The sequence below is a fragment of the Schistocerca nitens genome, chromosome 1 (assembly GCF_023898315.1).
Source record: "Schistocerca nitens isolate TAMUIC-IGC-003100 chromosome 1, iqSchNite1.1, whole genome shotgun sequence".
Lineage (NCBI taxonomy): Eukaryota > Metazoa > Arthropoda > Insecta > Orthoptera > Acrididae > Schistocerca > Schistocerca nitens.
Window position 1 is genome coordinate 1,268,831,268 of NC_064614.1, and position 60,948 is coordinate 1,268,892,215.

The 60,948-nt window shown below is 39.8% G+C and overlaps 1 protein-coding gene across 1 annotated transcript; it reads right to left on the reverse strand.

Moving 5' to 3' along the window:
• Nucleotides 1-20,688: 20,688 nt before the first annotated feature.
• Nucleotides 20,689-60,297, reverse strand: LOC126201997 (MORN repeat-containing protein 4 homolog). Its single transcript, XM_049936828.1, has 4 exons — nt 60,191-60,297; nt 49,161-49,353; nt 21,140-21,249; nt 20,689-21,060 (listed from the first exon to the last, which is right to left on the reverse strand). Exons 1-4 carry the CDS (start codon nt 60,198-60,200, stop codon nt 20,906-20,908), a joined length of 468 nt encoding a protein of 155 aa, XP_049792785.1. The 5' UTR covers nt 60,201-60,297; the 3' UTR covers nt 20,689-20,905.
• Between the last annotated feature and the right edge of the window lie 651 nt (nt 60,298-60,948).

Here is a 60,948-nt window from a genome sequence, read left to right on the forward strand (position 1 = left end):
GAACCGTCGTCCTCCCGAATGCGAGTCCAGTGTGCTAACCACTGTGCCACCTCGCTCGGTTTCGATATTTTCTTTCCATCCAACCTGGCATAGATCCCAAACACTCGAGTACTCAAGAATAGGTCGTACCAGCGTCCTATATGTGGTCTACTTTACAGGTGAACCACTCTTCCCTACAATGCTGCCAGTAAGCCGAAGTTGACCATTTTCCTTCTCTACCACAGTTTTTTCTTTTTGTATTAAATATACTCTTCTGGCATTCAGCCCTGTTATTGGGAAAGACTAGTGGAAAAGGCTGAAACATAGTGCAAGTACAAGTTTTCATAATTTCCAATGGGAGATATATGCAACACTCCTCTTCTTCTCTCTAGGCTGAACATTCTCTGTATTCTGACACCAGGTGGATCAGGCTACACTGTTTTCAGGCTCAACAGATAAAATATTCATCTAACTATCTAACTGAGCCCATGCAATTACAGGAAAACTTCTGCCATGGCATGCGATCATGGACAACTTCCACTTGGTACTATGCAGTAGTGGATTGACCTTCTGTCTTAGCATTCAGCCAAGCAGAGAGTTATGTTAAACCTTCTGCACTGTCAGATTAAAAATTGTCATTAGATATGAAATTTGACAGATGACTGACTCAGATTTATGTTATAAAACAAGACTAGTTCAAAAATGGCTCTGAGCACTAGGGGACTTAACATCTGAGGTCATCAGTCCCCTACACTTAGAACTACTTAAACCTAACTAAACTAAGGACAGCACACACATCCATGCCCGAGGCAGGATTCAAACCTTCGACTGTAGAAGCAGCGTGGTTCTGGACTGAAGCGCCTAGAACCGTTCGGCCACAGCGGCTGGCTAAACAAGATTAGTCTTCCACTCTATCAGTTTCAATGTCAAGTACATCATCAAAAGAAGAATACATAACAAATAATTAATGGCTTTTATTGCTAATAATAAAAATCAGAAATCTAAGACCTTTAAAATAAATAGAGATGTAATAAAAAATTGAAGAACTATGGAGTAATATGCTTGTTACAACTGAGTGAAATTTTAAAGTCTTCCCCTGGTAGCCCAAGATGTGAGTGAAGCACTTTATATTGCAAAAGCCAGGCAGAATGCCAACAAGGAAGGACAGTTGCTGTTGCTTGTGATACAGCTGCAAGATAGATTTAATTGCTAGACACTGTAAGACGTGATTGTCCAAGGTATCACACAGCAGAATGACATCACGGGAAGAGAGGGATGCTATTTTCATGATTACTATGCAGAGTGGAGTACGTAATTTGTAGTGATCCACAGTATTCAGTAGCATCATTAAGGATATTTCTAGCAACGACGTATGATAACTCAAATTTATATTTTTGTGATAGTAAGTCTTATAATTTTTATTTTATTTATTTTAGATTATTCACATGTAACCACAAGAGATGTTATTTTATTTTGTTTCATGGGTGGCGGAGGGAGAAGTTGGTAGCAATGGTATCATATCCCAAAAAGCATTAATGTCACCGTATATTTTTCACCATCAAGTCAGTGGCTGTAGGGATGGAGAAGATACTAGAATTCAAGTTCTTGCTGCACTGATTTGTTGTAACAATATAAAAGAATGAAAGACATAGTTTGTATTGAACAAATTGACAGGTGTCCTTGTGATATTGAAAGATCACGACTTGTATTCTGACCTTGTCATTCCATTAGACAACTCTGTACATACTATGCAAAAATAATATTTGTATGAAGTTGTTGTAATTAACTGTAAGTTTTGTGAAAAATCTGGTGAATATAATTTTGTGAAGAATTGGTACTGGAAAAAAAGTGTCTCCCCTTTTATAAAAGTCGTAATTAAGTTCGAATTCACATTGACACTAACAAAGAGATAAAAGAATAACTGGATTCTAAAAGTTAGTAGAGTTTAGCAAATGGACTTTGTTAACCTGTTGGGTGATAGTAAAAAAATCTAAACTTATCATTAATATTGAAAGACTCAATAATTAGAATGAATTTAACTGTTCAGTAAAGTGATTATTGGAATTTAATTACAATTTGCACTTCATTTGAAAAACGGTTCTTCGTACCAGACCTTCATGGAAGTAAGTATGACCTCTGGTGAAAACTAATTATACCAATTATAACTAAAAAGTGCAAACACATGAGACTGCATGATGTTACATTGCCCTTTTGTTAGTGGTTGGCGTGACAAGACATCCTGTGAAACTTTACTAAATGCCTCCTCAGAAATATACATAGAACAGATAGTTAGGAACCCATGGAAATATATTGGGTCAAATGACAACAAATAGACCTAACCTCTTTGGGGATGTCAACATCGAAACTAACATGAGTGACCATGACGTGCTTGTGGCAACAATGATTACCAATGTACAAAGGACAACTAAACCGAGCATGAATGTATATACATATATTCAACAAACTAGATGAAAAAATCAGTAGTGTCATATCTCAATGAGAAATTTGAAACTTTCAGCACAGGGCAGGAGCGTGTAGAGGAACTATGGCTCAAGTTTAAAAGAATAGTTGACCACACACTAGATAGATATGTACCCAGCAGAAAAGTTCACAGCGGGAGGTAATCTCCATGGCATACAGTCAATATAAAGAAACTTCTAAAGAAACAGAGATTACAGCATAATATGTGTAAAAAAAGTGTAGGGCTATAGACAGAGAGATGCTGAATGAAACGCCTTTGACTGTTATGTGAGCAATGCATGATACCTTCAATGACTACCTTAGCAGAACCCAAAAAAATTCTGGTCATATGTAAAACTTGTTAGTGGCACCAGAACTAGTGAATGAAACAGGAAGTGAAATTGAGTGTAGCAAAGCAAAAGCTGAAGGCTTAACTCCGCTTTCAAATGTTCCTTTACAAAAACAAAAACCCAGAAGTATAGCTGCAGTTTGATCCTCGTACCACTGAAAAGAGGAATGAAGTAAATATTAGTGTCTGTGGTATTGAGAATCGGCTGAAATCGTTAAAATTGAACAAAACTCCAGACATTGATGGAATCCCCGTCAGATTCTATACTGCATTTGCGGCTTAATTGGCCCCTCTTATAACTATAATCTATCATAGATCCCTCAAACAAAAAACCATGCCCAGTTCCTGGAAAAAGCCACAGGTCACACCCATCTACAAGAAGGGTAGGAAAAGTGATCCACAAAACCACCGTCCAATATCCTTGACATCGATTTGTTGTAGAATCTTAGAATCTGAGTTCAAACATAATGAGGTATTTTGGACAGAACGACCTCCTCAATGCCAACCAGCATGATTTTGAAAACGTCGATCATGTGAAACCCAACTTTTCTCACATGACATACTGAAAGTGTTGGATCAAGGCAAGCAGGTGGCTACAGTATTTGACTCAGTACCGCACCTACGCTTATTGTAAAAAGTATGATCATATAGAGTATTGTGAAATTTGTGACTGGATTGAGGACATTTTGGTAGGGAGGACACAGCATGTTATCATGGATGTAGGGTCATCATCAGATGTAGAGATAACTTCAGGTGTGACTCAGGAAAGTGTGCTGGGACCCTTGCTGTTCATGTTGTATATTAATGACCTTGCAGATGGTATTAGTAGTAAAATCAGGCTTTTTGCAAATGATGCAGTTATCTACAATGAATTACTATCTGAAAGAAGTTGCATAAATATTCAGTCAGATCTTGATAAGATTTCTACATGGTGCAGAGATTGGCAACTTGCTCTAGACGTTCAGAAATGTAAGACTGTGCATTTCATAAAACGGAAAAATATAGTATCCTATGACTATAATATCAATGTCACTGTTGAATCAACCAACTCATACAAATACCTGGGTGTAACACATTGCAGGGATATGAAATGGAATGATCAAGTCGTGGGTAAAACCAGTTGTAGGCCTCCATTTATTGGTAAAATACTTGGGAAGTGCGATGAGTCTACAAAGGAGATTGCTTACAAATCACTTGTGTGACTGGTTCTAGAACGTTGCTCAAGTGTGTGTAACTGTACCAGATAGGACTGACATTGGATACTGAATGTGTAGAAAAGGACAGCACAAATGGATTTGTTTAATCCTTGGGAGAGTGTCAGAGAGATACTGAAGGAACTGAACTAGAAGTCTCTTTATGACAGACAAATACTGTTCTGAGTAAATCTGTTAACAAAGTTTCAAGAACTGGCTTTAAATGATTGCTCAAGGAATATACAACAACACTCTACATATCACTCACATAGGGATCGTAGGGATATGATCAGAATAATTACTGCATGTGCAGGGCATTGAAACCATCACTCTTCCTGCACTCCATATGTGAACAGAACAGTAACAAACCCTAATAACTAGTACAATGGGACGTCCCACTGCAATTCACATCACGGTGGTTTGCAGAGTGTAGATGTAGATGTTATAGGCCCATTATCTCTCATATCTCTGAAGAATAGTTAACTTTGAAGAGACAATGTCCAATAAGAATTAATTGATACACTAATTTGGTGTCAGCAGAAAACACAGGTATTGTGATCATCGGAACTGACGAATAATACAGAACACTGCTGTAAAATGATGTGACTGGGTCAGTATACCAATGTGAGAAATCAACAACTGATTTCTGTATTAGTTTGGAGGAAGAACCAAATTTAACTGGTACATTACAGATTTATACCCACATTAAGTACGCTAAAGCATACAAGAGCCTAACAAAAGTAAATAATCTTTGTACATAGGTGAACTTCGGGGGTATAAATTTAAGCTGATGAAAAGTTGATACGTCACTTGAGATGTGTATTACTGGCTGGCTTGCATGGTTCTTGCACATTGAGATAGTCATACCACTGCAAAGCTTAAGTCGGATGCAACAATAACTATTCAGTATCCTGACTCTGCAAAATAAGCCCATGACTATTCCTGAAAGGGGGATTTGAGAGACCTTTCAGTTGCAACCAGGATGACCAGCGACACTGACTGGACAAGAAAAGCAGGCCACGTCACGTCCTTCCCATCCCTCAGTAGCACAGCACATGGGCCAGTCTTGTGTAATACTACTACTGTTCCAGTGTTGGTCACTACTCAGTTTTCAGCCATCCACTCTGGAGCTTGGACCTATGCTAGTATATTCCCTGTTTGTCTGGCGATCTACAGTCTTTGATGAAACAGCAGCTACCATCTGGGGAGACATAGACACTGTGAGTCACAGCACCTGCGTTAATGAGGAGCCATGGATGCCATGATCCAGTAGGTTTTTGGTGGCTTGACCATTCGGTCCAGAGAGCAGACCATCATCCATCATTGTGGGGGCATGCAGCCGCCACTGCTGGCCTTCTGTTTCTGTGGGCAGACTTTAATACTAACAACCATTCTTCAGTTGGTTTGTCACAGTGTTATTCGCATAACTTTGTGTGCCTTATTCAGAGGCAATGGTGCCTCTTCTGTATACATTGTATGGTATAATCAGGCATGCCTTGGTCAACAACTTTCCAGAGTTGCTAGCAGCTATGGCTGAAGCAGATCTCTGCACAGTGCGGCCAACGTCCCCTTGATGTCACTGGACATTGACACAGCTGCTTTGCCACAACAATGGGTCAAGGTTGCATACCGTGCACTAGAGTTGTCGCATTCCTGGCATGGTACATGCCACTTCTGTCCCACCACCACAGGTTGCCTCAGATTCAAGGCAACTGTGAATCTGTCAGCAGTTAAGGTTTGCTTTGTTAATCTGATTCAGTGCTACCCCACACCCAGGGGTGGTGATCCAGATCTAAATGACTTGCCGCCACCACCACCCAGTATAGGGTTCACCACCAGGCATTACATCTGTGATTGTTGTGTACAGATGTGAGCTGAGATTGCGACTCTTAGGTCACAGCTCCAGGCTGCTTTGGCTTCCATCACACAGCTTGAGGCTGCTGCCAAGGGGTGTCACTGTGTTGGATCGGACGCGGGGGATGCGAAGGACGTTGAGCACGTCCCACGTGTCCTCTGATCGGTCCACTGCTGTGATCACCCCGGGTACTGCCTGCACTGTTAACCCATCACCCATGGTCGAGTGGGAGATCATTCCAAAGTCTGGCAGGCAGCAAAAAACTTTCAGAGTGGCCGATCATAGGGCCTCCCCAGTTAATTTGACAAACGGGTTTTGGGTGTTATCTGTGGCTGACGATGTCCCTGAGCTGGATGCAGTCGCCCACCCTGTTCCAGCTTCTCGGCCCACAGGGTCTGGGCATTCACAAAAGGTGGGTTTGCTGGTAGTTGGGAGCTCCAACATTAGGCTCATAATGGGGTCCCTTAGTAACATGGCTGCCACCAAGGAGGGGAAGCCAGTGTGCACTCCGTGTGCATTCTGGGAGGAGTCATTCGGATATAGAAAGAGTGCTTCCGGATGCCATGAAGAGTACAGGGTGCAGCCAACTGCAAGTGGTGGCTCATGTCGGTACCAATGATGTGTGTTGCTTTTGATTAGAGCAGATTCTGTCTGGTTCCGAGCAGCTAGTAGAAATGGTAAAGACTGCCAGTCTTGCTTCTGAGATTAAGGCGGAGCTCACCATCTGCAGCTTCGTCGATAGAACCGATTGTGGTCCTTTGGTGCAGAGCCGAGTAGAGGGTCTGAATCAGAGGCTCAGGCAGTTCTGTGACCATGTAGGCTGCAGATTCCTTGACTTGCGCCATCGGGTGGTAGGTTTCCGGGTTCTGCTTAATAGGTCAGGAGTCCACTACACACAGGAGGCGGCTACGTGGGTAGCGAGGGCTGTGTGGAAGGGGCTGGGCGGTTTTTTACGTTAGAGGATCTCAGGGAACCACAGAAGTGACGTCCGTCTAAAAGTGGGAATGTAAAACACAGTAAGGTAGTTGCAGAAACGATTGGTATTGTAGTTGTAAATTGTCGTAGTTGTGTTGGGAAAGAACCAGAGCTCCAAGCCCTAATAGAAAGCACTGAAGCTCAAATAGTTGTAGGTACAGAGAGCTGGCTAAAGCCAGAAATAAGTTCAGCCGAAATTTTTTCAAATCATCTAACAGTGTTCAGAAAGGATAGGATAAATACAGTTGGTGGTGGAGTATTTATTGCTGTCAGAAGTAGTTTGCCTTGTAGCAAAATTGAAATAGATAGTTTGCGTGAAATAGTATGGGTAGAGGTTATACCTGACAATCGGACTAAACTATGAATTGGATCATTTTACCAACCCCCCGACTCAGAAGATGTAGTTGCTGAACAGTTCAAATAAGTACCCCACTCATACAACTATAGTCGGTGGAGACCTTATACTACCCTCGATATGTTGGAAAAATTATACGTTTAAAGCCGGCGGCAGGCATAAAACGTCATCGGAAATTGTACTGAATGCTTTCTCATAAAATTATTTTTAAAATTAGTTCATGAGCCCATTCAAAGCGTAAATGGTTGCAAAAGCATACTTGACCTATTAGCAACAAATAATCCTGGACAATTAGTGAGTATCGTGATGAATACAGGGATTAGTGACCACAAGGCAGTTGCTGCTAGGCTGAACACCGTAACAGCTACAACCATCAAAAAGAAACGCAAAATATATCTATTTAAAAAAGCTGATAAAAATGCTCTTAACGCCTTTTCAAGATACGCTCTTCACTCCTTCTGATCTGATCATGTAAGTGTAGAGAAGTTGTGGAATGTTTTCAAAGAGACAGTATCGACTGCAATTGAGAGATATATATACCACATAAATTAAGAAGTGATGGTACTGATCCACCATAGTACACAAAACAGGTCAGATCGCTGTTGCAGAAGCAGCAAAAAAAGCACGCCAAATTTAAAAGAACACAAAATCCCCAAGATTAGCAAAGTTTTACAGAAGTCCGAAATATGGCGCGTAGTTCAATGCGAGATGCTTTTAATAATTTCCACAATGAAATTCTGTCTGGAAATCTGGCAGAAAACCCAAAGAGATTCTGGTCATACATAAAGCACACCAGTGGCAAGACGCAATCAATACCTTCACTGTGCGATAACAATGGTGAAGTCACTGATGACGGTGCCACTCAAGCAGAGTTATTAAACACGGTTTTCCGAAACTCCTTCACCAAAGAAGACGAAGTAAATATTCCTGAATTCCAATCAAGAACTACTGCCAAGGTGAGAAACGTAGAAGTAGATATCCTTGGAGTGACGAAGCAGCTTAAATCACTTAATATTTAGCAATTATATACAACCACGCGCTCACAGAAAGATCCGTATCTAAAGACTGGAAAATTGCTCAAGTCACACCAATACCCAAAAAGGGAAGTACGATTAATCCACTGAATTACAGGCCTATATCACTAACGTCAATTTGCAGTAGGGTTTTGGAACATATACTGTATTCGAACATTATGAAGTACCTTGAAGAAAACAATTTATTGACACATAGCACGGTTTCAGAAAATATCGTTCTTGTGAAACACAACCAGCTCTTTATACTCATGAAGTAATATGTGCTATCGACAGGGGATGTCAAATTGATTCCATATTTTTAGATTTCCAGAAGGCTTTCGACAGCATGCCTCACAAGCGTCTTCTCACCAAACAGCGTGCCTATGGAGTATTGCCTCAGTTGTGCGACTGGATTCGTGATTTCCTGTCAGAAAGGTCACAGTTCATAGTAACAGATGGAAAGTCATCGAGTAAAACAGAAGTAATATCCGGCGTTCCCCAAGGAAGTGTTACAGGCCCTCTATTGTTCCTAGTCTATATTAACGACATAGGAGACAATCTGAGTAGCCATCTTAGATTATTTGCAGATGATGCTGTCATTTACCATCTTGTAAAGTCATCTGATGATCAAAACGACTTGCAAAATGATTTAGATAAGATATCTGTATGGCACAAAAAGTGGCAATTGACCCTGAATAAGGAAGAGTGTAAGTTATTCATATGAGTACTAAAAGAAATCAACTAAATTTCGATTATGCGATGTCACACAAATTTTAAGGCTGTAAATTCGACTAAATACTTAGGGATTACAAATACAATTAACCTAAATTGGAACAATCACATAGATAATATTGTGGGTAGAGCAAACCAAAGACTGTGATTCATTGGCAGAACACTTAGAAGGTGCAACAGGTCTACTAAAGAGACTGTTACACCTCGCTTGTCCGCCCTATTCTGGAGTAATGCTGTGCGGTGTGGGATCCGCATCAGGTGGGACTGACAGATGACATCGATAAAGTACAAAGAAGGGCAGCTTGTTTTGTATTATCATGAAATAGGGGAGATAGTGTCACAGACATGATACGTGAATTGGAGTGGCAATCATTAAAACAAAGGCGTTTTTCGTTGCGACGGGATCTTCTCATGAAATTTCTATCATCAGTTTTCTCCTCCGATTGCGAAGACATTCTGTTGGCACTCACCTACATAGGGAGAAATGATTATCACGATAAAATAAGAGAAATCAGGGCTCACACAGAAAAATTTAAGTGCTCGTTTTTCCTGCATGCCGTTCGAGAGTGGAACGGTAGAGAGACAGCTTGAAGGTGGTTCACTGAACCCTCTGCCAGGCACTTTATTGTGAATAGCAGAGTAATCACATTGATGTAGATGTGGTGTCAGAAGTCATCTGGCATTCGAAGTGATCCAGTACCTAGGGTTTGGCCTGCCTCAGTGGCATTACTTCAGTAATAGTTTGCAGGTCAGTAATATGATGTGGTAAGTGGCTCTCTTTTTGTTTTGACCTTTTTCATTTCTTCTGTTTATGGTTATGGTAGGGCATTGGTATGTCACAGGAACTATCATTTATTATGCTGAAGGAGCCTGAGGATCTTTCTCAGTTTACAGGTAACAGTAAAGAGTTTTACTTGTGACCAGTGAGATGCCTGTAAAGTAACTTTGCTGGAAATGAGTTGCCATGTATGCAGGCAGTGTTATTTATATGTTGCCTGTGCAGAAGGGTGGGTCCTGAAGTACATCAGTGCTTTGAATCTGACTAAGCCACATTTTGGCACAAGGATTAGTGTACTTTGTACCATAGTTAGGTGTCATCAGTGTGTAATTTTTGATATTATCTTCTTGGATGAATGTTACACAAATTTTGGAAACATGAGCTGTGACTGTGCAGGAGGTACCTGATGCCCTGCAGAACAGAGTAACTGAATTACAGAAATGTAACGATGCACTGTGGAAGCAACTAGGCAATCAGCAAACTGTGGATGGGCACAGGTAAGCTGAGAAAGTAGTCGATAAAATTTTATTTCCTGTACCCATTCCTTAGATAGATTCTGTTATGGCTAACCTGGTGACTTCCTATTGTTGGTAATTCAACGTAAAATGTGGCAGTAGTTGGTAGTGATTTAAAGGCTGCAGCAAAATTAGGGAATTGGTCAAATGAAATACGTTTAAATATGGTCAAGATACTGATGATGGTCGAAGTAGAGAGGATATAAAATGTAGACTGGCAATGGCAAGGAAATCGTTTCTGAAGAAGAGAAATTTGTTAACATCGAGTATAGATTTAAGTGTCAGGAAGTCGTTTCTGAAAGTATTTGTATGGAGTGTAGCCATGTATGGAAGTGAAACATGGATGATAACCAGTTTGGACAAGAAGAGAATAGAAGCTTTTGAAATGTGGTGCTACAGAAGAATGCTGAAGATAAGGTGGGTAGATCACGTAACTAATGAGGAGGTATTGAATAGGATTGGGGAGAAGAGAAGTTTGTGGCACAACTTGACTAGAAGAAGGGATCGGTTGGTAGGACATGTTTTGAGGCATCAAGGGATCACAAATTTAGCATTGGAGGGCAGCGTGGAGGGTAAAAATCGTAGAGGGAGACCAAGAGATCAATACACTAAGCAGATTCAGAAGGATGTAGGTTGCAGTAGGTACTGGGAGATGAAGAAGCTTGCACAGGATAGAGTAGCATGGAGAGCTGCATCTAACCAGTCTCAGGACTGAAGACAACAACAACAACATATTTGGCTCGTGAGGCCAAATCGTATGTTATGTAGGATTAAGTAAGGCACAGACATTTCAGCAGTCTGAGAAGAGACTTTATCAGCAAATACTGGAAACAAAACACTGTGACGGTCTTTAGGGAGCAACCTAATAGTCTGTCACAAAAATGTAACAAATCAGTGGAAGCATTTTTAGATAAAATTTGGAAAGTCAATCAGGGCTGGCTCCAGAGATTTTGCCACACCATGGAAAATTTCAAGTGCTTCCCCCTTTTCATTTCCAGACATATTCAAAATTTTTCATTTGTGACGTCTTGTTTGCACATTTCACTCTGACTCATACACCTTTTTATGTGAATGTCTTTAAGGCAAGAGGCCGGTATGGGGCATCAGTAAGTGAAACAGAAATGAAACATTTTCAGTGCAATGCTTTTTTAGTGTTAACTCCAAAATTATGAGGTACATTCAAATTATGACCATCTTAAATTTTATTTGTCACTACTGGAAACAAAGAAAAAATGCAGTTTGTTTTAGAATACATCTGCAGACATTATGAATGTGTGAAAGATGTGGCACTGTATGGCACACAGAACTCTAGCAGCAGTGGCGAAGCAAGGACTGTTTGTTATACTTAAAAAATTGTGAAAAATGTAGTCCAGATGGGTGCCAAGAATGCTGCACACACGGCACATTACCAGGAAATGCTGACACATAACAGCATGAATGGGACTTTTTTTTCATTGACTGTAATAACAATGGATGAGATGTGGATGCAATTTTCCAGTTATCAAGCCAGACTCCTAAAGCAGCATTCTCAGTGGCCGTGGGATCATGACATCGACATTGTGAAAAATGTATAGAGCTGCAGGGAGGTTACATCAAGAAGTGATGAAAGTTTCACAGTTTTCACGTGATTAGTTAGTGAGGAAAATAGTTACAGGTGTTATAACTTGAATGTACCTCATAATTATGTCAACCAAAATGGCATCATGGCATCGACATTGTGAAAAACGTATAGAGCTGCAGGGAGGTTACATCAAGAAGTGACGAAAGTTTTCATGTGATTAGTTTGTGAGGAAAATAGTTAGAGGTGTTATAACTTGAATGTACCTCATAATTATGTCAACCAAAATTAAGCTATGTCACTTGCAAGAACTAAAATCTGTTCACTTTTATCATTGCCTGAGCAGAGGGGAACATGTGGTGTGAGACCTGTAGTAACCAGTGCAGTTGTGCAATGCATTGGTGGTGGTACCATCAGCACTTCTGCTGTACTAAGTGGGAGGTCTTAAAACAGCGAGTGATTTGCCTATAAATGCTTAATTTGTTGAAAGGAAGTCTATAAATTGCCAGTGGCTATTTGATGTATCTGTAGTACATAAAGGAAAAATGGCTGTGGTCGGATATTTAGAATGTGTGCTTTCTGACATGCCACACCTTTATTTATGGCTCGAAACAAGTAGTTTTGAAAGCACTTTCATTTATTGTAGTGAGATGTAACTGTTAACTCTTGATAAAATTGTTGGAATGCAAATAGTGTCAAATACAATGAAACTGGATAAAAAGTTCATGCAGTGCAGTTTAGATGCTTCAGTTACGAATGAACGTCTGATAGTTCTTTTCCATATGATCTTAATATTATTAAAAGGGAATGAAACAAGAGGGAATTGAGTGCTTTTAATATTTTGGAAGATGAATGGTGACTTGTAAGTAGCCATAAAACAGTTCCAGTTCCAACCCTGTTACAAACCTGGGTAATACCAAGTTTTAAATTGTTTTCGTGAAAGAAAAACATGTAACAACACTGTATTCTTTCCTTTTCCTGAGCACCCTTTTGCCTCTGTGTGTTAGCACCCTTGGAATGAGACATAACTTAAAAGAAGAGCAATGTAAATGATATTAATAACAGAGCCAAAGAAGAGCGAATGGTGGGAGAAGGATGCCATGCATCTTTTCACCTGTAAATGCTGCTTTATCACGTGTCTCAATTCAAAAGACTATGACATGTGATGGACAGAACATATATTACTTATTCTTCATTTATTTATGTATTACAAAGTGTTTTTTTTTATGATAATGATACAGGTGTTTAAGCTGGCTGTGTAAGAGCCGTTGAGCCATTCCATGTGATGTTTATCTTTATTCCTTATTCAAGCTGATGTAGGTACATTTCAAGTGTTGTGTAGGCACTAACGGAGTTGACAATGCTGCTACTAGCAAACTTTGCTGTTTTGAAAGACACACCCAAGATGACAAGCTCCAGCACTTGTACACACACACACACACACACACACACACACACACACCCCTAGAGCCATCTTCAAAGTCAATGAAAATACCTATGAAATAATGCAAAATATGGATGCATACAAAATTGTTTTGCAGGATGCTGAGAACAGGGCATGTTTTTAAGAGGATTGCCAGTGGATATACAAAGGAGGGTGAAGATAGAAAACCCACAATTGCAACCACCAACAAAAACTTCTATTGTTCATGTGGAACAAGTTAAGACATTTAGAAGAGCCATAGATGCTTTGCTGCAAGTACGAGTACCATCACCAGTGCTGGGTACTGATTCTAAAAAATGGAGGAATAAAAAGGGAATGAATGAGACACAAGATGCCTTATCCACTTGGGCCACGGCAGTGAGTGGCATGGTAACCTGCTTTATTAATTCTTTTTGAAGGGAATGTGTGCAATAGGGCTGTTAAAGTTGTTTAGGGATATTACAGGTTTATTTTTGTTACTGGGCATTGATTATTTTTGAGGGTTTTTGATGCTGTGAATTGTGAGTAGATAAAACAGGGGGAATTGTGGTGAATCGTGTACATGCACTTTTTGAAAGGGGGAGGGAAAATGATGTGAATTCCTTTCTCCAAGGGGTTCAAATGGCTCTGAGCACTATGGGACTCAACTGCTGAGGTCATTAGTCCCCTAGAACTTAGAACTAGTTAAACCTACCTAACCTAAGGACATCACAAACATCCATGCCCGAGGCAGGATTCGAACCTGCGACCGTAGCGGTCTTGCGGTTCCAGACTGCAGTGCCTTTAACCGCACGGCCACTTCGGCCGGCTTTCTCCAAGGGGCATACCAGCAAGAATGTCCAGGATGTGTGTGACACTGCTGGTGATCCCACACCTCTTTGGGGGGAAAAGTAGCAGATGCACTGATGAACCAACCACTTATTTTTCAAGCAATCAGATGTCATAATGACTAGTCATTAGTGGATGCTACAATTGAAGTACATTGCATGGGAGGTGCAAAATGAGATATAGAAGTTACAAGAAGCATTTACAGGATTGCAAAGAGAGTACTAGAGAGACAGTTGACCAGAATCAGTTCAGATTGGGAAATAGGTATGTGACGCAAAACTGTTCTTGGGAAAAACAGTTTCAGCCAGATGTCAGAGGGAAATTCTGTCACCATGCTCTTATTTTCAGGGTTTACTCTTTTTTTTTCTGGACGTGATGATAGTAAACTGTTATGAACATGGAAAGCTGAAGAGTATGACAAAGCATGGAGTTGCAGGGCACTGGGATGCTAATTAATGGTACGACCTGTGACATAATGGGGACAACATTCTGTCTCCCAGATACTGCTACTGGTACAACTTTCATTACATCAATCATCTAATGTATTGGTCAGAGAAGCAATTGGATGTACTGCCTACCTAGAATTAAGCTTTCTGAATGATACCCTGAACTTGTATCTCCTAAATTCATTAGACTAATTTGTAGCGTAGCAGAACAGATGAATCTCAGTGAAGCAGATGCTTCAGCATGTACAACATAATGCAATAAGCAATGTCACAGTGTTATGACTATAAGAGTCACAGTTTCTGGTGCTTTAGTGGTTCCAATAGCAATTTGTGTAATCTGCTGTTACAGTAGTCGAAGACCTGTACATCACCCTGAATTACCAGTATATCAGATACAAGTTAGTTGGATTACTAGTAAAGGATGAGCAGTCATTGCGTGAGAATGAGAATAATGGACTACAAATAGAGTGAGAAGAGAGTGAGATCATAAACTAAACTGACTTGATTGTGTGTGCACTATGTTATAGGAAAAGGATCATGCTAGTTTGTGAGTAATAAATAGTTATTAAGATATGTTGCTCAGAAAACTAAAACCCGAGGAATGATGTTGTGAAATAGGGAATGAGCCAAGGAGCTTCAAGGTTTGAGCTTGATTCAAAAAAAATTAACATCAGTGTAAAATTTTGATTTGTAAGTGTTTGTCAAGACTTTTTCCAAGGAGACCTTGCATCAAATCGGAGGCAGATTTGTTAAAGGATGGGAAAATGAAGTGCCATGGAGTAATATGCTTGGCACAACTGAGTAAAACTTTGAGGCTTCCCTTGTTAGTGCAAGAGACGAGCAGAGCAGATGAGGATACAACAGCAGGGCAGAATGCAAAGGAAGGACCACTGACGTTGCATGTACAAGGGAAATCCGCAAAAATAACGATTTTCTATTTCATGAGGATGTAGAGAAACTATTAATATGGTCATTGGCCACACTGTTGGACACTGCCTTTGCTCCCAAATAAACAAATGCATACTTTTTGCTCATATGCTCAGTCTTGGCTTGGCAGTCATTGAGAATGGAGCTCCTGTTGTATGCTGCCACTGTGTGTGTTCATGCAGTTATCTGATTTCTGAACATAAAAGTGTTAAACTGGTTGAAACTTGTCACCAATTGACAGAAATGTGTGGGCAGTCATGCATTGACGTCAGAAACATACCCAAGTGAGGTATAGAGTTTATAGTACGTCATTCTGAAATTCATGATTCAGAAAGGAGTGGCAGGCCATCAATTTCTGATGAGACAGTTGGATGAAAATCAGAGGATAGCTATGGATGCTCTCTGCACAATGATTCTTGAGGTTTCCCAAAGCACCACCCACAGGAAAGTTGCAACATCAAAAGATGTTAGCAGGATGCGTACCACATATGCTGACAGAAGACCACAAACAGCAATGAGTTGATTCTTCCCACGACTTTCTGCATTACTATGCAGATGAAAAGGATGTCCTCTTGGACCCTATTGTCATGGGTGATGAAACCTGGGCATTCCACTTTACACTTGAGACAAAATGACAGTCATATAAGAGTGGCATCCCTCTTCACCCAAGCCACAATAATTCAAACATACACAGCGTGCAGATAAACTTTTGGCAATTGTTTTTTGGGACCAGAAGGGGTACAGTTGGTCAACTTTCTGCCAGCTGGAAGAATGATAAGTGTTGACAGATGCTGTGAAACACTGTAACAACTCAGAAAGGCAATTCAGAACTAGGGAAGAGGAATGATAAGCAAGGAGGTAAACGTTCTCTATGATAATGCCTGCCAACACATCACCTGCCAGCCTCCCCACATGTCAACCGTCAAACCACTGAACTCCAGCAAACCTTTGGTTGGAACATCATCACCCATCCACCATGCAGTTCAGATCTAGCACTGAAACCACAACTTGTTCCCTAATTTGAAGGAAGATTTGTCTGGCCAAATGTTCTGCTCCAATATAGAGGTGAATGATGAGGTTCAACACTTCCTGCGGGACATGGCAGTGAGCATCTACAAAAAAACATCAACCAAAATGGCAATTAAATAGAAAAATAAAGTATTATTCAAACTTTAAAATGATGTAACTATAATAAAAATAAATAATAGTTTGTATATCTAAAAATTTAGGAGATCTTACTCTTGGGATTGCCCTAGTAGTATGGATGCAAAACCCGCAGCCCCTCCATGGATTGAGACTGTGTGCCATGTACTTACATGTGTTGGTACATTCCTGGAGCAGTGTGCACCACTCCTGCCCCACCAAAGAAACAAGACAACTGTATATCTTGCAGAAGTAAAGGTTTACTTTGTTGATAGTGTTTCACAAGCACCTCCAGGCATCTGGCTGGCCATCACATACTTTGTCCCTGTCACTCACATCCTGACCTTGAGAACCTACTGCCACAGCCAAATGTCCTGTCTGCCCCCCCCCCCTCCCCCTATTAACATTAAAAAGTTATGACTTATATTCAGTTCTCTTCAATTGTTTGTTAGAAACACATTAATATGTTGGAATGAAACATTAAAATAGTATCAAGTATCACCAATCAAACTGGGAAGAAAGAAGCAGTGGATTGAAGTAAACTGCAAGACAGTTGCAGATGATGTTGCTGCACTGCCAGAAAAACTGGTAGAAGTAGAAATACAAATCAGTGGCATGGAATGGGTCTATACTGAGGAAACCAGATTCACCACTAATATAAAGAATGCATCAAATTTTTTACAGGCAGACATTGCTCAAATAGTTAGGGTCAAGAAAGATCAAGTGTCTTGGCGAGTGAACTCAAGCAATGGGTTAGGAAAATCTGTTATAAATGAAAGGATTCAGAAAATAGGAAGATAATATAGAATATATCAAGAAATGCAAAAATAATGCATTAACATTAAAAAGTTATGACTTATATTCAGTCCTCTTCAATTGTTTGTTAGAAACACATTAATATGTTGGAATGATATATTAAAATAGTATCAAGTATCACCAATCAAACTGGGAAGAAAGAAGCAGTGGATTGAAGTAAACTGCAAGACAGTTGCAGATGATGTTGCTGCACTGCCAGAAAAACTGGTAGAAGTAGAAATACAAATCAGTGGCATGGAATGGGTCTATACTGAGGAAACCAGATTCACCACTATTCAATGGCAAAATTCATGGGACAGGGATTTGCAAATATACAGATGGCAGTAGTACCACAGACATAAGATATAAAAGAGCAATGCATTGTTGGGGCTGTCATTTATATCATTTATACTGTGGTGTTCAACTGAAAACGTTTCTCACTTGGTTATAGCCACACTACTGGAGGTAACAGGCCTTGAATGCAGAATGGTAATTGGAGATGGACGCATGGGACATTCTACTTTGAAAATCACTAGGGAATTCAATATTCTGAAATCCACAGCGTAAAAAGTGTGCCAAGAATATCAATTGTCAGGCATTACCTCTCACCAGGGCAATGCAGTGGCTGATGGTCTTCACTTAATGACCAAGATAAGCACTGTTTCTGTTTGTGTAGAGTTGTCAATGCTAACAGACTAGCAACACCGAGTGAAACACCCACAGAAATCAATCTGGGACATACAATGAAGGTATTCATTAGGGCAGTTTGAGGAAACCTGTCATTAATAAGCTTTGGCAGCAGACAACCAATGTGAGTTCCTCTGCTAACAGCACATCACCTGCAGCGACTCTCCTCGGTTCGTGACCATATCGTTTGGACCCTAGATGAATGGAAAACCATGTCCTGGTCACATAAGTCCAAATTTCAGTTGATAAGAGGGTTGAAGTATGGCACAGACTCCAAGAAGCTGTGGATCCACATTGTTAACAAGGAACTTTGCAAGCTGCTGGTGGCTCCATAATGGCGCGGGCTTTGTTTACATGGAAAGGGCTGGGACTTCGGGTCACAATTGAACTGATCATTGACCAGCAATAGTTATTTTCAGCTACTCGGAGACCATTTGCAGCCACTCATGGATTTCATGTTTCCAAACAATGATGAAATTTTTTATGGATGACAGTGCGCTATGTCACTGGGCCACAATCAGTTTGAAGAACATTGTGAACAATTCAAATGAAAGATTTCATCACCCAGATCGCCCGACCTGAATCCCATCAAACATTTATGGGATGTAATTGAGAGGTCAGTTCGTGCACAAAATCCTTCACTGGCAACACTTTCACAAATATATATAGAGGCAGCACGGCTCAATATTTCTGCAGGGGACTTCCAGAACTTGAGTCCATGCTGGGCAAAAGGAGTTCTGGCATGATATAAGGAGGTATCCATGACTTTTGTCACCTCTGTGTACAATGTTGTAGTGAAACCATAATACCTCTACACAACTGAATGCTTAGCACTGAATTATAAATTAGACAAACTAAAAATATTAGAATACAGAACAACATAAAAGCAGAAGAAGCCACAAAAAGATAGACTTTCAGAAGGGAAGTTCCCAGTTTAAAAAGATTCCCAGGTAGAAGCAATAAGACAAGGTGCAAGATTTGGTCTGAAGAAAGAAAAAAACAGTCATGGTGAAAAGATCAAAGAGTTTTGGAGGAAAAGGAACAAGTGAGAAGGAACTTAAATAGTCAAATGGCCCCTGGCTGGCCAATTGGAAAAAAAGGTCAGTTTCAGCTGAATTGTGATCTATACAGTCGGAATATGAGACAGATAAATAATTTGACTTTGCTTCTTTGTCTAGGGTTCAAAGGGCAGCTACGTACTCCTGGGCAAAGGTATTCGAAAAGCTACCATCTAACATAAAGCAATAAATTGGGAATGTCAACCAGTTTGCAAGAAAATTAAGACCATACTTTATTAACCGCTCTTTCAATAAATTAATAGAAACAAGAAGCAGTGTTTGCTGTAAAGCTGCAATGGATTGAAAACAGAACTCCATATTTACAGATGTAGATTACTAATTCTTTGAAAAATACCAAATTAATCAAGTAAACAGTAACCTACCAACAGGAAATAAGCAGCAGCTACTTAACATAACTGAGGAAGTAGCAACTTTTTCGGAGTACTAGCTTTCTTTCTAATTTAGTTGATTAAATTCAGCTGGTGTGAATAAGTCTAGCACAGTGATGAGTTAATTGTTAATACAGGGTACAGATTAAGTTTTAAGAATCTGTTTGTCATTTGTTAATGAATATCTTGATTCAGTCCATAATGCTGAAGGTTCTCCTTCTTGGTACAACCTATGGAACACAATGATCAAATTAAATAATTAATGAACTTAAAGTCAGGTGTGTGATATGCAATGTAGCAATCATCCTCAGAACCATCTTTATTAATAGCATGGGATTAAAAAATGCAAAAGCTGACCTAAGACTGAGAGTCTCCACAGACATACAAATTCTGCAACTTCAAGGATCTTTATCTCTGTACCTGATGTCATGAATCATAAAACATGGAGTCTGTCCAAAATTTTACACAGGGGAAATTAGCAGCTCTTTTGATATCCTCTTAAGAGAAAATTGTAACATATGATTTCTGTGACAAAGTCTTTTTTGAAATATTTTCTGATTAGCTCTGCTGTCTCCTCTCTTTCACTTCTGTCTTTTTCTTTCATGGGGTTCCTTTTTCTGCTTTTTTGCCCTTGTTTAGTAGAAGCTTCACTTAACAGATTTTTTATATTGAATTTCTGGTACACATCTGTGACTGCTGGCTCATGAATCACATCTGTAGGTGACACCTCTTAATCCACTTTCAATGAACTTCTAGGTTCCCTAGACAAGTAGTTATGCAAGTTTTATTAGTTTATACTTTGAGAAGCCATTTTATGTTGTGAATATTTTCAGTCTTATATTTATGATTTAAGAATTATAATCTTTAAACTATATTGGTGTTAAATGTTGTCCTCAGTTCCACTTATCAGAATGTATGTATGTTTACACAGAGACAGTCTCTCCTACCCATTCAATTGACAAGGCACTGAATAATATATTGAAGTGTGTGTGTGTAGCAGTACATAGCAGTTTTAGTTTGCAATGAGTATGTTGTAATTAGTCTAGTCATCTTTTTGATTCCTATAGAATATTTTAATACTACTGTGCATTATTTAGTTTATGTAGCCTATAACAACAATAACAATATGTACAGCATTTGGATATGGATTATAAAGTTTAAATTGTCTTTTGTTAAGGGAAGGCAAATAGTATAGCATTTTACACTCAGAATGTTCTTATACATCTACAATAACTTTTCATTGACTTTATTATTACACTGTCAAGTAATACTACATTATGCAATGCATATTTATGTTTATCTTTTAGAGTTCATACTTATTTATCAATACACTTCTAATAGAAACATAATCTGTTGCACCAGTATTTCCATTTTAAAAATATGTAGCTCTTCATTTTGTAGATGGATACACAAGACAGGTGGTTTCCAGCTGTAGCCTTATGCAGCACTAGTGTTTGTCTATCTGTGCACGCGCCATTAGCGCAACCCTCTGGGCCCTCTGTACAACTTCTGGACAACGCTTCTTGCGAACGAGGCGGCAGTCTTGGAAGAAGCCTTCATTTCTGGGGAATCCATGGCTTTCATCACTATAGGTGACCAGTCCTGGAAATGAATGCAAGACACAGTAATTTAAATGTTAGCTCAGAACAAAACATACTAACACTAACACTTTTGGGCTTACCGAGGCCCCAGATGCGTCCTCCTCGGAACTCCCCTTCGTATCTCATGCCATCAGCACGCCAAAATACCCCGTGTCCATGAAACCAACCTTGCATGAATTCTCCTTCATACCTGAATTTCAGAAAGATATATTTAATAAATAATTAATAATAAACATTAATTAAAACACTACCTCCACAAATTTATGCTTTTGTTGATATTTAACAGTGAAAACGTTTGTTTTACAAATCTACATGAGTTAGTTGGAGGATCTGGCAGACAATTTTGCTGCAGTATTTTGCTTCTGCTGCTATGGAAGCAAAATAGCACATGACAAATGAAGAAAGGATGATATAAGAAGCATACTAACATGAGCAAAGAGAGCATGTCTTGAAAAACAAACATAAGGCAGGAATTTCTGAAAATGTATGTCTGGAACATGGCATTGTATGGAAATGAATCATGGACTGCAAGAAAAATCAGGAAAGAAGAGAATCAAAATATTTGATGTATGGTGTTAGAGGAGGATGTTGAAAACTGAGTGGACTGATAAGACTGGAACTGGGAGATTGTCTGTAGAATTGTTCTGGAAAAGTATAAGTGAGAAATACTGACAGTGAGTGGATGAAAGGACAGGATCATAGGATGTGTGTTGAGATATTGTGAAATCCTGGCAGACCACAAAATACGCCATAAGACTACTGATGCAAAAAAAGGTGCTGCATCACAGCAAGATTGGGCTACCCAGTGATCACGTTGAAACCACACATGGTCTCAGTTACCCTGCGGTATCTTTTCTAGAGCAAAGGTTAAAATGTTTGTATGAAATTGTGGACACATATTTCTATTTAACATGCCAGAGGTAAGATTCCTCTGTGAAAGTTCCTATGATTCTGCATCAAACATTTACAATACATTGCCACTGCTGCTGTACCTGACAAAGACAGTTTTGATTATCTACTGTGTAGTACTATTCAACTGTTGCTAAGTGGACAAACAAGTTAAAGTTCAATCAGAGCAGCTTCGATAATTACTGTAGTGGTTGGCTACCCAAAAATTATTGTGAAAGTGCATAAAATGGTCAAAGATCACCAACTAAAAGCATGGGAAACTGCTGAAGTTGTCGGGAGGTCATCCAGATGGGCATATAACATTTTAACAGTGGAATTGGATATGAGAAAATTATTTGCTAAATGGATGCGGTGAGGATCAGAAATGCAAGACAATGCATGCCCACTCACAAAGTGGCAATGCCATGCCGAAATACATGAGTTAAGCTACAAATTGTTGACCCCCCCCCCCTCCCCCCTCTTATTCACCTAAGTTGGGTCCATAGACTTCCATCTCTTCCCGATGTTCAGAAGCTTCCTCAGTGAATGGAGAGTCTCTTCAAATGAAGAACTGACAGCTGAAGTTGACAGGTATTTTGGAGACCAGGAAGGTATCTAATTTTCAAGATTGGATCAAGGCACTGGCATGCTGGTGGACTAAGTGAATTAGTGATCAGGTGGTATAAAAAAGTTTCACTAAGGCAAGTCAATTATTTCTATTCCATTCCAAGAAATTTTCAAACTACTCTTGCAGATTACATCCGCATTTGACGACATCACTAATTTATACACTCATTTAGGATGGTCATAACCAGACAAGTTATATGAGAAGTGTAGGCTACATTTACTTAATTGAATCCTCAGTGTGTATGCACCATTGTACCTCAAATCAGACACCAGGTATTTTCTATAATCATCACAATTGCAGCAAAAGGTCTCCTGAGTGTCCACACGTGTCATTTTTGTGGTATTCAGTCCAGAGACTGGTTTGATGCAGCTCTCCATGCTACTATATCATGTGCAAGCTTCTTCATCTTCAAGTAACTATTGCAACCTACATCCTACTGAATCTGCTTGGTGTATTCATCTCTTCGTCTCCCTCTATGATTTTTAACCCCAATGCTCCCCTCCAATACTAAATTGGTGATCCCTAGATGCCTCAAAACATGTCCTACCAACCCATCCCTTCTTCTCGTCAAATTGTACCCCAAATTCATCTGCTCCCCAATTCTATTCAGTACCTCCTTAATAGGTACTGAATCTGATCTTCAGCGTTCTTCTGTAGCACGACATTTTGAGAGGTTCCTTTTTCTTCTTGTCTAAACTATTTATCCTCCATGTTTCACTTCCATACATGGCTACACTCCATACAAAAACTTTCAGAAAAGACTTCCTGACACTTAAATCAATACTCGATGTTTAAAAATATCTCTTCTTCAGAAATGTTTTCCTTGCCATTGCCAGTCTACATTTTATATCATTCTTCGAGCATCATCAGTTATTTTACTCCCCAAATAGAAAAACTCAACTACTACTTTAAGTGTCTCATTCCCTAATCTAATTTTCTGAGCATCACGGGATTTCATTCGACTACATTCCATTATCCTTGTTTTGCTTTTGTTGATGTTCATCTTATATCCTCCTTTCAAGACACTGTTCATCCCATTCAACTGCTCTTCCAGGCCTTTTGCTGTCTCTGGGAGAATTACAATGTCATCAGCAAACCTCAAAGTTTTTATTTCTTCTCCATGGATTTTAATTCCTACTCCGAATTTTTCTTTTGTTTCCTGTATTGCTTGTTCAGTATACAGATTGAATAACATTGGGATTAGGCTACAATCCTGTCTCACTCCCTTTCCAACCACTGCTTCCCTTTCATGCCCCCCAACTCTTATAAATGCCACCTGGTTTCTGTACAAGTTGTAAAAAGTCTTAGCTTCCTGTATTTCACCCCTGCCACCAACATAATTTGAAAGAGACTACTCAAGTCAACATTGTCAAAAGCTTTGTCTAAGTCTACAAATGCTATAAACATTGGTGTGCCTTTCCTTAATCTATTTTTAAGATAAGTCGTAGGGTCAGTATTGCCTCACATGTTCCAACATTTACACAGAATCCAAACTGATCTTCCCCAAGGTCAGCTTCTACCAGGTTTTCAATTTATCTGTAAAGAATTTGTGTAAGTATTTTGCAGCTGTGACTTATTAAACTGATAGTTCGGTAATTTTCACACATGTCAACACTTCTTTTCTTTGGGTTTGGAATTAATAAATTCTTCTTGAAGTATGAGGGTATATTGCCTGTCTCATACATCTTGCTCACCAGGTGGTAGAGTTTTGTCAGGGCTGGCTCTCCCAAGGCTATCAGTAGTTCTAATGGAATGTTGTCTACTCCTGGGGCCTTGTTTCAACTTTGGTCTTTCAGTGCTCTGTCAAATTTTTCATGCAGTATCAGATCTCCCATATCATTTTCATTTATGTCCTCTTCCATTTACATAATATTGTCCTCAAGTACATCGCCCTTGTATAGCTTTCCCTTCTTTGCTTAGAACTGGGTTTCCACTTGAGCTCTTGATATTCATACAAGTAGTTCTCTTTTCTCCAAAAGTCTCTTTAATTTTCCTGTAGGCAGTATCTATCTTACCCCTAGTGATATATGCCTCTACATCCTTACATTTGTCCTCTAGCCTTCCCTGCTTAGCCATTTTGCACTTCCTGTTGATCTCAGTTTTGAGACATTTGTATTCCTTTTTGCCTACTTTATTTACGTTTATATTTTCTCCTTTCATCAATTAAATTCAATATCTCTTTTGTTACCCAAGGATTTCTACTAGCCCTCATCTTTTGACCTGCTTGACCCTCTGCTGTCTTCACTATTTCATCTCTCAAAGCTACCCATTCTACTTCTATTGTATTTCTTTCCCCATTCTTGTCAATCATTCCTAATGCTCCCTCTGAAACTTTCTACAACCTCTAGTTATTTCAATTTATCCAGGTCCCATCTCCTTAAATTCCCACTGTTTTGCAGTTTCTTCAGTTTTAATCTGCAGTTCATAACCAATAGATTGTGGTCAGAGTCTACATCTGCCCCTGGAAATGTCTTACAATTTAAAACTTGGCTCCTAAGTCTCTGTCTTACCATTATAAAATCCATCTGAAATCTTCCAGTGTCTCTAGGCCTCTTCCATGTATACAACATTCTTTCATGATTCTTGAACCAAGTGTTAGCTATGATTAAGTTATGCTCATGCAAAATTCTACCAGGTGGCTTCCTCTTTCACACTTACACCCATTCCATATTCACCTACTACTTTCCCTTCTCTTCCTTTTCTTTCTATCAAATTCCAGTCCCCCACAACTATTGAATTTTCATCTCCATTCACTATCTGAATAATTTCTTTTATCTCATCATACATTTCTTCAATCTGTCCACACATAAAACAAAAATATTTGTAAATGCCTTCTCTATTAATGTTGTCCACCACTCGAACAAGCTCCACTGAATAGGTCAGGAGTTCACTACACTCAGGTGGCGGCTACACGGGTAGCGGAGGCTGTGTGGCGTGGACTGGGAGGTTTTTTAGGTTAGAAGGCCTCGGGAAAGTACGGGGTGGGCTGCAATCTCAAAGGGTGCATGGCAAATAAAGGATGTGCTTGGATCAAGGAACAGTCGGAATTGTAGTTGTAAATTGTTGTAGTTGTGCTGGGAAAGTCCCTGAGCTTCAAGCGCTAATAGAAAACTCAGAAGCTGAAATCGTAATCTGGCTAAAGCCTGAAATAAGTTCTGCAGAAATTTTTACGAAGTCTCAAACGGTGTTCAGGAAAGGTAGATTAGGCAGAATTGTTGGTGGAGTGTATGTGTCTGTCAGTAGTGGTTTATGTTGTAGTGAAGTCGAAGTAGATACTCCGTGCGAATTGGTATGGGTGGAGGTTATACTTAACAGCCGGACGAAGTTAATAATTGGCTCCTTCTACTGAACCGCAGACTCCGATGATATAGTTGCTGAACAGTTCAGAGAAAATTTGAGTCTCGTAACAAATAAATACCCCACTCATACGGTTATAGTTGGTGGGGACTTCAACCTTCCCTCGATATGTTGGCAAAAATACTTGTTCAAAACTGGTGGTAGGCAGAAAACATATACAGAGATTGTCCTAAATGCTTTCTCCGAAAATTATTTCGAGCAGTTAGTCCACGAACCAAAGCGAATTGTAAATGGTTGCGAAAACACACTTGACGTCTTAGCCACAAACAATCCAGAGCTAATAGAGAGCATCATGACTGATACAGGGATTAGTGATCACAAGGTCGTTGTAGCTAGGCTCAATACCATTTCTTCCAAATCCACCAGAAACAAACGCAAAATAATTTTATAAGTGGATAAAGTGCCACTAGAAGCCTTCCTAAGAGACAATCTCCATTCCTTCCGAACTGACTATGCAAATGTAGACGAGATGTGGCTCAAATTCAAAGATATAGCAGCAACAGCAATTGAGAGATTCATACCTCATAAATTGGTAAGAGATGGAACTGATCCCCCATGGTACACAAAACAGGTCCGAACGCTGTTGCAGAGGCAACGGAAAAAGCATCTGAAGTTCAGAAGAATGCGAAATCCCGAAGATTGGCTAAAATTTACAGATGCGCGAAATTTGGCACGGACTTCAATGCGAGATGCCTTTAACAGGTCCCACAACGAAACATTGTCTCGAAATTTGGTAGAAAATCCGAAGAAATTCTGGTCGTATGTAAAGTACACAAGCGGCAAGACGCAGTCAATACCTTCGCCACGCAGTGCCGATGGTACTGTTACCGACGACTGTGCCGCTAAAGCGGAGTTATTGAATGCAGTTTTCCGAAATTCCTTCACCAGGGAAGACGAATGGAATATTCCAGAATTTGAAACACGAACAGCTGCTAACATGAGTTTCTTACAAGTAGATACCTTAGGGGTTGCGAAGCAACTCAAATCGCTTGATACGGGCAAGTCTTCAGGTCCAGATTGTATACCAATTAGGTTCCTTTCAGATTACGCTGATACAATAGCTCCCTACTTAGCAATCATATACAACCGTTCGCTCACCGATAGATCTGTACCTACAGATTGCGCAGGTCGCACCAGTGTTCAAGAAGGGTAGTAGGAGTAATCCATCGAACTACAGGCCTATATCATTGACTTCAGTTTGCAGTAGGGTTTTGGAGCATATACTGTATTCAAACATTATGAATCACCTTGAAGGGAATGATCTATTGATACGTAATCAGCTTGGTTTCAGAAAACATTGTTCTTGTGCAACACAGCTAGCTCTTTATTCGCACAAAGTAATGGCCGCTATCGACAGGAGATCTCAAGTTGATTCCGTATTTTCAGATTTCCGGAAAGCTTTTGACACCGTTCCTCACAAGCGACTTCTAATCAAGCTGCGGGCCTATGGGGTATCATCTCAAATGTGCGACTGGATTCGTAATTTCCTGTCATGAAGGTCGCAGTAATAGACGGAAAATCATCGAGTAAAACTGAAGTGATATTAGGTGTTCCCCAGGGAAGCGTCCTGGGACCTCTGCTGTTCCTGATCTATATAAACGACCTGGGTGAAAATCTGAGCAGTTCTCTTAGGTTGTTCGCAGATGATGCTGTAATTTACCGTCCAGTAAGGTCATCCGAAGACCAATATCAGTTGCAAAGCGATTTAGAAAAGATTGCTGTATGGTGTGGCAGGTGGCAGTGGACGCTAAATAACGAAAAGTGTGAGGTGATCCACATGAGTTCCAAAAGAAATCTGTTGGAATTTGATTACTTGATAAATAGTACAATTCTCAAAGCTGTCAATTCAACTAAGTACCTGGGTGTTAAAATTACGAACAACTTCAGTTGGAAAGACCACATAGATAATATTGTGGGGAAGGCGAGCCAAAGGTTGCGTTTCATTGGCAGGACACTTAGAAGATGCAACAAGTCCACTAAAGAGACAGCTTACACTACACTCGTTCGTCCTCTGTTAGAATATTGCTGCACGGTGTGGGATCCTTACCAGGTGGGATTGACGGAGGACATCGAAAGGGTGCAAAAAAGAGCAGCTCGTTATATATTATCATGTAATAGGGGGGAGAGTGTGGCAGATATGAAACGCGAGTTGGGATGGAAGTCATTAAAGCAAAGACATTTTTCGTCGCAGCGAGATCTATTTATGAAATTTCAGTCACCAACTTTTTCTTCCGAATGCGAAAATATTTTGTTGAGTCCAACCTACATAGGTAGGAATGATCATCAAAATAAAATAAGAGAAATCAGAGCTCGAACAGAAAGATTTAGGTGCTCGTTTTTCCCGCGCGCTGTTTGGGAATGGAATGGTAGAGAGATAGTATGATTGTGGTTCGATGAACCCTCTGCCAAGCACTTAAATGTGAATTACAGAGTGATAATGTAGATGTAGATGTAGATGTAGATATCCTGTACCCTGTGTTCAATTTAATTCTCTGCTCTGCTGCATTTATGAAAAAGTTAAAGCACTTTCTTTGATCAGAATCATAATTTTTCTATTAAAAAATTAACATAAATGACAATTTATTTTTGTGAAACAGTGAAGCAACTGTTCAGTCCTCATCCCAGATATGTTTTTGTCTCTCTGCCCATTTCTCAGTCAACTGCATCATTTTCTTTCTCCCCTCTCCTCATTAGTCTTTTGTTGTATCCTATTCCTCTTCCACTTTGTTTTGTATCCACTGCTGCCTGCACCCTCAGTTTAAATCTATGTACCTGTTATCTATCTTTGTTGTTGAACTTTTCATGATCTTATATGATGTAACTTACCAAATGAAAGCGTTGGTATTTCGATAGACACACAAACAAACACAAATACACACACAAAATTCAAGCTTTCGCAACCAATGGTTGCTTCATCGGGAAAGAGGGAAGGAGAGGGTAAGAAGAAAGGATGTGGGTTTTAAGGGAGAGGGTAAGGAGTCATTCCAATCCCGGGAGCAGAAAGACTTACCTTAGGGGGAAAAAGGACGGGTATACACTCGCACACACACACATATCCATCCACACATATACAGACACAAGCTGATATATATATATATATATGTGTGGATGTATATGTGTGTGTGTGTGCGAGTGTATACCTGTCCTTTTTTCCCCCTAAGGTAAGTCTTTCCGCTCCCGGGATTGGAATGACTCCTTACCCTCTCCCTTAAAACCCACATCCTTTCGTCTTTCCCTCTCCTTCCCTCTTTCCTGATGAGGCAACAGTTTGTTGTGAAATCTTGAATTTTGTGTGTATGTTTGTGTTTGTTTGTGTGTCTATCGACGTGCCAGCGCTCTCGTTTGGTAAGTCACATCATCTTTGTTTTTAAATATATTTTTTTCCACGTGGAATGTCTCCTTCTATTATATCCATTGTTTATATTGTAGTTATTTCTAAGAGTTGTATTCCATATGTAAGGTTTCATATAACATGCACATCATAACCAGCGTATTGTAAAATATATAGAATGTCTGGTTGGATGTAATAGAGAACCTGATGACATTAATCTTTCCAGAATATACAAATAAATATTGTTTCACCAGAAAAGAGCATACTTTTGAGAAACATTATTTCATAAGTTGCAGAGCAAACTGATAAAACTGTATATGAAGTATCAAATAAGGACCTATGGATGTCTGATATAAACACAGGAGAAAGGGGTGGGATTTATGTTAATGTGAATGATACTTATCTAACTGACCCACATTTCTTCACAACACTCTTTGCGTGATACCTAGACTGCTAAATGCCATAGCGAGAATACTTCTTTATGTTCTCTATCAGTTGCAGTTCTCTTCCTTGTTCTCTCACACTCTAGCGGCCTATTTGCACTAGCATCCTGATAAGGCATGCTGGTGCCTGCTGTGTTGGACACTAGCAACCACATTAGATATTCTCGTACCATCATAATTTTCTGATGCTTTTTTTACATACACCAATACACCATATACACAACACTTGGTATTTCTGCAGTGCAGAAAAGTAAACAACTCAAAAGTTTAATATAACAATGCAGACTGGCATGAGAACCCTGCTTGACATTTAGGCCACAACAGCAGATTCTAGCTGCCTTGCTCTCAAATGTACTACATTTTTCGTGTAATTTTGAGAAAATTACCAAGCAGTGTTACATCACTTTACTTGACTTTTTGTACATCTTAAAAGAAGTATATTTCCCGTTTGTTGGAAATCCCCTTTCAGTAACTTGAACTGTTTATGAAATAAAAAAGGTATTACATTAAAAATATGAATACACAATATTAATGCTCCACAACAATATTTATTTAATTGTTCATCATGAACCAGCTTTTGGCTTCCTAGGCTAATGTCAGATAACTTAATACTAAGCAGATAGTCCACACAACTTCAGCAGGAGTTCATAGGTGTACAAAGATGTGTGACATTTTATGACTTTGCAAGCACAGTTCCATTACGCACTCTTCCTAAAGTAACAACAGCCAGTTATTATTTCTTTATTTCTCTCACCATTTGCTAATATGCTTGTTATAACTGTTCCACACCCACATATAGACTTCTTTCTCCCATTCTCCCTCCCCTCCCCCGCCCCACCCACTCTCTTTTTTTTTTTTTTTTTTTTTTTTTACCTGTTCAGCACATTCACCAGTTTGTAGTTGTATATGAAATATGACTCCTCCCCCCACCCCTTACCCATGAACATGGATATTGCTGTTGGTGGAGCAGCTTGCATGCCTCAATGATACAGGTAGCTGTACCAGTACCTTAGGTGCAACCATGGCAGAGAGGTATCTGTTGAGAGATCAGTTAAATGTGTGGTACCTGATGAGGGGCAGCAGCCTTTTCAGTAAATGCAAGGGCAACAGTTTGGATGATTGGCTGATCTGGCCTTGTAACATCAATCAAAACAGCTGTGCTGGTACTGCAAACAGCTAAAAACAAAGGGAAACCACAGCCATAATTCCTCCCGAGGGAATGCAGCTCTACTGTATAGTTAAATGATGATGGTGTCCTCTTGGGTAAAATATTCCAGAGGTAAAATTGTCCCAGATTCAGGTCTCTGGGCAGGGACTACTCATGAGGGTGTCATCACCAGGAGAAATAAAACTAGCCTTTTACAGACTGGAGCATGGAATATTAGATCCCTTAATCAAGCAAGTAGGTTAGAAAATTTAAAAAGGGAAATGGACTGGTTGAAGTTAGATACAGTGTGAATTAGTAAAGTTTGATAGCGAGAGGAACAGAACTTCTGGTCAGGTGAATACAGGGTTATAAATGCAAAGTCAAATAGGGATAATGCAAGAGTGGGTTTAATAAGGAATAAGAAAATATGAATGCAGGTAAGCTACTATGGACAGCATAGTGAACACATTATCGTAGCCAAGATAGACACAAAGCCCACACTTACCACAGTAGTAAAAGTTTATATGCCAACTAGCTCTGCAAATGACAAAGAGATTGAAGACATGTATGAGGAGATAAAAGAAATAATTATTCACATATTTAAAGAAGACAAAAAATTTAATTTTGATGGGGGGCTGGAATTTGATAGTAGGAAAAGGAAGATATGGAAAAACAGTAGGTGAACTTGGACTGGGGGAAAGGAATGGAAGATGAAGCTGCATGGTAGAATTTTGCACAGATCATAATTTAATCATCACTAACAGTTGATTTAAAAATCATAAAAGATGGTTGTACATGTGAAAGAGACCTGGAGACACCAAAAGGTTTCAGATTGATTGTATATTGGTTAGGCAGAGATTTAGGAACCAGATCTTAAATTGTAAGATGTGCACTCTGACCACAATTTATTGGTTATGCACTGTAGATTAAAATGTAAGAAACTGGAAAAAGATAGGACATTAAGGAGATGGGGTCTGGATAAGAACCAGAGGTTGTTGAGAATTTCAGAGGGAGCACTAGGCAACAGATGACTAGAAAATGGGAAAGAATTACATTAGAAGCTGAACGGGTAGCTTTAAGAGATGAAATAGTGGAGGGTGTCAGTTGTCTGAGACTGCGGTCATGTGTGTGTGTGTGTGTGTGTGTGTGTGTGTGTGAGAGAGAGAGAGAGAGAGAGAGAGAGAGAGAGTGTGTGTGAGAGAGTGAGCGAGTGTGTGTTTGCGTGTGTGTCTCGTCTATTTTTGACGAAGGCCTTACTGGCTGAAAGCTTTATTTGTGACAGTCTTTTTGTTGTGTCTATCTGCGACTCAGCATCTCCGCTATTTGGTGAGCGGTAACTTTCCTTTTCATAATATTGTCACATCAATCCTGGATGTTCCATTGTTTCAAAAAGAATACAAATGTTTAAGAAATAAGATTGATAAGAAATGCAAAATGGCTAAGCAGGAATGGTTAGAGGAAAAAAATAAGGATTTAGAAGCACTTTTCACTAGAGGAAAGATAGATACTGCCTACAGGGAAATTAAAGAGGCCTTTGGGGGAAAGAGAAGCAGCTGTATGAACTCAAGAGCTCAGATGGAAAACCAGTCTTAAGCAAATAAGGGAAAGCTGAAATATGGAAGATGTATACATATAGGGCCTGAACAAGGGAGACGTTCTTGAAGGCAATATTACGGAAAGGGAAGAGGACATAAATGAAGATGAGATGGGAGATAAGGTACTGCGAGAAGAATCTAAGTTGAAACTAGACCCCAGGGGTAGATGATATTCTATCAGAGTTGCTGATAGCCTTGGGAGATACAACCACAACAAAGCTCTACCATCTGGTGTGCAAGATATTTGAGACAGGCAAGGTGGTCTCAGACTCCAAGAAAAATGTAGTAACTCCAAGTCTTTATTGCAAAATACTAACACAAATTCTTTACAGAAGAATGGAAAAACTGGCAGAAGCTGACCTCAGCAAAGATCAGTTTTGATCCCAGAGAAATGTAGGCACACACACAACGAAATACTGACACTATGAATTACCTTAGAAGACAGGTTAATGAAAGACAAACCTATGCTTATAGCATTTGTAGCCTTAGAGAAAGCTTTTTACAGTGTTGATTGGAATACTCTCTTTGAAATTCTGAAGGTAGCAGGGATAAAATACAGGAAGTGAAGGCTATTTACAACTTGTACAGAAACCAGATGGCAGTTATAAGAATCAAGGGGCATGAAAGGGAAGCGGTGGTTGAGAAGGGAGAGAGACAGGGTCGTAGCCTATCCCCGATGTTATTCAATCTGTATATTGAACTAGCAGTAATGAAAACAAAAGAAAAATTTGGAGTAGGAATTAAAGTACAGGGAGAAGAAATAAAGAACCTTCAGGTTTTTCAATGACATTGCAATTCTGTCACTGACAGCAAAGGACTTGGAAGAGCAGTTGAACAGAAGGGACCTTGTCTTGAAACGACCATATAAGATGAAATCAAAAAACGCAAAATTAAGATAATGGAATGTAGTTACATTAAATCAGGTTATGCTAAGGGAATTAGATTAGGAAATGAGACACAAAGTAGTAGATGAGTTTTGCTATTTGGGCAGCAAAATAACTGATGATGGCTGAAGTACAGAGGATATAAAATGTAGACTGGCAATGGTGAGAAAAGCATTTGTTAACATCATATACAGATTTATGTGCTAGGAAATCTTCTCTGAAGGCATTTGTCTGGAGTGTAGCCATGTATGGAAGTAAGACATAGACAATAAACCATTTAGACAAAAAGAAAACAGAACCTTTCAAAATATTGTGTTATAGAAGAATGTTGAAGATCACCGTTGAAGATCAGATGAGTTGATCACATAACTAATGAGGAGGTACCGAATAGAATTGGGGATACAAGAAATCTGTGGCACAACTTGAACACAAGAAGGGATTCTGAGATACCAAGAGATCACAAATTTAGTATTGGAGGGAAGTTCGGGGTAAAAATCATAGAGGGTGACTGTTAGAACTTCTAGTTTAACAAGTATTTTTAGGAACGACACTACAACACATATATGCCGCAGAGTAAGTTAACATGTGTACACGTTAGCGTTCAGATAACACTGAGTCTCAGTCTAGCGGCCGCTGCTCGGCTGGCCGCTTAGGTGGCGCCGCTGCTGCATGGCTGGCAGGCAGACAGCGCCGCACGTAGAGGACGTGCGTAATTGCGCGGCGGCACTTTAAATGATCGGCGAGTCACAACACTTTTCCCCCCTTTGAAATTGTTGCACTGGTCTTGATGGATGTGTCCTGGAGATGGCTGACGTCCATAGGCGTTGTGTGACTCGACGTAAAGTCTCGAGGAGGAGGCTTCCCGTACGGACGGAAGTGTCCCCGATGATAACGGGTCGAGATGACAGGAGACGTAGGGGTCGAATCTGCTGGGGCCCCACGCACCAATCTGCCCATTGCGGCAAGTCCAGTTGATATGACAGGAGACATGGGCGATGCGTCAGCGTCTGTTGGAGGAGGAGGCGAGCAGATGTACTCTGACACTGGTTGGTCCTCCGGTTCCCGCATGGGCACGTCGTCTGGTGGCATCCGTTCTGGTGCTGGCATCGCGATGACGGGTAGAGGGCGGCGTTGTGAGTATGGAGACGTGCCAAGATCCCGAGCATCAGGGAGAGTCAAGGGTGGTGTGGCGGCATTCGGAACAGGTGTTGTTGGCACCCGAGGCCGAAGCTGGTCCGAATGACGCACTGCAACACCTGTGTCCGTCTGGATTTCATAAGGGCGTCTGCCACGGTGTCTTAAGATGCGGCCCGGGCTCCATTTTGGCCGCCTGCCATATCCCCGTACCCAGACGAGGTCGTCGGCGGTGAACCGGCCAAGTGACGGCTCCCGCGGCCGGGAGGTGGGAGGCCGCAGAAGATGAAGTAGAGTGCGGGGCTGTCGGCCATGTAAGAGCTCAGCCGGGCTGTGATCGCCCATGGGGGTGAAAGGGTAAGACGCCAGGAACTGGAGAAGCGCCTCATCAGCAGCAGAAGAAGTCAGAAGTTTCCGCATTTGAGCCTTAAACGTGCGGACCAGTCGTTCAGCCTCACCGTTGGATTGTGGATGGAACGGCGGGGCCGTGACATGCGTAACACCGTGACGAGCACAAAAATCTGCAAAGTCAGAAGAGGCAAATTGCGGACCATTATCAGTGACAAGAGTAGAGGGGAGGCCTTCCAAAGAAAAAATGCGGGCGAGAGCACTGGTGGTTGCCGCGGTGGTAGGTGACGTGCAACGGACAATGAAAGGAAAGTTAGAGTAGGCGTCAATTACGAGGAGCCAATAAGTACCTAAAAAGGGTCCCGCAAAATCAGCATGAATGCGCTCCCAGGGCTTCTCAGGCGAAGGCCACGGTGACAAAGATGACTTCGGGGCAGCGGCCTGTGACGCACAAGGGCCGCAGGCAGCGACCATGTGTACAATTTCAGAGTCGATGCCAGGCCAGTACACATGACGGCGCGCCAGAGATTTTGTGCGCGACACACCCCAGTGCCCCTGGTGAAGGAGGTGCAAGACCGAAGCACGCAAAGACGCGGGGACCACAACACGCGGCGAAACATTGTCAGTGGAGAGGAGGATAACACCATCCCTAGCCGTGAGGCGGTAGCGCAAAGGGTAGTAGTTCCGCAACGGATCAGAAGTCTTAGCGGACGGGCGATCAGGCCAACCCGTCTGAATACAGCGTAAAACCTGGGAGAGGGTAGGGTCAGAACCCGTAGCAGCCGCCAGCCTGTCCCCAGTGATGGGGAACCCGTCCACAACCCGCTGCTCGGCAACATCCAGGTGGAAACACAAAAGTTCGTCCCTATCGAATGCCTGATCAGGGCCCATGGGGAGGCGAGACAAAGCATCAGCATTCGCATGTTGAGCCGTTGGCCGGAAATGAATCTCATAGTTGAAACGGGACAAGTAAAGAGCCCAACGCTGGAGGCGGTGTGCAGCCTTGTCGGGAAGTGACGTTGATGGGTGAAACAAGGAAACAAGTGGTTTGTGATCCGTAACAAGATGAAATTTTGTGCCATAGAGAAAAACACCAAACTTATGAAGAGCATAAATGATGGCCAAAGCTTCTTTCTCAATCTGAGAATACTTTTGTTGGGCATCCATGAGCGTTTTGGAGGCATAAGCAATGGGTTGTTCCGAACCGTCAGAAAAACGGTGCGCAAGGACTGCCCCAACCCCGTAGTGAGAGGCGTCTGTAGCAAGGACAAGATGTTGGCCAGGTCGATAAGTAGCTAGGCACGGGGCCTGTATCAGCATAGTCTTCAATTTCTGGAAAGCCGCGTCACAGGACGCGGACCAGTGAAAAGGCACGTTTTTATGCAACAGGCGATGCAACGGCTGAGCCACCGACGCTGCAGACGGTAAAAACTTGTGATAGTATGCTAGTTTCCCCAAGAAGGCCTGCAGTTCCTTAACAGACGTAGGGCGAGGAAGGGCATCGATCGCAGTGACAGTTTGTTGAAGCGGACGAATACCATCCCGAGAGAGTTGAAACCCCAAGTACGTGATAGATGCCTGAAAAAATTGTGATTTCTGAAGGTTACACTTAAGACCTGCAGTCTGTAAGACAGTAAAAAGTGTGTGGAAATTTTGAAGATGTTCGTCAGTGGTGGAGCCCGTGACAACAATGTCGTCCATGTAATTGATACACCCAGGGACAGGGAGCAAGACCCCTGAAGTAGTGAGACGATCCAACTCCTGTTTGACCCGATCACGAAGGGCCACAGGAATGGGCCAAGCCCGAAAAAACTTAGGCCGAGCAGTGGGTTTGAGCGTGATATGAGCTTCAAAGTCGTGTGCCCGGCCTAACCCAGGAGAAAAAATGGACGAAAAGGTCGTCGACAAAGAATCCAGTTTAGCATAAGGAATAGCGTCGGAGACAATATTGACAGAGTCATCTATGGAGAACCCAAAAACGCGGAAGGCATCGAAACCAAAAAGATTTTCTGCGTTGCCCTGGTCGACCACAAATATGGGAACAGTGTGAACGACGGATTTGTAAGATACCTCAGCATTAAACTGTCCCAAGAGAGAAATCTTCTGTTTATTGTACGTCCGTAATTGCCGAGTGACAGGGGACAGGAGTGGAGAACCCAGCTGAAGATACGTCTGAGAATTAATTATAGTGGCGGCAGAACCGGTATCCACTTGCATGCGAACATCTCGACCAAGGATTTGGACAGTGAGGAATAACTTCCCGGAAAGGGAAGAAGTGCAATTGACAGACAACACAGAATCAGAATCAGCGTCATGTTCATGGACGTCATTTATGCGGTCGGATTTACAAACGGAAGACACGTGACCTTTCTTTTTGCAATTGTGACACACAGCCCAACGTTGTGGACAATCCTCGCGTGAATGTTTCGTAAAACACCTTGGACATGAAGGAAGTTGCCGGGGATTTTGCTGCAGTTTCTTAGGGGTTTGTTTACGGCTTGGCCGAGGCTGCGTGTGGGAGCGCACTGCGGCCACGTCGGCCGGCGGGGACGCGCCGCACGCGTCGTCAACAGCGCACAGAGGTTGTATTTCCCCGACGTCACCCCACGCTTCTATTTGTGCCCCAGCGGCGCGAGAAATTTCAAAAGACTGCGCAATGGAGAGAACTTCATCTAAAGTCGGATTCGCCAACTGAAGGGCACGTTGCCGAACTTCTTTGTCGGGCGCCGACCGGATAATAGCATCCCGTACCATGGAATCGGCATAGGATTCTTTGTGAACATCAGTAACAAAGTGACACTTTCGACTGAGGCCGTGAAGTTCAGCAGCCCAAGCGCGATAAGATTGATTGGGTTGTTTGTGACAACGATAAAAGGCAACACGAGAGGCTACCACATGCGTTTGCTTTTGAAAATAGACCGACAGAAGGGAACACATTTCAGCAAAGGACAAAGACGCAGGATCCTTCAAAGGGGCCAATTGCGACAACAACCGATACATTTGAGGCGAAATCCAGGAAAGGAACAGAGACTTACATGCTTGTTCGTCCGAGACATAAAATGCCAAGAAGTGCTGTCGAAGACGTTTTTCATAATCCGACCAGTCTTCTGCCGTCTCGTCGTAAGGAGGAAAAGGAGGTACAGCCAACGACGAGAACCGGCCCGCATTTGACGCCGCGACGAAATCGCGAATCGCCGCCGTTAGAAGCGTTTGCTGTTCAAGGAGATTTTGCAAGAGTTGCTCGACAGTAGCCATGGAACCCTGTGAGTCAACGGTGAAAAGGAAAAATCCACTACCTCGTCGCCAATTGTTAGAACTTCTAGTTTAACAAGTATTTTTAGGAACGACACTACAACACATATATGTCACAGAGTAAGTTAACATGTGTACACGTTAGCGTTCAGATAACACTGAGTCTCAGTCTAGCGGCCGCTGCTCGGCTGGCCGCTTAGGTGGTGCCGCTGCTGCATGGCTGGCAGGCAGACAGCGCCGCACGTAGAGGACGTGCGTAATTGCGCGGCGGCACTTTAAATGATCGGCGAGTCACAACAGTGACCAAGAGATGAAAACAGTTAGCAGATTGAGAAGAATGCAGGAACATGGAGAGCTCCATCAAACAAGTCTTTGGACTGAAGACTGCAACAACAACATGAAACATGTATGCTCTTTCTGGTGAAACAACACTTATTTATTAACTACCTGACAAACATAGCATTGCCTACGTATTCCCTTTGCCAGTAATTTTTTTTTTTTATTTTTTTTTTATTAGAAACTAAAACAAAAAATGAACTGTGTTTGTAGTGAAGTATCCAAAAAATTTCAGTTCCATGTATTCTTGAAAACACCTTTGAAGTTATGAAACAATTGTACAAAGAAATATGCATTATGTACAAATGTTTAAGTATAGTATCACAGTTCCTGTAAACTGAGTGCAGCTGTTTTGCATTTCTATAATACTATTTTGTAAACATCCTTATGACAAGGCCTCGTCATAGTTCTATAGAGGGCTATCATTTCTGCCTACAGCTGTTTGTGCTTCACAGTTACAAGCTGTCAATAGTGCTGCCAGGTGTCAGAGATTTCCTTAAGCTGACTTGACTGTGGGAGTGTATTAGCACTAAAACATAAATGTATCAAACCTTCATCCCCTATGAGGCACTTTTTCATGTTTCTCAGTGTTTATGATGTCATATCTCTTGAACTATGTGTCACAAAATGACGTATTTGTATAGGTACATTCAGCAACATATCTGGATACTGTCAGCAAAATATGTTGCAAATAGAGTTAGTAGCAAAGAAATAATAAATTTAAAAGTCATGCATGATTTGGCAGTTTTTCATGTATCTTAGTGTTTATGACATCATATCTTCTGATCTATGTGTTATAAAGTGATATAATTTTGTAGGTACATTCAGTGGCATAAGTGGATAATGTCTGCAAAACGTGTTTATGAATAGAGTTAGTAGAAAAGAAGTAATAAATTAAAACATCATACACAGTACTGCAGTTCTTTTCACACATTTCAGTGGTTATGATGTCATATCTCCTAAAGTATGATAGGTAAGTGGTTCTCATCCCCACAGCAACTGTTGCCTGACAGGAAGGGACATGTACCAAGTTTGATTGAAATTCGTCCGGTGTGGAACATCTTCTCAATGAAGTTGTGTGGACTATCTATTTAGTATTAAGTTATTTGACAATGGCCTAGGAAGCTGAAAGCTGGTTCATAATGGACTATTAAATAAATATTATTGTGGAACATTAATACTGTGTATTCAAGTTTTTAATATGTCTATGTTCCTGCAAGAACAGACAGAATATTTCATAAGTAGGTATATATCTTACACGATTCATCTTATATTACAGTAACTATCACCTTTCCCTGTTTTCCATGCTTTGGAACGTTTTTAATACTCAGCACATAATTTTTACATAATTTGTATATTTGACACTTGATTCATTAAAAATCATATACCAAAATCTTTGGCATTCTTTTCACAAAACTGGAATGGCATACTACATGGATTAGTTCATAGGATATGGGTTCCACCTTTTTGCAAATAGATTGTTTTTTCTTTCTACCCAAACATGTTTCAACACCTCTGTGCCATCATCAGTGGGTTTTTGTTTATTGAAATCATACAGTTGGTCCTGCAAAACCATATAACGTAAAATCACAGTAAGAAGCAAAATGAACATAAACTTTCCTTAGGCCTCACTCTGTTAGATCAGTTACAACCTAAAATATGTTCACTTTTTACAGTTTTCAATAAACAAAAACCCACTGATGATGGCATAGAGGTGCTGAAACACGTTTAGGTAAAAACAAAAAGAAACAGTGTGTTTGCAAAAAGGCGGAACCCATATCCTATAATTTAACTGCAAACACAGACAGAAAAAACAAGAGCTGCAGATCCAAAAGATGAATACATGGATTAGTGTTAATATTACTGAACTCCAAATCCCTGCACCAGTGATTGTAATGGTGTGTGTTTATTTCTGGATGTCACCAGACTGTGACAGTGAAAGGGTACAATAACTTTTCAGTATGGTTTAACCGTGTAGCACTATCTTATAAATACTTGTAACTCACACTAATAAGACAAGACAGTACCTACATCTGTGTTGAATTATATAAATTATAGTTGTAACAATGGATGCCAAATTCATTCTACTAAATGTTCTATGACAAACATGCAATCAATGTTGACACCATTTACTGAAACTTCAAATGCAAGATATTTGTTTTTCGGGTTTTAGAATTTATAACTTCACAATTCAAAACCACCATAATAGCAACTGGTAGAAGTTGGACTTACTATATGTTCAGTCTAAGAAGGCTCTCTATGAGGTGGCTGATGGAATCAGCTGAATTTCATTTCCAGTTATTTTATTTAGCATATGGCTAATACAGACATATCACAAAACTAAATTACATATACACATGTACATATTGACACACAAGAAACTTAAGTTTGTCTTTACAACTGAATATCCAGTCCTTCAATCCAGCGCACTGCATCTGGAGTTGCTAGCAGGAAGACCTATTTGGCGCCGTTATAGGCTCGAATCCTGCATTCACTGACAATGTGGTGAACAGTCTGGTATGGAGCCCTGCAGTCACAGGCTGGATCAGGCAGCTTCTTCCACTTAAAGAGAGCATCCCTGCATCAGCCATGGCCAGTACGGATTCTGTTGAGAGTAGTCCAGGTCTTGTGTGGTAGGTCGAACCCACTTGAAAGTTTAGCATCTGAGAAGATGTTATGCAGGTGCACATCTGTCACTGCTTCCCACCGACCTTTACATTCTTCACGAGGTTTGAAATCCTTAGCAACCATGTCAGCAGCATCGCACAGAGTTGGATGGCGTGATTTCAGTCTCTTGCGATTTAAAAGTGGCAGGTCGCTATGCACGGGTAGGTTAGAATTCCTGGAGATCTTGTGGAATTCTCTCATAAGGGCAGTACATCTGCGTAGATCAGGAGGCATTATACCGGTTAACAGTGAAAGCCAATAAACTGGAGTAGATCTGATTGCGCCAGATATTATGCGCATTGTCGTATTCAGCTGGGTATCAACAAGCCTTGTATGATGACTGTTCATCCAAACAGGTGCACAATACTCAGCACTTGAGTACACCAAGCACAGAGCTGAAGATCACAGGGTGGTTGCTGAAGATCCCCAGGTAGTTCCGCATAGCTTATGGAGGATGTTGTTTCGAGTGCTCAACTTTTGAGCTAAGTTAAGAAGGTGTTGTTTGAAGCATAGTGTATGATCCAGGAAGACACCAAGATATTTTGGGTTCCAATTATGACGAAGAATTCCGCCTCTGAAACTTACTTCCAGTTTTACGTTTGCCAACCGGTTATTTAGATGGAAGCAACACACTTCTGTTTTACTCACACTGGGTTGTGAGTCTCCAGATTTTGAAGTAATTATCTAATGCAGACAGGTCATTGGCTAGAATCTCTTCTGTTGTCTTCATTTCCTGGTGTTTTATGGCTAGAGCCAGGTCATTGGCATTGCAGTATTTTCTGGACGAAGTGTCAGGTAAATCAGATAGATATAGGTTGAACAGTAAGGGTGAGAGAACTGATCCTTGAGGTAATCCGTTGTTCAGCTTCCTCTCTTTACTTATGTTGCTTCCAGTGATTTCCTGGAACTTCCAATCACTTAGCATGCTGTTAATCAGTCAAGCCATTGTTCTGCAGGGTATGATGCGGAGAAATTTGTAGATAAGGCCTTCCTTCCACACAGTGCCAAAGGCGGCAGTTAGATCAACAAAAGCCACAGATGTTTTCTGCTTCATTTGGTATCCTGACTCTATGAAGGATGTGAGAGACAATACTTGGTCACAGCAGCTACGCCCTGGTCTGAAGCCTGCCTGATCAACTGAAATATTCTCTACGATAGCACTACTTATTCTGTTATATATTAGCCTTTCAAAAAGCTTGTAGCAGCAGCTGAGTAGGGCAATGGGGTGATAGTTTTCTACCTTGTTTCTGGGTTTGCCAGGTTTCAGAACAGATATTATCTTCACCTTTTTAAACTCCAATGGAAGTTGACCAGTCAGCAGGATGTCAGTGAACAATGCTGCCAGCCATTTCTTAGCTTTTCCTCCCATATGGATCAGGAATTCTGGATGGATACCATCGAATCCAGGCGCCTTATGTGGTTTGAGGTCCTTCACTCCAGAGTCAATGTCTGAAACTGTGAAGGGATGGGTATACTCAGATGAGGGAGATGCCTTCTTTTTCAGGTCACGAAGCTGTCGTCTGATATGTCTTGTATGTTTCTTGTCAGGAGGTACTCTTGAGGTAGTAATGATGGGGGAAGCAATTTGATCTGGTGTTACTTCGCAATTTTTTATGCATGCTGGTGCACTTCCTCCAGTTTTCTCAGAAGACTCCATGCTTTCCTGCTCGAGTGGGTAAAGTCCATATTTTCGACTGTTTCTGCCCATTTCTGCCTCTGAGACATGTCCAAGCTGGACAATAGTTCCATAGCTATCTCTGGGTCATCACTTTGCTGGAAGTGTTGGTACAGTGTTTTACTTTCATCATTCCATCCTGGAACATGTTCTTTTCGGTATCCTCTTGGCATACACTATTTAGCTGTTGCTATTACTGCACCAATGAAGCGTTGATAGTTCTTATGTGATGGAGGTATCCATCGAATGGTCTTACCCAGTTCCGTTGAAAACTTTATCCAGTCAGCTTTCTGGAAATTCCATCGAACATGAGGAGTTGATCGTATGACAGGAACCGTGCAGCCAATTTGTATTATTACAGGTCTGTGTTGGCTGTGAAGAAAGGCATCTATCACTTTCCTTGTGGTGTTGATGGGAAAGCCAGTTTTGTTGCAGCTAACAAAGCATAAGTCAGGATTTGAATCCTTGTCCCAAGCAGCTGACCCTGAAAGTGCCTTGATCTTTGGCATCAAACACTAGATGAAGATTATTCTCTTCGACCCATTCTGCAAGCATGCTCCCATTTTCATCATTTAGAGAGTACTTCCAAAGTTCGTGGTGACTATTTAAGTCTCCTATGTAAATTGCAGGATATTCTGCTGTGTGTAGGACAAAAATCAGGCCATGTTGTTTTGGGTGGTTTGTAAACATTTGTAATAGTAATGCCGTGCAATTGTATGACAACTGTATGTGTATCTGCCTCCACACTTACAGAAATCAGTGAAGCGTCATTTATGTTGTTCCAGACGTACGTAGCAATTCCATACACCTCGTGGTAAGTTACACCAAGTGGAGAATATCCAGGTATTCAACCTCGGCTTCGGAATATTTCTTCGCTGGAAACACGAGTTTCCTGAATGGCAACGACATCGATATTGTTGTCCAGCAAAAATTTTGATAGGTAGTCACACTTTGCCCTGCTAATGCTTTCGATATTCAGTTGAACGAGTCTGATAGTTGGTCCAATGTTTCATGTTAATGAGCTCTGAAAAGAACTGTTTCTGCTATTTAGTTGATATGTCATTGCCAGGAGATCCTATGGATAGTCTGGCTGCCTGTAATCACTGTTGCTCAATTAGCACCACCCAGGAGGCACTTGTAGGGTATTTTAAGCTTAAATCTACGGATGTGAGCAACGCTACCAGTATTGATTACTAACTGGTCACCATCAATGTTTGTTAGCTAACAACACCATTTAGCGCATCTACTTCTTTAGAACCAAAGTGACATGCAGAGTTGACGATAACTGGAGTATTACATATAACTGAGTTTTGAATTATCTTCTTTATTGTCATTTTAGATTCATTAATTACTGTGTCATCTGCTAGCTAAAATTGGTGGCAGTTGGTAATCATTCAATTCAAGTCAATGTATTTTGACTTCTATTGATTCAGCCGCTCCGATCAGGCAGCTTGCTGCGAGTCTTCTTAGAATGTACATATTGTACACCATATTGTGTTATGTTTGTTACTGCCTTATGGAAAGGCACAAAAAATGCTGTAACGTTGTATGTTTCTTTTGCACTAATGTTACAAATCTTTAGGATCTGTTAATATGTGATGTACAATCTTTACATTGTGACAGAAACAGTTGCACAACCTGCTCTGCATTAAACTAGTGGTGCCATATCTCATGCCCTAAGATGATTGACTGTGCTCCTGTGTATGAAAAGGACATCAGCCAAATTTTGCCATGTATTAGACTACTGATTAAGTAACAAAATATGTATTGATTACCTGGATAAAATGCTGGTCTTTGTAAACCATCATAACAGAAACTGCATTGATCATTTATTAGTTATCTGAATAAATTGCTGGTAACACAGTCTTTATAAAGACCACCTATGTTGCATTGACGCATATGATAGCAATAAAACAGACATGATTGCTACATCAAAGAACTGAGTGCCCTAGTAATCTTAAAGAACACCTAAGGATTCCAAGGTCCAACCAGTAGTCTGAAAAATTTACACTACTTACAGTAAGTATACCATCTCCAATTGGTTCCTTCAAACTTTCACAGAAAATTTCCACAATAAAAAAAAAATAGGATAACTGCTTGTAGCTATGTAAGTAAAGAGTTACACCAAATCCAAACACTTCACTTTTCCTTGGTTGATTGATTTAGGGGAGGGTACCAAACACTGAGGTCATCGATCCCATTGGTTTAGGGAACGATGGGGAAGGAAGTTGCCTGTGCCCTTTCAAATGAACCATACTGGCCTTTGCCTGCAGTGATTTAGGGAAATCATGGAAAACCTAAATCAGGATGGCCAGACATGGATTTGAACTGTCACTCTCTTGAATGCGACTTCACTTTTCCATGAAAACAAGTACAGTTTATTTATTAAATGAATCTTTCACTCTCCAGCAGAATGTGTGCTGTTTTGAAACTCATCGGAAGTTTAAAACTAAGGTCAATGAAGTATTTATTCAACAGAAAGGTGCTGTGTAATTTAATACAATGCTGATAACTGGTCATCCTGTACAAGCTTCTTCCTTCTGTGAAAGTATGTATACTCCATAATGGTCTTTTTCTTTATTCTGGTATGAAAGTACACACAAGGTCACTTACAGACATCCAACAGGAAATTTTAAATCTCCAGATATAAAAAAAAGTAACGGAATACCTTATTAGCCACTCCTCCTACGGTATGTCCATAATTAAAGTTCCACTTCCGAAATGCTGCAGAAAGAGAACCACTGCTAAATTTGAACAGCAAACTATTGATGCAGGGGGAAACAGCTGTTCCCCAGTTTACATCCAAGATGCCCAACATGACTGTCTCCATGAAGAATCGCATGCTGCTGGTAAAACTCTTTTACAAGAACAGCGACTGTGCGCCATTAGCCTTGCAGACATTCTGGGCAATGAGGGGTATGGAAAAGGTGTTGGTTGAGTGTCTGCTAAGGCTGTTGAGAAAATAATTACAAAATTCGAAAAGACAGGTTCTTCTGAAGCGCATTGTGGCAGAGGAAGGAAAGCAGTTGATCTGAGATCTATCAACGATGTGGCCACAGCATTGCAGGAATAGTCAGGCAGTCATGTGCAAACATGCAGTGCATGACAAATTGCCCGAATGTTGGACATGCTTGTGAGGCTGGTGCATAAAATCCTACAAAACATCCTGCATTGCTATCCATACAAAATCACCCATGTTCAGGGGTTCCTTCCCACTGATTTGCCTGCAAGACAAACATTCAGTTTGATATTTCTTGCTCACATGGAAGTGGACAATGACTGGCCATGGAACATCCTGTAGACAGATGAGCCTATTTCCATCTCCAATGGCCTGTTAATAGGCAGAACTGTAGAATATTGGGAACAGAAAATCTGCATGCACATCAACCAATACATCTTCATTCTGCAAAAGTTGACAGTTTATCATAGGGCCATATTTCTCTGTGGAGATGAGTTCTGCAGGTTCTATTACGAGTACTGTCACTGATAAATGCAATGAGAGACATTTGCACACCAATGTTATTGCAACCTTTCAGTAACATGGACGTGGCATAGACTAATTTTTACGCAAGATGGCACTCCTCTGCACATTGCACAGCCAGTGAAGTGGCTGCTGCACATTCATTTAAGAAATTCTAGAATTATCAGCCATTATTTCCCTACAGTCTGGCCATCCAGACCTCCTGATCTTAATCCACGTGACTTCTGGCTGTGGGCTACCGGAAAGATGCTGGGTTTAGTGCTCCAATTACAAATGGCTCCAATTATGAATATAGCTATATTGAAGGCCTGCATTGCATAATGCATTCTAAACATGACCCCAAGACACTCTAATCTGTTGTGGAACACGCAGTTTCTCAATTTCAACCTTCCTGAGCCAGTCTCACAACAATTAGAAACCAATGTCATTTTGCTTTTTATGCAGCTTTTGACCCATGACAATTAAAAACTTACATTGTTTAGCTTTTTATGAGGTTTTTGGTCCCAGGACAATTAAAAATCAGTGTCTTTTGTTTTTTATGCAGTTTTTGGCCTCAGGACGGTTAAAAACTAATTTCTCCTGTACGATGCAGTATGACCTTACTGTGGTGGATGGACTTACTTAAATAAAAGTGCCACAGCTGTTGACTGCAGAATTTGTGCAGTTATGCACATTGAAAGTACAGATGGTGCAATGTGCAATTAAAGTCATAGCCATTGTATTGTGATTCATCTGTTATTTGAGGCCAATCCCATTCATGTTAAGATGCTTACCATGCCATCTATTGCTAAAATTTTCATTAATTTTTGTTCCATAACATTTCCCACTGCACCAATAACACACTTTTCAAATTTGATATCATTCTGAACAGTCGTTCTCTTTATACAGTGTTTTGATACTGGAACTTTAATTATGTAAACAGACTGAAAATGGTGCTGCAGTCAGCAACGCCTATACAAGACAATAAGTGTTTGGCACACTGCTGCTAAAATGGCAGCTTATCAAGATTTAAGTGAGTCTGAATGTGGTGTTGTAGTTGGCACACAAGTGATGGGACACAGCATCTCAGAGGTAGCCATGAAGTGACCATTTCTTGAGTGTACCGTGAATACCAAGAATCTAGTATAACATCAAATCTCTGACATCGCTGAGGCCATAAAAAGACCCTGCAAGAACGGGACCAACAAAGACTGAAAATTGTTCAATGTGACAGAAATGCAACCCTTCCACAAATTGCTGCAGATTTTAATGCTGGGTCAGTGTGTGAATCGTTCAATGAAACATTAACGATATGGGCTTTCGGAGCCGAAGGCCCTTGATGACTGCAGGACACAAAGCTTTATGCCTTGCCTTGGCCTGCCAACACTGACATTGGACTGTTGATGACTGGAAACATGTTGCCTAGTCAGATGAGTCTCGTTTCAAATTGCATACAATGGATGGACGTGTACGGGTATGGAGACAACTTCATGAATTCATGGACACTGCATGTCAGCAGGGGACTGTTCAAGCTGGTGAAGGCTCTGTAATAGTGTGGGGAGAGTGCAGTTTGAGTGATATGCAACCCCAGATATGTCTATATACACCTCTGATGGGTGACACATATGTAAGCATCCTGTCTGATCACCTGCATTCAGTCATGTCCACTGTGCATTCCAAAGGACTAGGGCAATTTCAGCAGGACAATGTGACACTGCACACATCCAGAATTGCTATAAAGTGGCTCCAGGAACACTCTTCTGAGTTTAAAGACTTTCCCTGGCCACCAAACTCCCCAGACATGAACATTATTGAGCATTTCTGGAATGAATTGCAACGTGCTATAAAGAAACAGCACCTGAGGAGGAACAACAGCTTTTCTGCAAACTAACTGTTTTTCTCCTAATATACCTGTATACTGATCAAAGTGTTGTAGAAGAAATTCTTATAATTGTCAGTGGAGTCGATAAGATCTAACCATAATTTGTTGCTGGCAAACTTACAGAAGTTATAAGATGAACACCAATGAATGTGAAACAATGTTAATGGAATGTAATTTAATTAAATCAAATGCAGCTGAGGGAATTATACTAGGAAATGAGACACTAAAAGTAGCAAACAACCTTTGTTATTTCAACAGCAAAACAACTCATTATGATCAAAATAGAGAGGATACAAAATGCTTAATGGCAACAGCAATAAAAGTAAGTCTGACAAATAGAAATATTCTAACATCTATTATAAATTTAACTAATAGGAAACATTTTCTAAAAGCATTTTTCTAGATCATAGTCTTGTGCACAAATGAAACAGTTTAGACAAGAAGAGAACAGAAGCTTCTGAAATGTGGTGCTACACAAGAATGCTGAAGATTAGATAGGTAGATAGAATAAATAATGAAGTTAGTTAGGTAGATAGAATAAATAATGAAGTTGGTACTGATTAAAATTGGCATAGTTTGTGCTATTTACGCAAAAATGAAGAGGCTTAACAGCATAAACTAGTGTGGTATACTGCAATATACCAGTCTTTGGACTGAATACCACAGCAACAACATATTTTACAGTGCAATGTTGGATTCCACTGTTAATGTATAACTTGATTCATTTTACATTCCTGGAGGCTCTTTTTCATGATGGCAACTACAGGAAATGATTTGTGAGTAAATAAATGAATGGACAAATGAATGCCGGCACACACGTAAAGCACACCTTACATTTGAGCTAATTAAATTGGATTCAGTTATTTACATTATAATGCCGTGGAAAACTGTGCAATTAAAACATTTTAAAATTAACCATCAACCAATCACATTTTTTCCCCACTTAGTTGTTGTTAAGAATTATAATTCAGTGTAAAAGTACAGAATGAATTTTAGACATGTAATAAATTACGATATGCTAGAACAAAATTTGCGCATGATACTAATGTAAAAGTAAGAGTATTTACTACTCACTTTGCGCCATCTGGAAATGTCATAACACCAAGGCCTGAGCATAAGCCATTTTGAAATCCACCATCATATCGAGTCCCATCTGGCATCACAAGGTGGCCCATGCCATGTTTTTGTCCACGTTGACTCCAGTCTCCAACATAGCGTGTCCCATCTTCATATCGATAGGCGCCAGTTTTTACAACTCCTGGCAGTACTAAAAATTAAAAAAAATATATTAATAATAATAATAATAATAAATTCTGTGACCTTAGAGTATAGCATAATTTGAAGTTGTTTCATGTAATTAACAAGGAGTAACTGAACCTTAATTTTCTGTCAGATTCCTCATTGTGTTGAACACAAAATTCTGTTTGGGAAATAACAATGTTTTGATACTAATAGCATCCCTTCTGTTTTGTTATAAGTTATCTTAATAACAGACAACGGTACATAACAATAAAATTGTGTCACAGTTTCAAGGGTTAGTTGAGCAATATAAGGATGTGTGTTGTCTTGCTGGAGAATCACACCTCTCCTCTGAGATCCACGACGTCTCTCTCTCGTGATTGGCTTCACCTTGTTTAAAAGCAAATATGAGTAGTATTGGCTGTTCATTGTATGCTGCTCTTTGAGATAATCACAAAAAACTGGACCTTCAGCATCCCAAAACAATGTCAACATGACTTTTCCTGCTGATGCTTGGGTTGTGAATTTTTTTCTTGAGAGGTGAGTTGGTGTGCTTCCACTCCATGCTTTGTCTTTTTGATTCTGGCTCATAGTAGTGAACCCAAGTTTCATCACAAGTTAAAATTTTGTTGAGGAAGTGCTCACCTTCACTTTCATAATGTGCCTTTAGCTACGTGCACACTTTCAGCCTCGTTTCCTCGTGTAGTCGCGTCAACTCCTTTGGGACCCGTCTTGAACACATTTGGCGGTACTTCAGCTTGTTACAGATAAAGTTATGAACTGTACCAGTATTAACTTGAACCTTATCAACTATAATTTTCACAGTCACATGGTGGTCAGCACTAATAATATCATTAATTCAACTTTCAACTGAGGGAGTCGAAACTGCAACAGGTCAGCCAGAGCGATGTTCGTCAGTCACTGAGTCGTGACCATTTTTGAACTGCTCTACCCACTTGTAAAAATTTGCACAATTCATACAACTTTCACCATAAACTTGAGACATTCTACAGTATATATACACTGGTTTCTTAGCTTCAGCAAGTAAAGAATGAATAACAGAATGTTGTTCAACTAATGTGGACGTTTCAAGCAGACTCGCCATCTTGAAATGTATTTTTGAAGTAATAAACTAAACGATGTTGATACATCAGCTGATCAGGGCTCAACCCAGTGATGCCAAATTAAAGCTATAAATGTACCACACTTGCCCTACTAACAGTTTTTTCCCCAGACCAATTTGTCTCTTTAATTATTGAATGACCCTTGTACTTATATTCCACAATTTCAAATAAATTAAAATGATATGCTGATGTCAGGTACAGGCACTAAAGGTGATGCACTAGGTGAAACACTGTATGTAAAAGTTGCCCAGATGAGCAACTAAAAACTAAGAAAAATTGGATTTCATGTCCTGCCAATAAATAGGTCATTAGACATGGACTGTATAACATGGCAAAATAGCATCAGTGTGTAGATGAGGATAGATCATTACTCATCAAACATAAGAAGCACAGAGTAGCAGACAGGCACACAGAAATGAGGAAAAGTACTTCAGTTTCAAAGTCCATCCTCGGGGCTAATAGACAAATCCATCACATTTCTCTCCCTGAAACAGACTCACATTCAGTATTAGAGAGAGAGAGAGAGAGAGAGAGAGAGAGAGAGAGAGAGAGTAAAGATGGAAGCTCATTCGTGATGGAAATATATTGCATCCAATGGCAAGAAACAGACCTGACATCTTTGAGGATGTCCACATCAAAACTGGTATCAGTGAGCATGAGGCAGCTGTAGCAACAATGATTACCAAAGTACAAAGGGCAACTGGAAAAAGTATTAAGATTTATATTAGATTCTCTCTATGAGGTACTTGACATCATTAACTCAGGGCAGGAGCATGTACAGAAAATGTGGCAGAAGTTTAGAAGGATATTTGACCGAGCACTGATTAGATATGTGCCTAGCAGAACAGTTCAACATGGGAAAGAACCTCCATGGTATACAGTCTCCATATAGAAACTTCTAAACAGGCACTGACTGCTGCTATACAGGCACAAAACACAGCATAGGGTTATAGACTAAGAGATGCATTTGGTTCTCAAAAGGAAAATACAAGCTTTCACAGATTATCACCATCTTTTTCATTAGGGGATGACTGTCTGTGGGGAGCAAAGTCTGCTTCCTGTCCTGTAGAGTGGCATTCAAACATGTCACTGATCAGGTGATGATGTTGGGGATTGTAACTTCCATTGCCTGTGTCAGGGTTTACACGGGTGGAGGAAATCGGCAGTGTGGCAGTACACCCTCCCTCCCCCACTGGGCTGTAATGGAGGGTGGAATGAGAATGTAGACCCCCTCCTCCCCCAAGAATTACCTATTGTATTAAACATATCAATTTTTGATTGTATTTCTTTGAAGCTGCACCATCTCAAGTGCCTGTTACCAGGCACCACTCAAATTATAACCTCCATCTCTGTTACCACACTGCACTTGTCTACCATGTGCCATGTGAAAGGGGGGAAAATTATGTAATGCAGAAAATCTGTACCATGTCATATTGCTCCCATGCATTGTCTTATTGGGATTTTGTAATAAGAGTAGGAGAAATTTACACGTGAAGTAACATTTTAAACAGGGGCAGATGTTATATTTGTCATCCAAGGGGTGCCTAGAGATGAGCACTTGAGACTAAGATTCTTCAAGGCACTGCAACCAAAAATCTTAACCCTTAAAGATAGGTGTTGATGGGGGCGGTCTCTGTTTCCCTTCTGCCCCTCATCATGGCATGGTGCAGCTGGGGGGGGCGGGGGGGGGGGGGCGTACCAGCACAGTTCCAGTTTCTTACATTTTTGCATATGAATGCTGCCCTCCACATGACATAACACTACCGAGTGACGCTATCTGACCAATGATGAGCTTGAATGCCACTACAAAGGAAGCAGATAAGGTCCTGGAAGACAGTCATCTCCCGACAAAGCAGATGCTGATAATCTCTGAAAGCTCGAGTTTTAACTCCATTTTCACATGGCCTAAACTAAGGGTAGATTTTACGAAAGAATGTCACAACAAAAAACTTGGACAATCTTCTTCATATGCAGGTCTGCAGCCTTGACACATTTTTCAAAAGAACACACTGTTTAGGTTTACTTCACTAGTACCTCATCTCCTACCTACCAAACTTCATAGAAGCAAGCCTACAAAAACTTTCAATACTAGCGCTCCTTGAGGAAACGATATTGTGGAGATAGACTCAGCCACAAGCCACGGGATGTTTCCAGAAGGAAATTTTCACACTGTAGTGGAATGTACACTGATACAAAACTTTCTGTCAGATTAAAACTCTGTGCTGAACCAAGACACAAACTCGAGACCTTTGCCTTTGCGGGCATGTGGTCTACTTACTGAGCTACCCAAGCACAATTCACAACCCATCCCCACAGCTTCACCTTCTGCAAGGAAGTTTCGTATCAGTGCACACTCCACTGCAGGACAAAAATTTAATTCTGGAACACATAATCTGTTGTAGGATGTAAAATTTTTCATTCACTTGCTGTTGTTGGCCAATTTGGACAATTAAGTCATTATCAAGTACACACACAGCATTTCCATTCAACATGCAGTAGGAGATTTACATAAATTAATGTATCAGTTCACCTGCAGAACCATACATGAACTCTGGCAGACGCTCTTTATAGAGGTAACAAGTGTATAAGTGGAAGTTCCTAATTGATAAAATGTTCAATGACCTGACGTACACTTCATACCTGAGTTGTATCATACATGGTTCTTCCATGTTGTTGTTGTTGTTATTGTTGTAGTCTTCAGTCCAGAGACTGGTTTGGTGCAGCTCTCCATGCTACAATATCATGTGCACGCTTCTTCATCTCCAAGTAGCTACTGCAACCTACATCCTTCTGCATCTGCTTAGTCTATTCACCTCTTGGTCTCCCTCTACGATTTTTACCCCCATGCTGCCCTCCAACACTAAATTGGTGATCCCATGATGCCTCAGAACATGTCCTACCAAACCATCCCTTCTTCCAGTCAAGTTGTGACACAATTTCCTCTTCTCCCCAATTCGATTCAGTACGTCCTCATTAGTTACATGATCTACCCATCTAATCTTCAGCATTCTTCTGTAATACCACAGTTCAAAAGCTTCTACTCTCTTCTTGTCTAAACTATTTATCATCCATGTTTCACTTCCATACATGGCTACACTACACACAAATACTTTCACAAAAGACTTCCTGACACAAATCTATACTTGATATCAACAAATTTCTCTTCTTCAGAAACGCTTTCATTGCCATCACCAGTCTACATTTTATATCCTCTCTACTTTGACCATCATCAGTTACTTTCCTCCCAAAATAGCAAAATTCATTTACTACTTTAAGTGTCTCATTTCCTGATCTAATTCCCTGAGCATCAGGTGATTTAATTCGACCACATTGCATTATCCTTGTTTTGCTTTTGTTGATGTTCATCTTATATCCTCCTTTCAAGATACTGTTCATCCCATTCAACTGCTCTTCCAGGCCCTTTGCTGTCTCTGGGAGAATTACAATTTCATCGGCAAACCTCAAAGTTTTTATTTCTACTCCATGGATTTTAATACCTACCCTGAATTTTTCTTTTGTTTCCTTTACTGCTTGCTCAACATACAGACTGAATAACATCGGGATAGGCTACAACCCTGTCTCACTCCCTTCCCAACCACTGCTTCCCTTTCCTGCCCCTCAACTCTTATAACTGCATTTGACCCCTGCCACCAATATAATTTGAAAGAGACTATTCAACTTGACATTGTAAAAAGCTTTCTTTAAGTCTACAAATGATAGAAACATTGGTTTGCCTTTCCTTAATCTATCTTCTAAGACAAGTCATAGGGTCCAGTATTGCCTCATGTGTTACAACATTTATACAGAATCCAAACTGATCTTCCCCAAGGTCAGCTTCTACCAGGTTTTTCATTCGTCTGTAAAGAATATGTGTTAGTATTTTGCAGCCGTGACTTATTAAACTAATAGTTCAGTAATTTTCACACCTGACAACATTGCTTTTCTTTGGGATTGGAATTATTATATCCTTCTTGAAGTCTGAGGGTATATTGCCTGTCTCATACATCTTGCTCACCAGGTGGTAGAGTTTTGTCAGGGCTGGCTCTCCCAAGGCTATTAGTTGTTCTAATGGAATGTTGGCTACTCCTGGGGCTTTGTTTCAACTTTGGTCTTTCAGTGCTCTGTCAAATTCTTCAGGCAGTGTCAGATCTCCCATTTCATTTTCATCTATGTCCTCTTCCATTCCCATAATATTGCCCTCAAGTACATCGCCCTTTTATAGACCCTCTATATACTCCTTCCACCTTTCTGCTTTCCCTTCTTTGCTTAGAACTGGGTTTCCACTTGAGCTCTCGATATTAATGCAAGTGGTTGTCTTTTCTGCAAAGGTCTCTTTAATTTTCCCATAGTCAGTATCTATCTTACCCCTAGTTATTTATGCCTCTACATACTTACATTTGTCCTCTAGCCTTCCCTGCTTAGCCATTTTGCACTTCTGATCAATCTAATTTTTGAGACATTTGTATTCCTTTTTTCCTGCTTCAATTGACTGCATTTTTATATTTTCTCCTTTCATCAATTAAATGCAATCTCTCTTCTGTTACCCTAGGATTTGTATTAGCTCTCATCTTTTTACCTGCTAGATCCTCTGCTGCCTTCACTATTTCATCTCTCAAAGCTACCCATTCTTCTTCTACTCTATTTCTTTCTCTCGCTCTTGTCAATTGTTTCCTAATGCTTTCTCTGTAACTCTATCCAATATCTGGTTCTTTCAGTTTATTCAGGTCCCATTTCCTTAAATTCCCACTGTTTTGCAGTTTCTTCAGTTTTAATCTACAGTTCATATCCAATAGATTGTGGCCAGAGTCCACAACTGCCCCTGGAAATGTCTTACAATTTAAAACCTGGTTCCTAAATCTCTGTCTTACCATTATAAACCTTCTTCGACATGCTTCACAATATTTCTGTTTGTAGTCAATATGGATCATGCCAATTTTGATGTGTGGTTCCAGAAGCGGACTGAGAGATTAATTTACATGCTACACATTCTACTGCATAGCATGGTAGAGATACTATGTATGTGCTCGTCAAAAATGGCCAATAGCAGCAAATTAACAAAAAATTTTACAGAGTGCAATCCATAATAATTTCTTTCAATAAACAAAAAACTTTATGTCAAAATGCTAGTGTGTCCTGTCTTACGATAGTGCTCAGGTGTGTGAGACCCACACCAAATAGTAACAATTGGCAGACACTCGAAGATTCTGAAACCATCAATCATATTGAATGCAAATTGGACTTTTCTTGTATTATATCATGAAAGCTCAAGGTCAAGGCAATCACATGGCTTTAGTAACTCTTGACTTCCAAAAAGCATGTGACTTATTGTGATATCAACATTATTATCAACAAAAGTATGATTATATGGGGTACCAAAAAAAAAATTTGATCAAATGGTACTGTTACAACAAATACCTTCAGAAAAGAGTTTATAACATTTAAATTTATATTAGATGTTATCAGATTCCTTTCTTCAGAAATGCTTTTCTTACTATAGCTACTGTAGGTTTTATGCCCCCTCTATTTTAGCTATCGTCAATTATTTTGCTGCCCAAATAGTAGAACTCATTGACTACTTTTAGTATCTCATTTCCTAATCCAGTTCCTTCAGCATAACTTGATTTAATTCAACTCAAATCCATTAGTTTTGTTCTACTGTCATTGATGTTCATCTTGTAGTATCTTTTCAAGACACTATCCATTCCAGTAAACTGCTCTTCCGAGTACTTTGCTGCCTCTAACACAATTATGATATAATCGGCGAAACTCAATTTTTTTTATTTCTTCTCCCCAAACTTTAATTCACTCTCCAAATAGGTTAGGTTAGGTTAGGTTAGGTTAGGTTAGGTTAGGTTAGGTTAGGTTTTCTCCTTGGTTTTCTTCACTACTTGTTCAATGTACAGATTGAGTAACATCAGGGATAGGCTACAACCCTGTGTCACTCCCTTCTCAAACACTGCTTCCCTTTCATATCATCCAACTTGTATAGCTGTCATCTGGCCTCTGTACAAGTTGCATGTTAACTTTCAGTCTCTGTATTTTATCTCTGCTGCCCTCAGAATTTCAAAGAGTGTATATTCAGTCAAATTTTCAGACGCTTTCTCTGAATCTACAAACTCTATAAACATAGGTTTGCCTTTTTTAAAGTATTTTTTAGATAAGTCAGAGGGTCAGCACTGCCTTGTGTGTTCCTACATTTCTCCAGAACCCAAACTGATCTTCTCCATGGTCCGCTCCTACCAAATTTTCCATTCTTCTGTAAATAATTCATGTCATTATACTGCAAGGATGATTTATTAAATGGATACTTTGGTAATACATTTGTTAGCACTTGCCTTCTTTGGAACTGGAATTATTGCATTCCTCCTTAAGTCTGAGGGTCTTTTGCTCATGTCATACATCTTGCTCATCAGGTGGCATAGTTTTGTCATGGCTGAGTCTCGAAAGTATCTCAATAAGTCTGAGGGAATGCCTTTCCTCTATGGGCTTTGTTTCTACTTACGTGCCTAACAAAACCAGCATTATTGCTATTTAAATAAATGAAATGTGATTACTTGGAGAAAGGATTACTAAGTGAAGCACTGTACAAAAGCATTAATTAGAAAAGCAGTTTTACTAAGTATGTTGTCTTTCCCCATTCCAATCAAGACTGGAATGATGACCAAATCTAGGAATAAATGCAGAAAACCAAATAATTTCACTCATATGGAATATTTTAAATTACAATTAATAGTTATTAATAGTTCTGTGGATTTCCAAGTGCCAGAATTTGAGATTAACAGACAGAAAATGGACCGAGACTCGGACTCGGGACCTTTGCCTTTCGTGGGAAAGTGCTGTACCGACTGAGCTACCCAAGCACCTTCGCAGGTTCGCAGGAGAGCTTCTGTTAAGTTTGGAAGGTAGGAGACGAGGTACTGGCAGAAGTAAAGCTGTGAGGACGGGGCGTGAGTCGTGCTTGGGTAGCTCAGTCGGTACAGCACTTTCCCGCGAAAGGCAAAGGTCCCGAGTTCGAGTCTCGGTCCGGCACACAGTTTTAATCTGCCAGGAAGTCTTACATTCTGTTTGTTCTTTGCTGAGACAATCTTTCATCATCTCATAACATATGAAAAACTGTTGTATTTTACACACTTCCATTCACTTAGAACTTTTATATGGACTAAACAGTTATATATAAAAACACATGCACCTATTTATGATGAAAATCGGCATTTGTCTTCCAAGGAAACTAATGGGATACAGCTGTTTTCCTCTAGTAATTACCTTTTTGATCCAAAAGCTGACTTCCAAAAAATATGAATATATGTAAACCAATCATCTAATATGAAATTTTTCTAGTGGATAATGATTTCCATTAACATGAGTAATTATCTTCCTCAAAAGCATTTGCTTGGATATTGTGAGATAAGTGGTCAGAGTTGATAGTAGAATACTACACAGAACGTAGTTATTACAAAAGTTATGTATCAATAACAGTTAAGTTCACAAGCAATAAAAAATATTATCTTAGAATAATGTTAATACATGTAACCACTACAAAAGGGACAAAATCTGTAGTATCTAAATTTTGTATCCTGTCCCAAATCTCAAAATAAGCTCTGTCATCAGGTGCCTAGCTCTTCAACAAATTGTAAGAAGTTATAAGACTTTGTCAATATTCATACTTCTAACAATTAATTTACTTTAATTTAAAAAGTGCCTCAAAAAGCCATAAATCTGAAATTGAATTGAGTTCCAAGAATCAATGACAAATATAATTTCTATACTCTACTTGAGTGCATCAAAGAACGCTCAGCTTAAAAATTAGTTAATTTTCTACAATCTGGAAACAAAAGTTAATGTGAGTATCTACTATGGAAGCAATAGCTAAATGATAAAATTTAGTAATCCAATGAAGGCAGTTCAGTTCAAAAGTATTCGTTACAGGATAAATATCAGTTTGCATTTTGTCATATATTTCCCAGTTACTTATTTCGTCCAAGAATCATTTTAGTACATTGTTCGTACACACAGTGTAGGAGAAGGGAAACATACCGTAATTAATTTATGATTAAAATAGTCATTGTGACTACACGGTCAACACAATCAAAGTGCATAATAATACAAAATTGATATTGCTTCTACATATGATTGTAGTGCCTATTAAGTGAGATTACATGAGAAACACAAAGTAAGTTATAATGTGAAGTGACATAACACGTAATTAACAACATTTAGTAAATGAGGTTTACTTATTATGATTTTCCAGAAATTCAGAGACACAATAGAAGCAGCAGTGTTCAAGCAATAACTGTTTCAACTTTAACTTAAGTGTATTTAATGTTGGTAGGCATTTTGAGTAAGAAGGCGTATACTTTCTGGTATATAAAATAACTCCAGTATGGAACACTCCTCTTTTGCATATGTTTTTACTTACCTTGTTTATCCCCAGCATTGGCAAGTGTACAAAAACATGCAGTTCACTTTAGACTAGTAGATAACAACAGCAAACTAGTATAAATGGAAAAGTGGTTGTGTTAATATTAATATTAAAGTTACGTCATCTGATTGTGTAAGATAAGACACAAATTTACTTCCTTTTGCACAGGGCTTTAACTGCAGCAGCATTTGTTTGTAATAGAATAACTGGAAAATATAGGAAACCACTGTTTTTAGAATACAGAAGCAGGACACGACAGATGAATAAATGAGATATTTAAGCATTCTCCTTCATGCCTACATTTGGGAAAACACATACATTCATAAAATACTGACATATGTGAGGTACAAGACACTGTGAAAATCCAATACTGATGTTTAATGCATTCAGCAACTTTCGTGGAAGGTTCATGTTATTATGAAGTTTGAGATACTAGCACTTCAAGGACAAACATAATTCTTCCTGTTAGTGTTGTGTGTTGCAAGAATACGAAATTACCAATAAACTGGCCATGAAAATATCAGTATAATGGGCTGGCTTCTCTAAGCTAACATTCTCTACAAGAAAATACTATCATAATTTAAATCATATAACAATGTTATACAAGTATGCAATACATCTTTTTGCTCTTTTATTCTCTCTGTTATGTATTCTATTGTTATTAAATACAATTTTATCATTTTTCTACACTGTTCCTGACAATATTTAATTTGCATTGCATATACTGAAATATGTCAGAATAACTTTTTGTTGCATTGCACACACTTCGTTGTATTACACAGTGTGTTTATTTGACAATATTCCATTTTATCTAGATGAATAAATAAAACAAAATTGGGCCAAAACAGGTCGGCAGATATAATATTAAAATGGAAAATTACGTATTTATTACCTAACTTACATGAGGAGGACTACGTGAAATCTTATTTCCTAATGTGCTGGGTGTTTTTTCTTTCCCAGTAACTTTTTAAGTCATAGATAAGCCTCGAGATACTAGCAGTCTGAGACTGAATACTGTTAGACTAAAATTACTTGGAAATACAGTCACAAGATACAAACCACAACAAAATACTGGTCAAATTATACTTCATACAGAAAGTCAAATTATACTTCTTACCTATAAGTCAAGTTATTAGTTAAATTATACTTCATACAGAAATAAGCTTCTAAGAAAATAAAACTCTTGCACTATAATGATCTAGTCCTTGCAGTTTTGAAGTAATTCTAATGAAAAATAATACAACTTAGAGAAATGCATAATATCTGCTTGACTATATGATGTTTACTTTAAAAGTAACACCATTTTAACAAAACCATCTTACCATCAGCCATTGTCAGCAAGCAGTGGCAATGCTGCTTAGCTTAAACCAATACACCATTCAAGTGGAATCTCATTAGGCTGCACCTGTGAGTCTTCCCACTGCAGGCACAGGAAATAGATCAATATTTTCTCAATATGTGAATTAAATGATAGCTTCTATTCTGTTACATACAAAAAATATTTACGTATGTATAGACAAGAAAATACTAGTTTCTATCTATTATGCATGAGTGAAATCATTGATCTATGCACAATAAACATTTATTTTTGTTTCTTCTTGTCATAGTATTGAAAACATTTAATATATGTTCAACTGTTTCAATGAAAATGCTCACTTCATCCAACAATTAATGTGAATAGGGTATCACTCAGTGTCAAACATTTTTCTTTAATCTAAGATGCTTCCTACTTTGCAATAAATGCAAACTATAAAATAGATATTGCTTCAAAGTAACACAACTCTCACAAATGAAACACAAAAGTTGCAGCACTTAACAAATTTTATATTTTATTATATTAATATTTGACTATAAAATATAATTACAGTATTAGACTGTGTGTACTTACTATTTAAGAATCACTAATTATAATGCCGCTGACAAACAGTTAACAGTTGTGACAGGCTTTTGCAATTAAAGACATTTTGTGCTGGATGGGAAAATTAAGAACTGAACTGTAAAAATGTTCCTCAGATGTAGTGACTGAATGACAAAATAATGAATAGGTCATAAGATAAGTTGCCTAACTGAGTTAAAATTA

Excerpts from the sequence above, each read along its gene's own strand:
- LOC126201997 (XM_049936828.1), bottom strand. Across the intron at positions 21,250-49,160 it reads ACATTTCCAGATGGCGCAAA|GTATGAAGGAGAATTCATGC; the intron begins GTGAGTAGTAAA and ends TCTGAAATTCAG. Across the intron at positions 21,061-21,139 it reads AGGACGCATCTGGGGCCTCG|GACTGGTCACCTATAGTGAT; the intron begins GTAAGCCCAAAA and ends ATTCATTTCCAG.